Source organism: Pholcus phalangioides, unplaced genomic scaffold, assembly GCF_987345545.1.
Source record: "Pholcus phalangioides strain wild (caught in Gottingen) unplaced genomic scaffold, Ppha-v1.0 ptg000024l_1, whole genome shotgun sequence".
Lineage (NCBI taxonomy): Eukaryota > Metazoa > Arthropoda > Arachnida > Araneae > Pholcidae > Pholcus > Pholcus phalangioides.
Genome location: NW_028301616.1, coordinates 13635830 through 13696777, shown reverse-complemented (window position 1 = coordinate 13696777; position 60948 = coordinate 13635830). Strand labels below are relative to the sequence as shown.

At 39.3% G+C, this 60948-nt stretch overlaps 1 protein-coding gene across 4 annotated transcripts; it reads left to right on the top strand.

Annotated features, from left to right (window-relative positions):
- Positions 1 to 2100: 2100 nt before the first annotated feature.
- On the top strand, positions 2101 to 49713 carry LOC149068773 (neuronal acetylcholine receptor subunit alpha-2-like). Of its 4 annotated transcripts, none has more exons than XM_089250518.1 (9): positions 2101 to 2381; positions 26686 to 26834; positions 28924 to 29075; positions 30732 to 30776; positions 35414 to 35523; positions 37113 to 37296; positions 39835 to 40186; positions 43077 to 43252; positions 45608 to 49713. In XM_089250518.1, the coding sequence occupies exons 2-9, from the start codon at positions 26771 to 26773 to the stop codon at positions 46007 to 46009; spliced, it is 1485 nt and encodes a 494-aa protein (XP_089106644.1). In that variant the 5' UTR covers positions 2101 to 2381; positions 26686 to 26770; the 3' UTR covers positions 46010 to 49713. The 4 variants fall into 4 exon arrangements, with proteins under 4 accessions (XP_089106644.1, XP_089106645.1, XP_089106646.1 ...); XM_089250519.1 differs by having other exon boundaries at positions 2133 to 2381; positions 28927 to 29075; XM_089250520.1 differs by lacking the exons at positions 2101 to 2381; positions 26686 to 26834 and adding an exon at positions 27661 to 27789 and having other exon boundaries at positions 28927 to 29075.
- The last annotated feature ends 11235 nt before the right edge of the window (positions 49714 to 60948 follow it).

Sequence of the window (60948 nt, the reverse complement as noted above, 5' to 3'; positions counted from 1 at the left end):
GTGCTACCAATCTCGGTCTTCTATATTTTGAAGTGAAAATTGAATTTTTTTTTTCATTTTCATATTACATACTTACGTTTTTTGTGTTAAAGATCCAAGATAAGTTGAAAATCTTCCTGTTGTCTGCAAGGAGACTTCTTCAAATGGGAGACTGGCTCACATTCGTGCCTCAAAATTGGAAAACCGCAGTTTGTACTGCAAGACCTGCGAAATAAAAGATTTTTTTTTCACTTTATATGGGTCAAATTTTTTTGGTGAGGGGGGGGGGGGGTTGGTATATTTTCAGTTTTTTAAGGCAATAAATGAATTTTTTATAAAACATTTTCTCTTCCTTTGAGTAATCCATGTTAAAAGCAAAAAATTATTGCGGTAATATCAATTTGGATGTACTGTATATTGTTTTAATTTTTAATTTTATAAATGAAACCTTTGCAGACTCTTCAATATCTTGAAGCTCTTCTGGAAATTGATATCTTTGAATTATATCATTTTAAATACCTTGAGATATCAAAAATTTGAATTATGGAAGTTGAATTGTACATCTATTTTGCATTGTGAATACCCAGAGAAATTTTTACAGAGGATTACTACAATGAATATTACCGCGGAAGGAATGGAAGCATTTTTAGAATAGTCTTTTTAATGTGTGGTCCAATGTAATGTTACTAGCATTTTGTTCACATGAAATTATCTTTATCTGATTACTAGAGCTAGGATTTTTATGACCTAAAAACTTATGGAAAATGCTCACGCAGTAAGAAATATAAAATGATTATATTTTCATAATGACTGAAAATGATGGAAAAATTCTCTATTTCATAAGAATTGGGAAATATAGTATGCAAAATCATAAAAAAAAACATGCAAAGTCATGGAAATCCTAGCCGTAGTGCAAATTTGAATGCATAGTTTTTCAAGTTATATATTTATAGGGAAAAAATTCCTGGCCTCACATATTACTCTTCTGCAAGAATAACTTAAATAACTATCATTGTCCAATTACTATTATATTTTAAAAATCGTCAGTTCATTTTGGGACACACTGTATGTTTCATGTCCATGTGTTTTCAGAATAAAATGTGACAGTCAAGTTCACGGGGTCTTCGGCACTGCCGTTCATATGTTATTTTCAATAAATGTTTTTTTTTATGTTTTAACCAGTACAGGGGGGGCAATCCCGAGATATCTCGTCAAACTTGATCTGCTTTATTTCGGCCACCCCGAAATATCTCGGGTTCCTAACAAGCTTTTAGTTCCAATGTGGCAGTTATAATGTGGATTAGAAAAATTTTAAAAACCGCTTAAAGAGTTTAATTTGAGTCTCTCTTACGGATTCCCCCACCCCAGCCGCATTTTTATGAATCATTCCCCCTTCCTTGATGTGTTTTTTTACTACTGAATTTTTTCTAATTATCTGTCCCCCCCCCCCCTAATTTTTTTCATCTCTTCACCGTTCTCTGAAAATTTCGCCCATTTTTGAATTGTAGCCCTATTTCTTGCGTTTTTCGTGAATTTCTGATGCATTCATTGCGTTTTTCGTGAATTTCTGCGCTTTTTAAAATTTTTTCCCACTTCTGAATTTCTGCCCTTTTTTCAATTTCTGTCCATTTCTGAATTTTAGCTCTAGTGCTTGCGTTCTTCTGAATTTTTTGCCCCGATTCCTTCAATTTTTCCGATTTTATGCCCATTTCTAAATTTTGGCCGTATTCCTTGAGTTTTGAATTTTTTTGCTCTTTTTTCTAGATTTTTGCCTCTATTTCTTGCCGTTTTCTTTTTGTTTTTCAATTTCTACTTTCATGATTATTCCTAAATTTTTCCCAACTGCCCTTTTCTTGATTCCTGCCCCCCCCCTTTTCTTCTGGAGTCCCCGTCTACATTACCCTCTACCCTTTTGATGATTGGTCAATTCAGTCCAAGGCATATTGGACGCTCGCATAAGGTGCTAAAAGAAGAGATTGTCCCGTTCTGCGAGGAAACATCAGTTGACAATCGATCGTCGTAGTTGTAGTATAGTAGTAATGCATAGTGGTGATGGTGGTGCCATCAGCCGGGAGAGCGACGAAACATCTAGCATCCCGTGCGCGCGCACGCACGCACGGGGATTCCTCGAGAAGAATAATAAAGAGATGGGATGCCGAGGAGCAGCAGATGTGCCATCGCTGGCAGAGGAGTCGATGCCCAAGTTTGTGTAACGAGTCCTGTGAGGCAAAACACGCACAAAAAACAACAAAAATAAATAGGTGAGATATTTTTGGACGTAGTGTTCGTACTCTTCTCGATCGCGGCGGCGATGGTCCTTCGGAATTCGATTGACAACTATGGGTGACGATGTCGGAGGATTGCGTGTTGTACTCGACGAATCAATCCACGGTATATTGCTGGTGAGTGTTTTAAATGGTACATTATTTATTTGTTTGTTATCTAGCTTACAATTTACTCGAGGGGACGTAATAGTGTTACCAATACCAGCACTTATCTAAAACGGGTTCTTAACCTTTTCCAGCCGCGACCCGAAAATTAACAAGATTAGTTCCGCGACCCATGGGGACTGTTTGTCTTCCGAAATCAGTGAAACAAGTGGTGCATTTTCAACAGCATTGTAAGTGAATTTGTAAGACTCATCTAGGAAGAAGTCCCTGAGAACCAAATTTGGGTCGTGACCCGTAGCTCAAGAAACCCTAGCTGTAAGTGGATTTGTACGACCCGTCTCGGAAGCCCTTGCGAATCAAGTCTGGGCCGTAACCCATAGCTCAATAGTCCCTGGCTGTAAATGAAACTGAATGACCCATTTCGTAAGCCCCGGCGACCCAAGTTTGGGTCGCACCGCTGATCTAAAATGTAAGAAATACCATTGTGTAATTTTGCATGTTTAAAAACAGATTTTGACATTATTTGCCGTAAAGTCCTTGATCTAACGTAGGGCTGACTGGACCCCAGTCCGGAACGATTCTTTTTTCTCTAAATTAAGCGCCTGTAAAAAGCCTGATGTGGGGCTTCCACCGGAAATCCCAGCCTAGGAACCATGAACCAGGGCCGCCTTAAGAGCATCATGAGCCTCCGGGCCAAGTGATGTTATTGAGGCCCTACCTGAAAAATTTTCGAAAATTTCACCCACTTCTCATGTTTGTGAGGCCCCTCTCCTCTTGAGGCCCCCGGGCCGTGCCCAGTGATAGTGCTCCTCTCCAGAAAGGAAAAACATGCAAGTGTGACTCCAGGCACTTAATTGGTTCTACAGCGCCGACAGCCAACCTTTATCTACCCAGGGCTGCAACTAGAGACTCTCTCTCAGCCGAGCAAGCATTAATTACTTCTACGTTTGATCGTTTTTGTCGCACCACGGTCATTTTCTGCACACGAGGGCTAATTAGACCGGGACCTACAATTTATTGCCGATTCCGAACGGCAGGCTTGTTTTTTTATACTCGTCGAGGGGTTGGTGCGCTAACCCCTCGATGGGGGACTCCCTGCCGCAGCAATTTTTTCCTACTGTCAGGTCACCGTTTTTGTTGTACCCCTGTGTCTGGAAATTTTTCTGACAAGGACGAACCGGGTATCGAACTCGCGACACCTCTAAACATCCTTTGGTCAGTGCCATCTTAACGCATGGGTCCACCCGGGCACGACCCGGGGGCCTCAAGAGAAGAGGGGCCTCACAAAAATGAGAACCGGTTGAAATTTTCGAAAATTGACCAGCCAGAGCCTCAGAAAAATCACTTGGCCCGGGGGGCCCATGATGCTCTTAGGACGGCCCTGACTTTGGTACTTTAGGCGAGCATCTTATCGACCTGGGGTACCGCGCCCTAATTACACCTAAATCGTGTAATTTTGAACAATTAAAACAAAGAAAAAACATTAGTGTTTTAGTGTCGCGTCTGGTCTAGCGCCCGGGGCACTAGATCCACCTGCATCCTTCTCTAGCCTTGGGGGGGGGGGGTGAGGAAGGGTTTCTGTGAAACCCCTAGGTAAGAGTGTTTAATGTATGAAGTATGAATTTTAGAGGTCTTGGATCGAATTTTTAGCTATTTGCTTTTTAAAACGTTTAAGTCAAAATGTACTCAATGTATTTTTGTTCCGTTTTGCGGACCCTAAAATTTCACGACCCGGTGTGGCCGCACTTTTTGCAGCACCTGCCGAAGTCCTGCCCTGGCGTTAGTACTCGCGCCTAGCAAGTGTTCCTAGTGGGCAAGCATCCCCTGTGTGCTTGAGAGAGTGATAAAACAAGCATCCCCTATGTGCATTTTTTAGGGAGTAGGTAAGTTTTCTACCCTTTTCAAGGCATACACAAGACCTCGACGTATTTCTAGGGAGCTGCGTAACTAGTGACTCGTACGCGTTTCTAGAGGGTACTTGAAGCACATGAGAAGTTTGTATCCGCTCAGCTATAACACTAATGAATGAAGGTGCTAATGAACGCACATGCAGGTAGGGACCCCATGGCCAGAGATTTTGTTAAGTCTGGCACGCCCCAGGTTCGGTCCCCTATAGCCATTATTTTAATTTATATAAACGATCTCCTCCCAAATTCCACCAAGTGCCATATCAAATTTCTTGTTCACGATTGCGTCATCTACCCAACTGTGCACAGTGAATCCGACCAAGCATCTCATAACGTCAACATTATATCGGAATGGTGTTCGTTCAGGCAATTCCCATAAACTCCTCAAAAACAGTTTTTATGAAACTTAGACTCAAGGGCGCGGTAGTCCGGTCGATAAGATGCTCGCCTAAAGGATGTTTAGTGGTGTCGCGAGTTCGATACCCGGTTCGTCCTTGTGAGAAAACTTTCCTGACACAGGGGTACAACATGAATGAACGCCAGAACTTTGCCACTGGACTTATCCCGTTGCCGAGATCTCTTCCAGCCCAGCTTCGTGGCAGAGTCTGACAGGGGTACAACAGAAAACGGCAACTTGACCGCAGCAAAAAATTGTTACCGCAGGAAGTCCCCCATCGAGGGGTTATAAAAAAACAAACTGTGGTCCGGAATCGGCAATAAATTGTAGGTTCTGGTTTAATTAGCCCTCGTGTGCGGAAAATGACCGTGGTGCGACAAAAATGATCAATGACAGACTCAAAAGACTTACCCCCCCCCCCTTGATTCTTCTTACTCTATCAACAACTGACTGTATAATCACCGATGTTTCTCATATAAATATCTGGGTGTAATTATTTCTGCAGACTGTCATGTCGATTACGTCTTTCATTAAGTGCCTCCAAAGACTTTTTTCCTTCGTCGAAACCTTAAAAACTCCATTTGATCATTTTTGTCGCAACACGGTCATTTTCTGCACACGAGGGCTAATTTAGACCGGGACCTACAATTTATTGCCGATTCCGAACACGGCAGCCGTATTTATTATACCCACCGTGGTTGGTGCGATAACCCCTCAGTGTGGGTAGCAATCTTTTTTCAGTGGTCATGTCGTTTCTGTTGAACCCCTGTGTTAGGAAAGTTTCTGGCAAGGACGAACCGGGTATCGAACTCGCGACACCACTAAACATCCTTTGGTACTTAGGCGAGTATCTTATCAACCTGGACTACCGCGCCCCTCACTGAAAATGCCCCATATAATTGTTTGCATGCATTTTGATTTTCAGTGAGAAGAAATTTTTTTATTAGTGATAAAAAATTTTCTTAAAAACTCCAGGGCGCGCGTAGCCCAGGTCGATAAGACACTCGCCTAAAGTACCAAAGGATATGTAGAGGTGTCGCGGGGGTACATCAGAAACTGCGACATAACCACAGAAAAAAATTGCTACGTCAGTGAGTCCCACACCGAAGGGTTATCACGCAAACCTCTCGGTGAGTATAAAATATTCTGCCGTTTGGACTGGGCAATAAATTGTAGATCCCGGTCTAATTAGCCCTCGCTTGCCGAAAAAGACCGTAGCGCGACAAAATGATGAAGTGATCTTAAACTCCACCCGTCACCTCAGACACATCGCTGCTTTCAGACCTATATCCTTCCAGTACTCTCATATGCCTGTGAAATCTCGAATCCCCAAACGCTCTCCAATATAAACGAATGAAAATCCATTCAAAATAAATCCTCCCGGCTTCAGTTTAAACTGCTGGTCTTCCTGCGTTTCTGAACTCGAGCGCCAACTCAATCACGGCCGTTTTCATCTCTCGATTAACCTTTGTTTTCAAAATCCTCCACATCCTTTTTCATATCGACACCTCCAATATCCTAGTCCAACCTTCACATTTTTCCAATAGAATTGACAATTCCCAAAAATTGAAACCAATCTTTGCATCCGCAGACTTTCAAATTTAGTTTCTTTCCTCGTCCATCAAACATTACCGATTGTACAAAACTGTTTCCGATTTTATTTGTAACATCAACCGTTTTCTCTGTTATAGTTTTCCCTTGCATAGGCCTCGGCCAAGCGGTATTGAATAAACAAATAAATTTGACCGCTTGTCGTTTAAATTTACAGAATACAAAATCCTAAGTTGACTCTAAGCAGAGAAGAGATGTGGATTTATTGAGGCTTATACAAATGTTGCCGCCCTTCTCCCATTACACTAATTTTCTTAGCCACTCATTCCACAAATTTACCTCCCTCTGGACTTGCCGCACTGGCCTATAGCCCGCTAAGCCCCCCCCCCCCGTAAATACGCCACTTCTAATGCCGTGTACTGGAGTGAAGAGAGATCGAGGGTCTTACCTTTTCCATTCAGACTGTAAAGAAAATAGGATGCAACAACGTTCATTGCTGATTCCTATAGCTAAATCACCTCTGGCGAAAAAGCAACGCTCTCGAAAGAAAGAGAAACCTTTCGCCCTGATCCAGACAAAGTAATAAAACTGACCAGAAACTGTATGAAAAATTCATTATAAGCAAGAGAAGAGCTGATAGTGTTTTTTTTTAGTGGTTCTGGTTTAGTTGGAAGAAATTATTGTGGTGGTGGTTCTTTTGTTAGCTGCATCATCTGTTGTGGAAATTTATAAAAGTGACGTTATCAAAGGTGTGCGCGAGTGTCTTCCTTTCTCAGTTTTCGAATCTAACGAATGGTTAATCCACGGGAGCCGTAGACTAACAATGAATTGGGCAAGAAAGCCACTGCTGTAAACAGAGCAATGCCTTTTCCCACACCGCACTGAACAATCAATAAAAGTGGGGCTCGTCTTGACCCGGGGGCCACTTCAAGATGTTGGGGGAAGAGCTGATATAAAATGCTCACAAGGATTCAGGTAACACTAGTTGAACTTGTGATAAGGAAAGAAATCGAATATGGCGGTGTCACCGACGACCCCGCGAATCAATCGTTCATTCAAGTCAAGCGTGCGCTAATTAAAGAAATGCGTGAACAATGCGCCTTGTCGGAGGAGAGCGCCCCCCCCCCCTCGTTCGTGGAAGGGATGTGGCAGCTTTAAACGTTGGTGATTGATGAGCCGAAAGTCATTAATTAATCAGGGCAGAAGAACACCGAGCCAAGATGTCTGAAAGCCTCAATTTTCGCAGATTACGGGATTAAGGACATGTTTCATCATGTTCCTCTCGAAGTATTCGGGTGTTTATTTTGTACTAGATGGCATTGGCTATACATTGGCTGCATTTTCATCTTCAGAGCTTTTTTTTTCACGAAGAGTATCTATGTGTACAGTTTATTTTATAAATATCCCAAAAAATTGCCGGAGAGGTAGGGATCTGGTGATCTTGGACAGGGCCGCAACTAGGGGGGAAGCAGGCGGGTCTCGTGCCCCGGACCCGACGGGGCGCAAATTTTATTCTGAAACCTCTCCCTCAACATTACAAGGGGGAGTCAAAATGCGCTCTTGCCCCGGGTGACCAAGCATCTAGTTGCGGCCCTGATCTTGGATCCGGGGTGGTCGCCTCTCCTAAGAGCCAAACAATATTGGAGAACTTTTTGTCCAGCGAAATCCGGGACGATCCAATTCATCTACATTATAAGTCGCTTAAGTTCTCATACATCGCCGTGGATCTGCCTACTGTTGTAGAAAGAATGTGGCGGTCGAAGACAAACACTTCCTTCTACAATTTTAAGATATAATTGAACATTTATTAATTAACCTACCGAAACATACAAAGAACCTACAAGAACGAGCGGACCGCGTGACTGTCTGGTTTGATCCGCCAAACGCCAGTCCAGTTCCTAAATCGCGCAAGCGCCATCCAGTGGTGGATGCTGTCGCCACAGCAACCCTCCCCTAAGTGCCACATCGTTGAGTAATTCAGTCTATCCGGAGCTCAGACTGTTCTGCCGGAACGGGTACGTTGAGTCGGAGTAGTAGTCGGTGCAAACGTCACGTGTCGGTTGGCTGGAATAATTGTCGTCATCTGCTGTTGCTGATGGAGCTTCGATGTCTGGCCCGTCCAGGTACTGGTCGTTGAGGAGATAGGCGGTTTGATCGGTTGATCGAGAAGACGGATTTCCTGTTCTTGACACAAACACGGACACACGAATTGTAGAAGGAAGCGTTTGTCTTTAACCGCCACGTTCCTTCTACACTACATCCGCAGTTGAAGATGTCTGCCTTCGCTAAGGAACGTATCCGGGAGGGGGGGGGGGCTGATGGAAACGAGTGTCCCGTCAAGAGCCGAAAAATATTGGCGAAGTTATCCGTCCCGTATTTTACGGGATCATCAAACCTCCTGGATCCGCGCCTTTGCAAATCCAACTCCCGGCGATATCTTCATGGTTGTCTGCAGGGCAACCACGCCACAAGCAGGCACGAGATTCCTGGAATTTGATTTATTGCCACAGTATCAAAAAAATACAGAAGACCAATTCATCCCCTTGGTATGAGACACCTATTCCTATTGGATGCAGAAACTATTCGATAAGAAAGTATCGAGTCTGAAAATATCCGAGTCCGCTCGTTTCGCAGCTGAATATGTCTGCGTCCAATCCATTCGAAGCTGAGGATGTCTACCCCGGCTTCACTGGCAGCTTAAGATGCCTGCCTCGGCTTCATTAGCAACTGAAGATGTCTGCCTTCGCTACATTCAAAGCTGAAAATATCTGCGACCGCTTGTTTCGCAGCTGGATTTATCTGCTTCGGCTCATTCGAATCTGAAGTTACCTGTGCCTCCGCTTCATTCGCAGATATTTGTCTCGACTTCATTGGCGGCTGAAACTGCCGGCCTCTGCTCTGTTCGCAGCTGAAGATGCCTGCCCTTGCTTAGGCACGGATCCAGAGGTGGGGGAGACAAGAAATATGCGCTCAGTGTAAACAATACAAACAGGTTTTTTTTTTTCCAAAGAAAAAAGTATTTCTCTTCCTATAGAAATCCGTACACGTCATGGCAGGTGTTTTTGTATCATAGTGAGAGAAATAAAAGCGATGGGTGGAGTGAGTTTTCTTGTTTGGGAGGGGGGGGGGGCTGATATCAGCTCGCAATCGGGAAAAAAAATTTCTTGAAAATAGATGGCAATTTGTTAAGGTTTCGTAATTTCAAACGTGGCAGTTATAATGCAGATCAGCAAAATTTTAAAAACCGCTTAAAGGGTTAATATCGTATTCGATTCGAATTTCCCGTCGTCAGGTGCTCACGAGCGCAGTTCCTTTTACTTAAAAAGGCACTCTATATTCGCTTACTATTGTTGAGATCAAATCTCTCTCTCGCGTCGTTTATCGAACACTTCACGGGTTATTATTAATATTTGTAAGGCTCGCGGCAAGGAGGCGCGTGAGTGTGTGGGGGGGGGGGGGGAGAGGGATGTTGTAAATCCGTGGGAAAATTCTTGAATAAATTACGGAAATCGAGGAATTTCGAGCAAAATTAGGCATTCATAAAATGCGCGTTCTCATCAAAGAGGAGCGTCAAGAGGAGTCAAGCGAAGTTGACTCGGTTCTAGTTGGTGGATTTGTGTAAAAGGCTACCGAAATGGGATTGGGCATCAAATTTGAAGAAATCCCGTTTGCTCGCGAGCACCCACGAATGAGATCAATAGCTGTGTCTGATTTCGTAGTCACGAATTATTTCCTCAAAAATACAGTCAGTTATGATGATGATGTTCTCAAACGCCCTTATAATCAAACCTGGTACAACGCTAACTAAGGGAGCGTAAGACCTCATAAAAACTCACCCTCGTACCACACATTAACATCGTACCACACTTAAACCACATATGTACCTCGTCCATATTCCTCTGCGGAACTTCTAACGAACTGGTACATGTTGGAATGTCCGTGTTGTGAACCTAATGTTAAACTTGTTTCTGTGTAAAGCTTGTTCCAGTGCTGCCATTTACCACATTTTTTTTCGAACTGTGAGTGAAGTGTAATGTTTGATGATTTTACCGTTGTAGGCCTGTTGCTCTCTGCTGCGAGACCAGACCACTTTTGGTACCAGGTATATTCCAAAATGGGTACCGCATATACAGTCTGCCAGCAACTTACTTTATTGCGATATCTCCTTGAGGGGAAGTTTATGACGCGGACAGGACAGGGTTGCATCGGTTGGCACTTGAAATGCGTGTCTGGAAAATTCACCGACAACAACTCAGCAAAAGGAAAATTCATTTGCTGTGGGAAAATTCACCGACAACGGTTCGACATGAGTGAATGCACAAGTGAATGAATGGTCGAGTGAGTGAGCGAACGAATGAGCTCGCTCACTCATTAGGTAGCCCATTCTATCGCTCACTTGCTCATTAGGTCACTCACTCACAATGTCACTCAATCACTCTCTCAGCAGGTCGCTCACTCACTTAATGACTCGGTCTTTCATTTACTTCCTAGGTCACTCACTTACTTCCTAGAGCACTCATTTACTCACTTGGTCGCTCACTTTGCGATTCACTCACTTAGTTCACACATTTTATCACTCACTCACTTGGTCGCTCATTCTATCATCAACTCACAAGGTTACTCACTCTGCTACAAACTCAATCACCTGGTCGCTCGCTCACTCACTAACTAGGTCACTCACTCTGCTACAAACTCAATCACCTGGTCGCTCGTTCACTCACTAACTAGGTCACTCACTCTGTTACTCCCTAAGTCGCTCATTTTATCGCTAACTCACTAGGTCGTTATCTCTAGGTCACTCGCTCACTAACTACTGTATCACTTACAAATTCCTCGGTCATTCTTCGCTAACTCACAGACTCCCGTCGGTGAATTTTCTCAGCGGTGAATTGTTGGTCGGTGAATTTTTCTAGCGATGAATTGCATGGCGGCAAACTTTCCGTAAACATTGGAAATGCTGAGTGGGATCATAAATTTGGGCATAGTCTGCGTAAAAAATAGCATCGTCAAACACGGATAGCAATCAAAACAACAAAAATCAAATCTCGCAAACCCAAAACAGCCTCCGTCGGGACCGAAACGGGACATATGGATAAAACAGATGCACGCGATAATGCCAATTTTGAATTTCGAAAGGCCGGATTTTTTGACGCTTGCTGATAAGGGGTCATTCAAGTATTACGTCAGCATCGAGGGGGGGGGGGGTTTCGGATTTGCTGACTTTTGATGACAAGGGGGGAGGGGGGGGGGTTGGAACGTTTTTGCTTACGTTATCAACTACCCTTTTTGAACATATGAATTATTCTAAGCTGCTGACGAAATTTTGCTGACAAGGGGGGAGGGGGGTCAGTGTTTAGCTGACTTTTGCTGACGGGGGGGGGGGTCAAAAATGGCTTAAAATATGCTTACGTAATACTTGAATGCCCCTAACAGGCGAAGATAGACTTGGAAGTCTAGGGGGGCACGGTCATTATTGCTGGGGGGGGCAAGATGATGATGATAGGAATGCATATATACATTAGATCAGTCGACTCCATCTTTGACGCTGCCCCCCCCCCCGTATCTCCGTCCATGTCGCTGATTCGCGAATTTGGTGTTTTCCGCCCCAAAAATGAAATATTTTTTTATGATTTGACGAAATGGCGACAATTTAGGCCCCTTTCACACGGAACGGATGCAAACGCGGGTCCGGAAGTTTTAACAATTGGAATATACTGAGCCTTTCGGACGAGCCGAAATTCGCCCGCATCTTTGAAATGTTCATGCGGGTCCGGACGTCGTCGTCCGCATGTGTCAAAACCTAAGTGCGGGTTCCGCATCCGCACTTACAAGTTTTGACAATTAGGTTATTCGGAGCTATTCACACGATGCGGAGCGAATTCGTCCGCATCTTTGGCTACTTTTTAAAGATGATTTTGCACGGAATTTTTTTTAATTATTTGCTATAAATACCCTTAAAAATACCATATGAAGGTCCCTGTTCATCAATATGAAGCACCCACATACGTCTATCCCTCCGTTTCCTTCTGAGATAAAGGAGATATAGCAACTTTAACTGCCTTTTTTTGTCCATACTTTACAATTTTATACAATAAAACCTGCCAACAACGGCCACCGACGGGACCAAAATTATAAGCCGTTCTGTAATTAATTCATTACGAATACAATTCAATATTTTTAATTTTTAATCTTTTAAGTTTTTTAAACTTAAAAAAAAGAAATACTTTTATTACAACGTTATACTTACTTACAACGTTATCCACGTACGGCGTTCACTCAGGGCTGGATTAAGACGTTTGAAGGCCCGAAGCACTTGAATATTTTTGGTGACTACTTGTGAGGATCGGAATGAAAGCATCTTTATACCCATATTCTATGGGGCTCTAGATTAAACCACCAATGAATGGCTCTAGGCTGCCTATGGGCACTCTCTGAATCAGGGGTGAAGGAGAAAAATAATTACAAAAATTGCGACAAAAATAGTTTTTATACACGAATTTCAAAATAAAGAAGCGGGCGTTTCGCTCGCATCTTTAGTGCTCGTGTGAAAGGGTATGCGGACTCGCATCCGCTCCGTGTGAAAGGGCCCTTACACAACGCCTATGAACCAGAATAATTTATTCCCCTAAAAATGTAGAGATTTTTCACAATCCCGAACGAAATTCGGGAGATGAAAGAATTTTTCAGGAGTCCGGGAGATGGACTAGAAATTCTCAAGCCTCCAGACTTGGCATCCATGTGTTATAAATGCTTTTTTTTTTCCATCTTCTGCATGCTTATTTTAATTTTTATTGCAAAATATCTGTAGTACACGTACCATGTACGGACAAAAATTATTAATTGATTTAACGGAGAGAAGAAAGGTTATAAATTTTTCCATACTTATCAGACTTTCGAACTCTGTTTTGGAATTATGCGTAAATCGTCGGTAAAAGTGATATAAACGTTGTGAAATTCAATCAAACTTTCTTTATCGAGAAGACTTCTGAATTGATTCTGGGAGTGCTCCGAAGCGTGATACAAGATATAGTCCTCCAAGTTCCGAGTCGAGACGGCTACGGTTCGTCACGTCACGTCGGATGATTCTATTCTATTCTAGAAGGACAAGCCAATCGTGAAAGCTCAGTCGCCGGCGAGCTATTCTCGAATCGCAATCGTTTCGCCTCAAAGAATTGGATAAAATCATCCGACGTGACGTGACACGGCGTATCCAAGTTTCATTTCGTGGCGGAGTCTATACTGCTCGAGCACCCTCGGCTCCGACGCCGCTATAGTTTAAACCAGCGGTTCTCAACCTTTTTTAACTCGCGGAGCCCTTTTCAGTATATAATTTCTATGGCGGAGCCATGTTTGACTCAAGGAGCCCTTTTTTCTACATAATTTTTATGGCAGAACCTTGTAGGCCTCTCTTATTTACTTATCTATCAAATTTATTGATATATTTTATTTTCCTCGAGTCGCCGCGGAGCCCCTGGTAGTTGCACACGGAACCCTCGGGGCTCCGCGGAGCATCGGTTGAGAACCGCTGGTTTAAACACGCGCTCTTGTCTTTTTTGTTGGATTATTTTCCAGATAGTGTTATTAGTGGCATTCGTGGAAGTTCGTGACGAAATCGACGAGGAATTTATTGCACCAACTCTCGAGGAATATTCGAGCGTCGCATTTGTCGGGTGTGTGTGTGCGAAATCTTCTCACTCCCCAAACTCGTCAGGAATGTCACGTATGTATCTCTTCCGCGATCGTTGGACGCGATTATATAAAAATATATGAGAGAGGGAGAAAGATGTCTAAAGGTGATTATGTTCTGGCTCGAGGAAGTAATTAAGAGCATTGACTGGCAGCATCGAACCGTTTTGGGTTCTGCTAAAGTCATTCCTAGTTGATGTGTGTGTCTACCTGCTTCGCGATTCCTTAGAAGATAACACATCCAACACACACATAAGATTATTTCGCCGCCTTTTTATTTTTAGTTGCGGTTGTTTATTTTTAGGTTTTGTGCGCCCCGTTTACATCCTCTCCCTCCTTTGAGCCCGATTCTGTATTTGCCTTCAGCTTGACCGGAAAAAATACTTTCAACATTTCTTCTTAATCTCGAATTCTCGGTGAAGTTCATCAGTAAACACGGGAAGTTCAGGCAAAATGCCATCTAAATGCCTTCCCCCCCACTATTTTCAAACTTTTTTTTGTAAAAATGAATTTTTTTTAAAAATTTTCCCTTATCGTAAATGCCTATTTCGGCATTGTTTTGTGTTTATTCGTGAATTATAGAGGCCATATTGTATACAACATAGATATATTTAGTATTCAGTACTTCCAAAAACGTATTGCTCTTTTTAAATTCTTCAACCCTTAGTACCAATTATTATCGGAAACAACCCTTCATGGCATTTCCAGACCCATTCAAATGCGAATAGGCACACGTGCCTGAGAGATTACGTGCTCTGTGTGACCAAAAGGAACAAACGCGTTTCTGAGCGACCAAGGAAAAAACGGTATCTGTGTGACCAAGGGGCCATCCAAGTATTACGGCAGCATAGTTGGGGGGATTTCCTGTTTGCTGACTTTTGATGACAAGGGGGAGGAGGGGGGGGGGTTGGATGATGCTTACGTCATCAACCACCCTTTATGAAGATATGAAATATTCTTAATGGCATCGTACTCGGTGCGCAAAAAACGAGGAAAATCTTTCGCAAGTTCGTAGGCACCTGAACTGACATTCTCCCTAATGATAAATCCCTTACAGAGTCACTTCAGCTATCTCTAAATGCTTCACGGATCCTTCAAGTTCTCAGGAAATGTGTTCTTAAGTGCTCTGGAACTGTGCAACGCATCACTCAAGTGATCCGTAATTATGCCACGGGCCACTTAAGTAATCTGGAAATGTTCCACCCAGTGCAGTTCTACATATCTTGAATGATATGTAGAACTGCACTGGGGCCCGCTTAAGTGCTCTAAAACTGTGTCGTGGGTTACTTAAGTGATCTTTGAATGCGCCACGGCCCTACTTCAGTGATCTAAAAAGTCACAGGCCACTTAAATGCTCTGGAATTGTGCTACGGGTCATTTAAGCGATCTGTAAATGTGTCGCTTAGTTCATTTTTACTAAATTGGGTTTGAGGGAGCAAGCCACATCAGCTAACCTTCAGGGACACATTTAGTCTGCGGCAGGGGCGTAGCCAAAAATTTCGCCCCGCTACGCCCTAGGTCTGCGGGTCAAGGGTTTACCATATATGGCTTAAAGGGTGGGTCGCAATGAATTTATTAAAAAGAAATTTTGAATTCTTTACCCTTCAAATAGCATTGAAATGAACAGAAATCGATTATGATAACATATAAAGGTACAGGGGTTGGCCAAAATTATATGAACACCTGTGAAATGACACAAAATCTTTATTAATAGGCTGTTGGCCCTCCTTTTGCATTAATTACAGCTTGTATCTGTCGTGGGATGGACAAATACAAGTCATGCACCACAGTCATGGGGATACGTAGCCACTCCTCCTGCAAAAAGGTCACTAATTCAGAACGTGTCTTTGGAAGTGGAAACCTACTGCGCAGTTTGGTCTCCAAAATACCCCACAAAGGTTCAGTTATATTAAGATCAGGGAACTGAGCGGGCCCACACGAGGTGTTGCAGTTCATCATCGTGTTCATCAAGCCAGTCTCCGACAATTCCAGCAGTGTGAACGGGCGAATTATCATCTTGCAACACAGGTCGAGAATCAGGGAACTAATATTGCAACATTGAATGAAGATGGTCTTCCAGAATACTGGGCATAAACCGCTGCATTAACCCGCCCATCCAGGACAACAAGTGGGCCGAGACATCGTGCCCCACAGCATCACTGATCCCCCTCCATGCTTAACAGTAGAAAGGAGACAGTCAACATCATAAGCTTGTGCTGGAGTTCTCCAAACGTAAACACGTCCGTTAGTCTGGAATAATGTGAACGACGATTCGTCTGACCAGATGACATTCTCCCATTGTTGTTGTGTCCAATTCTTATGTTCGTGACACCATGTTCGTCGTTTCAAGGCATTGCATGGTTTCACCAATGATTTTGGAATAGTCGCTCTACCTTGTATGTTTGCTGCATGCAGTTCACGGCGGATAGTTTTTGTCGATACACCTTCCTGTAGATGTGTGTTCATCTCAGATGTTATCTGGGATGCTGTTGTCTTGTGCTTTCTGGCCCCACACACACACACACACACACAATCCGCGTCAAAACCCTTCTGGGTCTATCAGCCATCTTCGACATTCGGCCACTGTTACGCTTGGCATATGATGATATATATACCCCTGTTTGCTGTAGACTGTCATTACCATCGAGACAGTACTGCTCCCGACACCAACAAGGGTGGCCGTTTTCATTAGCGGGCCATCACCAGGTGGCCCCGGCAAGAAGGGCTCCAACAATCATGCCTCTTTCGAAATCTGCGAGGCCAGCCATAACGAAATTTTAACGCCCCAATATACATCGCATCCGAACGCTATCACTGTTACGACCAGACTGATGTGTGCACATTATCGCCCACTAAGCGGAACTATTTCACACTAGAGGGTGGGCGCATACGACAGGTTTCCTCAAGTGTTGTTTTTTTGCACAGGTGTTCACATTATTTTGTCCAACACCTGTATTTTCTTTCGAAATTTTAATTAAATTTTTTTTTTTTAATTTTTTTTTCCGTGTGGGGGGAGCCGCACGAGCCCCCATGCCCCCCCCCCACGTGCGTTTCTGATCCCACGTATGCGTTAGGAGGTAGGGGGAAGTGCTGACGAAATTTTTCTGACAAGGGGGAGGGGGTCAAAAATGGCTAAAAATTTGCTCGTAATACTTGAACGGATAACCCCAAGATAAATATTGTCGTGCTCTGATTAGTATTTCCACTTCAGAAATTCGAATTTAAAAGACTAACTGTGGTCCATTGAGGATGAAAACGGGAACATCCAGCCAATTATAGCCGATAAGGGTCTAGCGCAGGGATTTCCAAATAGTGCAGCGGTGCACCTCAGGGTGCCGCGAGATTTTTAACCATTCGGTTAATCTCGCGCCGCAGGACATCTCTTGAGAATGGCATTGCATTAAAAATACCAAACAGGTCAGTAATTTCCAACGGGGTGTCGAGAGGCAATTTGGAGTTCCTAGAGATCGTGCTGCCTTGCAGCGGACTCCGATTACATTCTGGTATTCAAAACTAAATTAAGAGTTGAACTATAAACATACAGGGGCGGGGGGGAGGGGGGTAAATACTGTATAACAAATCTCGAGTCGCATGCACAAATTTCACGACAAGATTTCTCTGTTATCTACGAATTATCCCAAAAACAAATTTATCTGGGTAAATAATGGAGAAGAATTTGCTCGCTCAAACTACGGTTGCACAGAGCCACGACCATCTAGATAAGATGTGTAACTTAGGAGGTCACATGACAAAAGCACGACACCGTCCGAGAAGATAGGAGATTTTTTGTTAAGCGTAGAAGAAGATCCATAGCCATAGCCATAGCCATAGCCTTTCATCATGTTAAAAATAGTGCCGACATCTCTCTCTCTTCCGAATTGGGATTACTATATCTTTTCCCAGAATCGATCGAGTCCTCGTACCTCAGAACCAGTGCCACTCGGGCATTAGCCGGGGTTACTGTGGGAGCACCGGGGGAGCACTCGCGGATATTTGTAGAACGGGTAGAACCAAAGCCTCCTAGATACTACTAGGTACTTCTAGGAGGGTTTGGTAGAACTCCCCAAAATTGATTCAGCAAAATTTCTTACACGCAACTCAAGACGAACACTCACAGGTGTTCGAAACACTTCCGATGCCCCTGCTGTTGGAGTTACGCTGTCTTTACTTCGGGTTATCAGTGGGTGTCATTTGTGGGTGCCGACCACTGTGGTGGTCGAGTGGTTATAGTGACGGACTCGCGATGCGAGGATCCGAGTTCGAACCCCACAGTGGTGGTCGGCTGAAGTTGGTTTTCTGTGGTTCCCAACTTCAAGGCGCAAATGCGAGCCGATCTCCCCGTTAAAAAGTCTCGCCACAGAGAGCAACAGTCCTACAACGATAAATCATTCAATCATAACACTTCACTCATAGTTAGAAAACCTGGTGACAGATGGCAGCACTACACATAACAAGCATTACAGAGAAACAAAAAAACTTCACGTCAGGTTTCACTACACGTACACGCACATTCCGTGGGGGAATGTACCGATGCGTTGGGGGGTTCCGCGGGGGAGGGGGTGCATGTGTGGTGTAGCAGTAGTAGGTAGGGCCCCCAAAAAATGGGTCGGGGATCCATGTTGTTCTTAAATCAGCCACCTCGTTGGGCAGTTTGCCTGTTGTGGCGTTGTATTTGTGTATTTGTATCATTACGTATTAAGAGGAATACTTATGAATGATTTTTCAACATGTGGGCCACACCAGTTTTGCCGCCCTTCTCGCATTTTAGTCTAATTTTCTTGTGACTACTCTTTCCTCGAATTCGCCACTCTGTGCTATAACTAGCTTGGCCTTACCCCCAGTCCTGTAAGAACACCTATGTCACTAAGTCTATTTTTTTTGCTCACGCAATCTCTAAGACACTCTTTTGGTCACCCACATTCTTGCACACTGTTTTAGTGACTCACACACTTGCGCACTGTTTTGGTCGCACATAACTTGCACATGCTCTAGATCACTCTTTTGGTCACTCAATCACATGATTCCTTGCTTTTAAAGGTCACTCTTTCAATCATTTACACGTTCACACATGCTCTAGGTCATTCTTTTGGCCATTCATATGCTTGAACGCGCTCTAGGTGACTCACTGATCCTCGCTCTGCAGGTCACTGTTTTGTTCATTCACATGTTTGCTCATGCTCCAAGTCACTCTTTTGTCCACTCACGTGCTTGCAATTTCTCTAGTTCACTCACTGACCAAACTTAATGCCCTTGCTGTCTCTCGGCAGCAGGGCCGTCTCAAGAGCATCAAGAGCCCCTGGACAAAGATAATTTAGAGGTCCTACTTGGCTAAACATGCTTGTCCGTGCCGATTTACACTCGTACTTTCGTAAATTCTCATTTGTAAGAGGCCGTACAGGTCCCTGCCGGGCCAACACTTTTTATAGCAGAAAGCCTCCGCGTGAAGCTTGTGACGTCACTGATGTCTTCCATTTCACCTATATTCATTGAATATACTCCAAAAAAAAAAAGATTTCGCATACGTAGAACCATGGCCCCTACATCCTGGAGCAGGGCCCGTAGGCTGGAATTTTTGGTACCCCCCCCCCCGGTTAGACTTTTCACGGGCCCTACTATAGTTAATTTTATCGTAAAAAAAGCAAAAAATGATGAGAATTGTCCCGGGCCCCTAGGCTCTGCCAGCCCCGGTCTTGTGGGGGCCATGCGTAGGACTGCTATATCCAATGCTTACAGGTGAAATGGACGACTTCAGTGACGTCAAAGCTTCGATCGAAGGCTTTCTGCTATAGAGGGTCGGCCCATGTGTTAAGACGGCACTGCTCGGCAGAGTCGGATTTATTTAGGGTTATAAGCAAATTTTGCCACCCTTCCCCTATTCTACTAATTTAATTTTCTCGGTTACTCGTTCCTCAAATTTGCCGGCCCTCTGAACTTGCCGCCCTGGGCTATAGTCCGCTAAGGCCCCCCCCCCCCCGCCTTACGTAAATACGCCACTGGTTACGATACACTTCAATGACACAACAGCAAGTGAAAATTGTCGAAGCTGTCTCGTACCCATTTCCACAGATACTATGCAGTTCAGCTGGAAAGCCAACAATCCTACCTCTCAATGAAAATCTGATAAAGCCCTTGTTCATACCTGTGACAGTAACAATATTTGGCTCAGGTAAAAAACACAAAAAAAGACGTTGGCTCTAGATTGAGGGAATCTTGGCGAAGGAAAAAAAAGAGAATCTCCTAGGTAAAAAGAGTGTCTTAACAGGTCTCGATCCAGAGGAAAAAGTGTGTCATGGTGTCAAATTGTTTTTTTTTTCTTGTCTTTGCTAAGGAGAAACGAGATTTGAAGGGAAATGAATTCCAAGACTCGTGGTGTTGGCTTGATGAGGAGCGAACAGCTGCAGCCAACCAAGGTGTGTGTGTACGTGGTGCTTCCAGTTACCAAAATAGAAAGTTGCGAGATGGCAACCAGAAAACTCGACGGACGGAAAATGATGTGTTATAATTATAATGATATCATCTCTGCGATGACGATGATAAAATCCGTGGATTCTTGATGATTCGCTGCGGTGAGGATGGTCCGTGGCGGTGATTGACGCGTCGCAATGCAAAAAATAGCATCCTTCTCCCGGCGACGAAATAATTAAGAAATAGCGATGTACAAACACACTAAGCTGGCTGATTTTGGCACCGAAATCAGCTAGCTTTTTGCTTAGTTGGCGCGATTTCGCTTCGATTGCGGTAATGACTGGTGATTTTTATCTTTGGATAGTTGGCGATAATTTGGTGATGTGTGTGTGATTTGACTTTATTTCCTGTTTTTTTTTTGTCCGCCGGTCTCAATGAGAGAATAGATCTAAGTGTTTACTGAGATGTTTCGTGTTTGTCCTGTGTGTTTTTGGTAGGCTACGAAGAGTATTTCTGGGCAAGGCAAACGCGGTGCGTGCCCAGGCAACGCCACATATAGAAGAAGGCCACCCTAAGACGCCTTCATATACGTATTAAGGAGTATACGGATTATACGTATTCATATGTATTAAGGAGTTCTAGCTAGCAGATGGCCTTCTTCAGTGACGTCACGAGCTTTGCACTGAGGCCTTCTTCTATACGCAGTGTTGGCTCAGGGCTCATTCTGATGTTGAAATTGGCACATTCTTTCAGTGTTTTAATTTTTTACAACAATATTAACAGTTATTTTTAATTTTTGATCGTCTTGGTGGGGGGGGGGGAGACATAGGCCCTCCATGCATCCCTACCTCAAAGAATCTCAAAGAATGTCATATATATATATATAATGTCATATATATAAATGGTCCTAAAAAGTCATTGTTGCCTAGGACCTGAACTTATGAAGAACTGACTGGCCCTATTTCTAAGATGCTTGTTCCAAAATCAACTTGATTTTGTTTCGATTACTGGGCAATTTTGCCTATTTCGTGGGGGAACAATTGTTGGTGGTGGTTGGAGATAAATTTTTCATGATTTGGCTCGATATGACTTTTGTCCTTTTATCCCGATGAAAGAATACACCCAACTGCTTCATGACGCGATGGAATTTTTTGGGATTATCGCGGTGCAGATCCGTCTTAACGCGTAGGAACATCAAAGCCGGACACCTCAAGTGCATAGAGAAAAGTAAATGTATAAATAGGTTGGCAGCTACTTCCTGTTTGGTAGGGGTCTAGAACATCTCTTTGCCAAAGGGTCCGTGATCAGTCCCTTTGGGAGTTTGCACTAATAGTTTTCATTCAAAATTGTCATCATATTTCTAATTGATTTGTAAAGAAGTAACTAATATTCGTAAATTTTGTCATGAATCAACATGCTTTTGCATATATTTTCAACAGGTACAGATTTGATGCTTTTAAAACAGTGCAAATTTCTGCTTTATTCGATCACAACAGTAGTTCTTTTATAGCTGCAATCTATTAGGTGATCCAAAAGTATCAGCAAAAAGCAAACATTTTCAATGATTTAAAAAAGAAAGCATCGATTATGCAGTTTTTACAGAAAAAGCTTCTTTTTTTTTTTAAATACAAAATTTTCCGCTGAATACAGTATGTACTATCAGGTAGCACTTTCTAGCTATATATTACAGGAATGATCCAGAGTAATATGTTGGGAAGGGCAAATTAGTGGGAGCAAACAGTGTATGGCGTCACCGAGTGGTGTCACTATCCCAGATGCAACTAGGGTCGCCGATTTGGGAATTCTCATTGACGAGCGGCTTAGATTTTCTGAACATTATTCAGCGGTGGTCAAAAAAGCAAATAGAATGCTTGGTTTCATTTTCAAAAAGGTCTCTTCGTGTTCTAAAGTCATTCTTCTGCTTTAGTTCGTCCGAGGCTTAGTTCCTCCGGGACTGGAGTATGCTGTAAGGTTTTGGAGACCATACTTACAGAGAGACACATACTTGGTTGAAGGGGTGCAGAGAAGAGCTACACGTATCCTTATTGGCACACAGGGCTTGTGTTATGCAAACACCAAACATGGCCCCCGCTCTGTCCCTTGTGGGATATAAGCAGGGGCTTGTGTTATGAAGAGAGACTTCATTTTTTGAATATGTTTACATCGGATGAACGCAGGTGTCAGGGATATATGATTGAAGTGTTCGAAATTTTCAACGGGATGGATAGGATGGACCATGGTACACCGGCAATCGACTGTTTTTACAAGGGGACACCGGTATAGATTGGTAAGGTATAATGTGAGGTTATGGTGTTGCAGGGGTTTTTTCTCTAATAGGGGGTTGTTAATAAATGCAATAGCGTACCCCTGGAGGTAGTAAATTCTAACACAATTAACACGTTTAAAAAGAAATACGATAAACATATTGGGGTAAATCTGGAAGTTATCCATACTTAGAATAAGACAACTATAAGTATTCTTTATGGGCATTGTATAATATTTCATCATATATATATATTGGTTTTAATTGCATTTTTAATTGGGTTGCTATATTTTTGAAATATATGGCATCCATATTTATTATGGGCATGTTTTTCTCAGCCACCTCATTGGGCATATTTGGCTGTTGTGGTGTTGTATTTGTATCAGTTAATAAGACGACCGTGTCGCAGTGCTGTCAACATTTGCGGTCAGGACCATCATAACTCATGGACGGGGGGGGGGGGGGGAATGGAATCCAGGTAATCCTAGGTGTAGCGGGGAAGGAGGGGGGTTCTCCAAAAACCACGAAATTAATGAAAAATACAAGATTCCAATTTGGGATGGTCCATACTTCCCGTTTAGTTCCTTACAGCATTTTTTCGCTCGGGAAGCCCCAGGTTGCTCAGATGACCCTGGTCCCAACCAGTGTGTTACAAACGGGATAGATCAGCATTTCCGAAAGTGGGCAATATCCCCCCCAGGAAGGGAGGGTCGGGAAGGATGGACGTTATGGGTGTAACATATGATCCAATATACTTTCTTGAGTTGGGGGGTGATAGAAAAGAAATAAAAAATTCTGAAAAAGGGAGCGACGGACAGAACAAAAAGTTTGAGAACCTTTGAGTTAGATGGCAAGAATTTTAGCGCTACATGTAGAAGCCTTTCCGTTGAATATCGACACGACTCAAAGAAGTGCAAACAGAGATTTTGAAACGCTGCCCAGAATGTTTTATGGAGAGCAATCAGCAGAGCCCCCCCCCCCCCCCGAGATCAATATGCTTATTGTGCCCCCCCCCCTTTCGCTTTGATGATATATTTCCGATTAAATTCATGAAGTAAATAAAAATATATCCGGGCGCCTCGTTAGGCCAGAGCCCCGTCAGCCTCTTTCCCCTTTGGAGCCCCTGGTAACAATAGCATAAAATGCGGGACTTCGATCTCGTTGTTTCATCAGACATAAACAACTGACTCATTCTGGAGGTTTGACGTAGAATTTCGTTGGCACCTTCTCGACTCGGTTTTCACCTGTTTGACAATCGTCCAAGTCGTAAAAACTCGTACTACACACATTCTGACATCATTCACGGCCCGATGACGTCAACACACGGACTCGTCTTTCTTTTTCTTAAAATTGTATCTTGGCTGGAATGTGCCAAGGCTTCGTTCCTGCGCTACGAGGGGTTGAAAGAACAAGTAAATATATATTATACACTAAGGAAAAAAAACCAACTTTTTTTAGGTGCGTGAAACGAAGCTAAGCGTAACCTAATGAACGTATTTTTTTTTTCCTTTTTTTGTTTGACAGGAGAAGGGTTGCTTTCAGTGGCTTTTCGGATCGGAAAACGTGTCCTGAAAAGCTAGGCCTGATTTCTGCTGGGGTAAAGGGATAAGGTCCCCAGAGTTCTCTAATAATTTTCTTAATGATATTTTTTCTGCCAACTGAACAATAGCTTAACTCAGGTATCACCAACTTTTTACTCGTGACAGGGCCAGACTTAAGCAGGTGTGAAGGGTGCGGTAGCACCGGTCCGCAAAATGACATAGGATACTTTTATTATAACTTTTGACTTATCATTTAACTTCTTAACAAAGTACGTAAAGCTTAAAACGCTGTCCGAGACAGGGAACATTCAGATATTGAACCCTCAGGACTAGGGTTTGACACCCCCCGTGGGAAGGGGGTAGCAGGTGAATCTGTTGTACCGGGTGGTGGACCAACGGGCACGCTGAATTCTTCTTTTAATCAATCATTAAAAATTACACTGGGGAGGTAAAATGTGCGCTTGCTCCGGCTGAAAGAGTATATGAAGTTGCATGTGGGAATTCCTGGACCCGCTGATGCTAAAAAGTTCTCCCAGTATGGTCTATCTAACTTCTCAAGTTTCCCCCGGAGGGACAGAGCAGGGAACCATGTTCTACTCTGGTGGCGGTGGCTAAAAGAGTACCTAGTTGCGACCCTGGAGAGATTATCCGTTCTCTCGCTCCGAACAGCCCTTCAACCATAATGGTCAGGACCGTCTTAAGAGCATCATGGGCCCGCGGACCAAGTGATTTTTCTGAAGCCCTATCTGGCGAATTCTCGAAAATTTGAACTGGTTCTCATTTTTGTGAGGTCTCACTTTTTTTGAGGCCCTCGGGCCGTGCCCGGGTGGGCCCATGCGTTAAGGCGGCACTGCCCATGATTCCCTACACACGGAAATTGAGGTGGGGGCATTTTTCACTGGGCAGCGGACACTATTGTCCAAATTTATTATCTAATGGCTTTCTTACTACCATGAAAAAGCAGTTTGATAATCATCCTAGGATGCCAGTGAAAACCTGGCGTGCAACAGGGTGCCCACCGACACTGGGGGGGGGGGGGGGAGAATGAAAAAATCATCCTGATTTCATGCATTCGTGTGAAACTTGCCGTAAGAGTGCCCTTCTCTTGATGATTCGTGCAGACAGTGCTCGCGGCTAGAACAAGGTTTAAGACCTCTGGCTTAACTCAACTGAACATTTTTCAGCCTAGTCATGGAGCACCTCCGAATATGCTGCTCTGCTCAGCACCCTTTTTAAAATGTCTCGGTCTTTTTCACAAGGGTGGGGACTGACAGTGTGCCCCATCCTGTTGCGATTCTAATCGGTTTTGTGTTTTAACGCTACAGATCCAGGAGAAGTGGTTCTTCAAAAGTATGTCCTGGGGCTCCGCAAAGATGACCACGGGTCTCGGTCTTCCGAAAAGCTGTTCTTAAGGGTCCTAGGCTATAATGACACTGTGGTGGTCATCAAGAGTCATTAAGAGCATCAAAGACCCCTGGGCAAATTGATTTTTGCATAATGATTTTCTGAGGCTCTTCTACCTGGCTGGAAATGCCTATGGCTACCAGTTTACATACTTACTCTCGAAAATTGCAACCGGATATCCAGGCCTCGTGACGAGACGATAACATATGTTATCGTCACGAGGCCATCTCTGCACTTGTGGCCCTGGGCCTTTCCCGGGTGGACAAATTCTTTAAGACGGCACTGGTGGTCATTTTGTATTTACATTGGTGGAACCTTTTCATAACGGGCACCACCAGCATATTGGACCAACATTTTTGTCCAGTAACAAGGAGTATCCGTCAAATTGGGAAATAGATTGAGGCCCTGTTGTATATTAGTATATGCCAGATTTTTTACGAGCCCATTATATAGTGAATCTATATTATGTGAAAAAAAAAAAATTCTCTAATTGACCCGGGACCTGTATGCCCCACCAGAATGGGGGGTAGGGGGGTGGTGTCTACCAGAAAAATGAAAAGCAGTTGAATTTTTCGAGGATTTGCCAGGTAGGACCTCAAAAACATCACTTGGCCCAGGGGAGGGGGGGGGGGTTTGATACTAAATTATTACGTCTCTGTGCTGTGTACCAATTACTACTCTTTAATTTCTCTTCTAGGAGGGGGGCAGCTGCCCCTCGCTGGGTACGGCCATTCCCTACACCCTCAATATTTTCAATAACTTCAACCCGAAATATTTTTAACAACTTCATTCCAACGTCGGTAACTCGTTCAAAGCGTAAAATTTCAAATTTCCCGCGCATTCCAGCGATCAGATCCAATTTACTGGACAACTACCACCATCTATAAACTGTCCACAGAAACTCATTATTAAATTGATTGTAGTAGCGCCATCTATTGAATACAGACAGGTGATTCTTCCTCAGTGATTCTCTGTTCAATGCATGCAAGTTATTGCTGCCATCTATTTTCCTATTGAACAACTTTTTTACAAATGTATGTCCCGTATTTTAATTTTTGAGATATGGCAAACAGAAACTGAACTAGGAAATTATCTTGATAATTTTCGGTGTTTTTTAGACAGACAAAAACTAATTAAATTCTATTTTTTGTTTTATTTCCAGAAGTCGTCTGCTAAGAAATGAGACAGAGATTGGAGTCTGGGGATCCGTTGATTTTGAGCACCACCTACCGGGCCGAATCGAAGACATGTCTGTAACATTATCGATTTATGTTTGGTGGTGCATCGTCACAACCTCTTTGTTGATGAAAGGTAAACAAAAAACGGCGGCAAATTAACGAGGCGCGTGTTTTCATCCTTCATGGTCATCCTTTTCAGTGATTAGCAGTCATCCTTGTGACGGTGATGGATGAACTGCTATTTCATCCACTTTAATCTCGATCATTTTTTTTTTTTTTGTAAATAACCGGATGATGATGGCTGTCGCGGCGGCTAGCGAGAGCCTGGCTTGCGTGATGAGCGAGTTCTTCGAGGTGGCCTTCCACACCATCCTTTACGTGAGGAACGTTTATCCCAAGTCGATATTCGAGAGGAGGCGCAAGTACAACGTCCCGGTCTGGAAGGCGATGCACCCGGGTGTCGCCTCGTACATTGGACAGTGCGTCGACACCATCTTCAAGCTCCTGGTCAAAGGAGAGCTGAGGAAAGTGCTCCTGTGCGTCTTGGACGAGTCGGAGAGGCCCGTCGAGAAGTTCGTCTTCGACGTCGAGATGTCCAACTTTGACGTCGGTGGTGGTGGTGTCGTCGTCGAGAACGACCACCTGTACATCGAGCAGAGCCTAAGGGGTCTCTTGTTGAGGATAAGCAATTCCCAGTCCCTATTGGCGAGGAAGAAAGAAGCCTGGAGGTTCTCTGTGATGTTGCACACCAGGGAGGAGACTGCAGTAGCCATGAGCTTGTCCGATAACGATGAACAGAGCTTTCCGTGGATCGAAGTAGATGAAGATGCCATCATCCGTCATCAGGACTCTGATGTGCCTGGAGCGTCGAGAATTATACCTTTGAATTCCCTTAATTCTAGCGTTTGTAAGATGCAGTTGTATTTGGTTGAAGACCCTGCGGACAGCGATGAACAGTGAATAATGATAGAGCTTATTTTCGTCAATATATATTTTTATAGATTTATGCTATAGTCGATTGAGCATCATGGATTTTGTATGCTGTTATGAATCATGGAGGTGTCTTTAATGCCTGAATTATCTAATAGGTATGGATTTTCCCCCATCTTTTGTGCAGTTTTATCCAAACATCCACAATCACAGATTAGCTCTGCGCCACTTAAACAAACAAACAAATTGGTGACAGACACTCACACAAATGAACACTCTCCAGCCTCTGCGATTTGCTATATAGTAAAACCTTGATATCATGAAATCCTGTGGACCAGGAAAAAATATAGAGGGACTATCGCTATATCGAGAAGTAACATACACACAGTGATCTGTCACTTATACATTTCCCTCACTTGTAAGACGTTTCTCTGCATTCCCGCTCAAAATGCTATTCACTTATGTGTCACTCTTACTTATGCATCTTTTTTTCATGCTCAACATACACGGTATTTCTAAGGCCGGTATTACACTATAAAAGTTTGATAAAATCTCTTTTATAAAACTTGAAAAATCTAACCAATATAAGGTTATTGATTACATTCTGGAAAATGTAACCGTTTACCTTATTGGCTGCATTTTTTTATTTATAATAGGACTTTTATCAAACTTTTATAGTGTAATACCGGCCTAAGAAATCATCACAGAGCTAATAGTTGAGAAATTTTGTACCAATTCCGGGCATTTTTGTTTCTTTGTATAAAGTAAAGTGTTAAAATTATTTGCAGGTGAGCGACCGTGTGAATTGTCAATAAATTGTAAATATAGCATCATTTTGAACTCGATAAATTTAAATGGTTATCAAACCATTCTTCAAAAATAGAAAGTGTGTTTACAAATTGTTCTAAAGTCGAAATTGATTTTCAACATCTTTGCAAAGTTTAGATATTGAGCTGCTTTTCCGGCCCCTACATTTAACGCCTTAAAAATCAGCAGCTTATGTGCAGCAACATGTAATGTTCTAATTGAATGTGTAAAATATATTTTTGCTTTATAATGACATCATAATTATAAAATATAGTTTCCATCTCAGTTATAATCTCATAACCTTTACGGAATATGCTGAATTGAAGAACCAAGCATTCTTCACAGAAAATCTCATAAATCGGGCTATGACTATATATCTTCTACAAATAAATTTAAATTCCTTTATCCCAAAAGACAATGAACGATCATTGATATATTCGTTTATTATTTTCAATTATTTATGACTGTTTTTTTTTTTGTCAAAGTAGGTTGGAAGCATGTTCTGGCAGATGAGCAAGAGTACAGGCTGATCAGGTACCTGATGTCCAACTATGATCCTGCTGTACGGCCATCCATTAATGCTTCTTTTCCTCTTAAAGTTGCATTCAGCCTCTCATTGCGACAGATAGTTGATGTCGTTAGTATAGATTATTCCATTGGTTTCTCTTTTCTTCTTCAGAGATAGAGAAATTTTAGCTATCATCACTTCAATCAACCTTTAAGTCTAATTAATTTTAAACAGGTTTTCAATTGGGATGTGTTTCCAATTCTTTAGAAACAGAAGAAATCTTTCGTTCTATTTTCCAAAAATTGTTTCATCTAGGCCTTTTCACTTGAAAAAAGAATGCAGAGAAAGAAAGCAGGTATTTTCTAGATATGCTGAAGTGAACTCAGAAAGAAAAGTTGCCTAGTCTCCACCAGGACTCAAATCCAGGCCCCTGTTGCAAACCGGGTGAGCATGCTACCATTTACACCACTGGAGACACCTTCCTTATTTCATGCTTTGTGGCATGAAGTACTGAATTAGAGGCATTGGTAGCCTTTTTTTAACTTCATCAAATGTCTCCCAGGTGGGATGGTAGAGAGTGATAGATGGATTTTTCTCAGCCCAAGATATTAAGGAAACATTTTCCTGTAGGTATATCATGCGAAGATGAACTCAGAAAGGGAGGCAGGGTCATGTCTCCATTGGTGTAGGTGGTAGCATGCTTGTCGATTTGCAAGAGGGCATGGGTTCAAGTCCTGGTGGAGACCAGATGACTTTTCTTTCCGAGTTCACCTCGGCATAATACCCAGAAAATGTTTTCTTGATACCTTAGGCTGAGAAAAAAAGCCATCTATCTCAATCAAGAGAGATCTTCACAATTCTTGATCATCAATCTTTAAGATGGACTTGAATGGGTTCTTTCTTTCTTGAATGAAATTCTCTATACATCAGCAGAATAGACACACATAGTAGAGTCTCTCTTATCTGACATAAATGGGCCAGCAGAACATCGGATAAGTAAAAATATCAGATAACAGGTTTTAAGAAAAAGTCTATTAAATGTCAAACTATGTTATAATTTTACGCATTACGAACCTAATAATCATGTTTTAGAATAAAACAGAAAAATGAACTGAAAAAAGGAAGTTATTGTTACGGAATATTCTGAACTTAAATATAGTACTTAAAAAGTTTAGTCCTGTGATGATGTAAAAAAATGTTTAATCGTAGTCTGCTTTCCTGACGAGTGCCGTTTCTTCGGTACCAAGTCTAGCCATCTTTGTAGCATCATTATGTCGATTCCTGTAGCTTCTTCTTGTTACTTAATGTATTTAATTTGCAATGCTTGTTGCCGGCTTCTTTTTGCGTGATGGGATGGTTGGATAATACAGAATTTCAGATAAGCAAGACAACTGGAATATCAAATGCTGTCATCTGAAATAAACAAAACAAAATATCAACCCCATGGACTTTGTTCTAAACTTTTGCATATGTGTTTGAACTAAATTCAATCATGAAGTTCCATTTTTATTTTGGCATTATTATTACTTTGAAACTTGAAATAAATTTCTCGTGTGCAACCAAGTTATTTATCAACTGGAGTTGGAAGATCATATTTGATTGAGAATTGGGAGTGGAAGATATTGCGACTTGATTTAAAAAAACACAGTAACATCCAATACTTTTTAAAGACTATTAATGATCTGTTTAATATTCGAGTTTCAATAAAATGGTGGAAAAAACTTATTATTTAAATTATCAATTTTCTCTGTATTTTATTGATGTAATTTTTTTTTATTTTTGAAGGATGAAGAGAATCAAGTTCTTACTACCAATTGCTGGCTTATTCAGGTAAATAAATATGTTTACACCCTCTGTTCAATGTGATTGACAATCCAACATATTAATCACAAATAATTGAATTTATTCAACAAACATAATAGATAAGAACAAATCATGAAAAAACATTTTTTGACCCAAACTGATGAAAATCTTGCCATGAGTTGGGCTTGATGGTTGATCTTGATGATGATGTTATTGTATTGATGATAATTAGAGCCCGAGAAGTTCAGGCGAAATGCCATAAATGCCTTATTTTTTTTTGCCTGGTTTCAAACTTTTTTGGTAAAAATGTCTGTTTTGAAATTTTCTTACCATAAATGGTGAGAAATTTTAACACATTTTTAAGTTTATTAGTGAATTTCAGAGGCCATTAATCTGTAAAACTTGGATATTTTGAGCATTGAGAGCAAATGAATTGCACTTTTTAAAATTTTCCAACTGTCTCAATTAGAAAAACCCCCAACCCCTTCCAGCCCCATTTAAATGTGAGTAACGGATCTGAGAGATCAGTGTTGCCATGCGTTAACTATGCTTTGATCTGATGGTATTAGACATGAATAATTTTGTTTAAATGGAAGCAGAGAGCAAAACTCAGGCATTGGACTACATTGTATATGTATAGCTGACCGATGACTGTCCCGAGAGGTCAATCAGTTAAAGTCAGGGCTCATACAAGTGGGGTAGGAGCAGATGGCTCTGGGGGGCCCATGTTATTATGATTTTGTTTTTTACACCATAAATGCACTGCAAACAACCATGGCTGTTTATTTTACATATATCAGGGGTGCAAGAGCTGCGCCAATTGCGCCAAACTGTGCCGAAACGGTTCTCTTGCTACATGGTGCGCCAAGGCGCCGAATCCCTGCGCATTTGCGCCAATTCTTGTTTCTGGTTCGTGGAGGTACCGCTAATGCACTGTAGTGCGTCAAATACCGGGAATTTAGGAAAAAGAAGAATGAAAATTTTGTTCACGGGACGCGTTCTTTCCGAGACACGGAAAAAAATACGGAGGGAGAGACTTTAATTTTTTTTCCACTTCCCACCATCTACCACAATCGCGTTATATCGTGACCTTGGAAAGTAGTTCTACTACCTTGAAGTATAAAGTGCTATACTGTTATTGGTTAACCGCCGGACTATCAAAGTCCCTGAATGAATATGCCGAATTTTCCGATTTCGGAGACCGTTTTTTTCTCCTGTGGGTTATATATTGAAAATTACGGTAATTTCGCGGCTGCCAACCTGCGTTCAAAGACTGCATACATCGAAATGAGGATTGGTTTACTCGTTTAAATTACCGACATTTTTCGAAGATCATTGGAAAAAAATAGGATCTGTTAAAACTCCAGCTAAAATATTCATAGTTTTGTCATCTAGTCACTATGCGGTTGTGTGATTATCGTCGGCAGTTGCCGATCGTGGCAATTTCATATTGCGAAAATCCGGATTTGGTGAACACAGGGGAGGCTCGAGGAAAACAATTTCTACCCATGCGGAATCTGTTTTTGGCGCTACTGACGGCGTTGTTTTTTTTTTTTTTTTTGTAAACAAAGCTTTTTTCACCCTTTCCATTCGGCACCCCTCCTAGGGCGGCGCCCAATATGGCGGCACGGTCCGCCACTGCATTGGTGGGAGAGGGGCATGCTTTTAACAATAGTCAAAGGAAGGAGTTTGTACTAGGAGCATGTGCTCATTTTACATAACTTCTGTGAGATACCTTTTTTTTATATTAAAGTTCCTACCTTCGCAAAACATGTTGGAGAGAATGAAACGTTTGCACTTCCCCTCGTGCATTGCTGGGATGGTACATTACTCCCTCACGTATTGCTGGAATGTTGTTTAACATTGTATCACCAACAAAACTATTAATTATGTGTGATGAATGGGTTGCACTACAATGCAAATAATTACAAGAAGTGAAATCAGTTCAGAGAATAGATAGATGTTGGGCAGACATATTCAAACTTTATAACCTTGAAAGCAGCCCAAAGTTCAAAATTTTGCCAGTTTTGGTGAAGGCTTTTTTATCTTTAGCACATGGTAATACAGACAGTGAAAGAGAGTTCATTGTTAACAAATAAATAAAAGTCTGTTCGAACATTGAAAAATATGTCCATCCAATGCTTTAATGAAATAAGACATAAAATCTTATGTTCAAAGGGCATGAAATATTTGAAAAAAATTGTCATTGAGATGCTGAACTTCTGAAAGCAACTCGTGATTCGTAATATATTAACATGCTATTAGGTTGAAAAATTGTTTAAGTAAATAAGGTATTTATATTTTTCTCGTTTTTTGCATTTTGCTTTTAAATTTAATAATTCCTTTAAATTTTGTGAGAAGCTAATTTTTTTTCACGGGAACCCTTATTATATTCTGCACACACTTTTTTTGCACACACTATTTTTATATATCAGGATGAATAAGATTTTGGTGTTCAAGCAGCAGAAATTCTTGTTGCCTAGGTTTTTAGTATGCATGTTGCTTAATTTGAAAAGAGTCTCATAATTTTTATTCGTCATTTCAGTAATGCATGTTTTAGTAGTGACAGATAAGATAATTCAGAAAAAATTTAAATAGATTTTAATTTGTGAAGGAAATTTATTTAGAATTATTTGTTTCAACCATTTTTGGCAAAACTTTTGGCATTTCACAGAAAAATTACTCCTAATATTGCAGATATAGTTCGTTTTTAGTTCTGCTCCATTTTCAAAATTTCTGCTCCAAAAATGAACTTTGCTGCTCCGAAATAGATGAGGGGCGCTTGCACCCCTGATATATATTTAGTATTTGATTAAATTGATCAGAGGTGCCCTCAGGGCCACACAGGATAAAGTGCTTGAAGGAGTCTCTCACATACGTGGTAATATAAAAAAAAATTACATTTTTTACAAAAATAGAACAAGGTTACTGTTTCAATTTTTGGAAAGGATAATGATTATTCCAAATTATACACAAATAAACAAGAATTATTCGCAATTCGAAGGTGACCCCCCCCCCTCCCCAGATAATTTTCTCTCCTGGCTCCATGTCTGGTAGTGGTGGCCCTGTAATTAACCTAATTATGGGGTCTAATAATATTTTCTTCTGCGCTTGAAATCAGTTTAACTTGGATAATAATGCAGTTAATATAAATCATAATTAATGCAGTAGAGACTGCAAGCAATTTTTTAGCTAGTTTTGGGCCCTTAATACCTTTGCTTAGTTTTTTTTTTTTCTTCCATAAATTATAAATGCCTCTTTTTAGTGCCTGAAAAGAGAAGAAATTGTTTTCCTGCCATTTTCAGTGCCTAAACTTCCGGGCCCTAATGATAATGTATAAAAAGTCTTAGCAACTTACAAAGGTATATTCCACAACAAAAACTGCAGTCAAGCTGCACACACAAAATCAAATGGTGCCACTTTCATGTGTTATCTGTGTTAAACTTCAATATTCCTGTTGAGGAGAGAGACGGGAACAAAGAATATTCTCTCAAAGGACTACTATTATAAATTACTAGAGAATATTCTTATCAAAAAATAATAAGAATTATTCTCAAGTTATTTATAGAGATTATTTATTATAATATGTTATTACAAATATTCTTGAGAATACTCTGTGGAAGGACTATTATTAATAACTTGAGAATAATTCTTATTATTTTTTGATAAAAATATTCCCCAGTAATTTATAAAAGTAGTCCTTCTATAGAATATTCTCAACAATATTATATATAACTATATTATAAATAATGGTAGAATATTCTCATCAAGAATTTAGAATAATTATTCTCTAGTTATTTATAGTAGTAATGTCTTTCCAGAGAATATTCATTGAGGAGACTTGAGAATTTTACATCTCTACTTAAAATGCATTTTAAAAATGAATATTTGTTAAAAAATGCTTGTTAAATACTGTGAATCAATTCTGAATTAGTCAAACAAATTTAATTTAAATTTGAATGTTATGATGATGATGATGATTATTTCAATTTCTAAAATAATGTTTTTAAGTGCTGCGGCAGATAGGCCAAGAAATATGTTGCATAGTCAAACCTCCTTAATATGTTCTAGGCTCTATTTAGTGCACAAGTTTGAGGATAAAATATAGGCCTATCACTTTTTAATGCTCACTTTTATAATTGGTATGCACTGTGCCATCGATAATTTCACCAGCTCCAAGAGTGTTACAGTTTTCACTGTACATAATTCTGGAAGCATGGCATCAGTTTCTTTGATGTACTGACATTTGCTATTGCTTACTTTACCACACACAAACTCTGGTTATATTGTCATACAACAATTTACTATAGATGGGGTATGGTGGGAAATGAAGGCACCATCTGTCTGTGGTCACCTCAGGATCTATAGGTAAAGAACTTGTTATCTGTGTTCTTACTACTGAGATGATAACCTTTATGATGAGGACGAGCATCTTACACTGCACCATTCGGGCACTCACTGACATCAGCTCAGCTGGAACCTTTTAAGCCATGACTCCTTGTTTGTAGAAACTTTTTTATTTGGCATTTTTTTTCGAAAAAAAATGGAACAAAAAAAATTTGATATTAGTGTATGAAAATAAAAAAAAAATACTTGAACTTGCTATTACATTGATACACTGCACATTATTAATAGTAAATATGTTTTTGCTTTAATTGGTACAGAAATGGAATGATGTACATTTGAGGTGGAATGCTTCTGACTTTGGCGGTATATCTGTTGTGCGGATTCCAGCTGATCAGGTCTGGAAACCTGATATTGTTCTGCATAACAAGTAGGTTTGAATCAACTTTATTGAACGAGTGTTATCTTCATTTATCTGTTTTGATTTTCATTACTTTACTCTGCTGCATATTTTTCTTATTGACATTGCTTATCATGAATTACAGTAAATTCAATTGTTATAACAGGTTTAGACAAATTTTTATTGAAGTTTAATATTTTTATGAATGTTGAAACATTGGAAAATGTTTAAACAACATTTTGAATAATAGGGAAATGCACTAAGTGATGGGCTTTTTTTCTTTGTGAACAAAAACAGATTTTGTTACATTATTTTTGTGACTACTGTTTGAAATTTCCCCTGTGATTTTACATATTGAATATTCCAAAATTTTTCATAGAACCATTTTACCTCTGCATCTTTTGGAAGGACCTTAGAATTTTGGATATATTGTTGTGCACCTCTTTTATGCCTTGCATTGGCATACGCAAAGGGGAGAGGGTTTGGGGTTCTAACCCCCCTTGAGCCAAGATTATAGTGTTATTTTGCAGGAAAAAAAGTAAAAACCCCCCTCAGAAGGAAAAAAAATCTGAACCCCCCCCCCCCTCTAGAAAATTCTGCGTACGCCTGTGATGCCTTGCTTGAGGCATACTTCTATAGCATTGATCTCAAACTAAAAAAAAAAATTTTTAATTCACAGTTCAAAAATATAACTGGCTGCTCGCCAGATTCAGAGTTCTCAACGGCTATATCTGGTCAATGGGCAGTCCTACCCCAAAGTTCAGGGTTTGCACAAATAAATGACACAGTTCCTAAAATTTATGTTTTGAAAACTTTTTTCCACATAATCTGCGATGTATGAAAATAGAGAAGAATATTCAAAGTTTTTTTTGCTTAATAGATAGCAGTACTTCCATAGAACTTAGTGACTGAAATCAACTTAACCATTCTTTTTTTTTTGTCAGTTACAAATTTCTAAATGCACGCTGCACAGAAGGAGTAGAAACAACTCTTGCATATTTCTAATACACAAAAATTTTTTTCTCTCATTGTCACCATTTTTTATTTCATACACTGTTTACTAGGGAAGCACTGCTATTTATTGATCGATGTTGAAAAAAAAACTTATTTGCATAACTTTCATTATAACTTTCATATGCCACAGAAAATTTCCAACATTATAATATATAATTGCACACAATAAAAATAAATAAGTTAAATATAATTGCACAGAATTAATATTCAACATTATGTGTAATAGTTTTCAAAATATAACTTTTTAAAATCATATCATTCATTTGTGCAAATTTTATACTATGACACACTGGCTTTGATTTACAGCCAGTACTACTTTCAATATAGTTTTATCATGTAAATACATCTCTTAATTGATCTTGTTGAATCCTGTTTGAGAATCACTGGTTTAGATATGAAAAACATGTTTTTTTTGCTTTTTATTTTATGCTGCCGGCTTTTTATACTCGTATCTTTTAATCTTGAATAACATCTTAAAATGATGCATGAAAAGGAGAAAGGTTATGACTTTGAATTAATTGATCAAGGAATTCATTTCTTTTCCATTTCATTTTTTTAAAACCTGTACTATTTTGTATGACATTAACAATTTTTTTTCTTGGTAGTGCTGATGTCCAGTCCACATTGCCTGCTGTCCATGCAAATGCAATTCTTCATTCTTCTGGGGATATCATATGGCTTTCCAGAGGAGTTTATCGCAGCACATGTCAGATGAACTTGGAGTTCTTTCCATTTGATGTCCACACATGCTTTTTGAAGTTTGCTTCATGGACACATGATGTCTATCAGGTATTCAAGACATTTAACAAAATTTTTATTGAAGCCTTTAAAATAAAATTTCATTATTATTTGGCCGTAAAAGAGGGGTTGACTGCATTTGGGAGGGGCATTTATAAAGGTTTCTCTCTATATATAAAGTTGATCCCTTTGTGCAAGGCTAGAGTCCTGAAAACAACTACCCAGCGCTTGTTAGAGCCATTGTTTTTGGCCAGAGGAGTAAACTAAGGAAAAATGTTGATACTCAATTGAAATTATACCAATAACTGCAACTGTGAGAAATATTATTGTTGGGTTAAAAATAACTGGGAATAAGCAATGGGGCTACATAAAGTTAATAATAACAAATGAAATGGTATGTTTATTTTGATGAGTGGTGCTTAACCTTTTTTCCATCCCACACCCCTAGTGCAATACAATTTACGTTTCCGCACCCCCTTTTTTGTATTTTTTTGTAATTACATTATTACCAATTAATTAATTTTATAAATTCTTCTATATCTTTTTTAATTCCTTCTTTTACCTATGATTATTAGTGTTTTTTTTTTTCAAATTAATTCAAAAACTAAACTGAAATGAACGTATTGCTGTCAATGCTCATTATAATGACCTTTATTGTTCCGTCAAAAACTGACTTATATCGGGTAGTGATTATATTGAAAGAAAAGCATATATGATAGTTGCTATGTGAAAACATTTAGGACTTATCCTACTGGTCGTTGTAAGGAATGATTGTTGTAATGAGAGTTGACTGAATTACTTTTTTACATTTTTCAAAACTTGAGAGAAAAAGATTCAATGACTGTTCTTCACTTTTGATTCCAGCCAGAACAACAGTATTACATGTTTTTTAGCACTTGATAATTTTTTTAACCTTTTACCTGAGTCATGCTTATGGGAGTATCAAATGCAGAGTTGCCAACTGCTATGGATTGTCCGTAGTTTCTACATTTCTCGTCATGCATTAAGAATTTTGTCTTTTTTGTGTTGTGTATGTTTTTTCATTACTAATTTTTGTATGTTTTTCTTATTTGGCATTGATAATTTTGTCTTGTTTATGTTGCATATGTGACTTTTTTTATATTTCTTTTCATGTCATATTTTTTATTTTATTCATTAATTATCATGTAAATCTCAATCATCCATACAGGCATCATAGCCTCTGGATGATAAATATGTTTTACAAAATTAATATTAAATCTCTTGAAAATGAATAAATTTGATTTGATACAATTGTGTAAGAAACAATCTGGTCAATAGAATATGTTCTTCATTTAGCTGATGCTGAATGAATTTTTTGGTTGCACATCAAGTGATTCTAAAAACCTGCACCATATGTGATACTGAGTTGTCAACAGAGGCATTTGCTTTAGCCGGGAGATCCCTCATAAATAAAAGCACTCTACAAGAAAAAAGTTAATCTATGAAGTTAATTCAGGCTCAACGACCTTTCATGTTACACAGATTTTTGGTGTTTATATTTCTTGCTTGCAAATTGTTTTTTATTAGTTTATTTGTTAACACTGAACTAAATTTGAGAGATCAAGAATAAATTTTTTCCACATAATGATTAACGAGATTTCTTTGAAGCAGTCAGTTGATTTTTAATTTAAAAAGTCTGATTTGAATTTAAAAAAAATCAAGATTTTTTCATACTCTTTTTTGTAGATGGCATTAGTAGTATTGCTCACATGCGAATTAATCTGGGGGGCACTTGTATTTGGAAAACTTGACATCAATCTTGAATAATAGTAGCCCCCAAAAAAAGCAGAATGTTTTGCATTGTTATGCAACTAGCCCTCAGCTGACTGGAAATATTTTGCAGTAGAAATTGTCTTTTTTTTCTATGGTTCCCAACTTCAAGGCTCAAATGCAAGCCGATGGTCCGTTTAAAAGTATCGCCACAGAGAGCAACAGTCATACAGTTATTCAATCATTAATTACACTTTACTCATAGTTACAAAAATTGATGGCAGATGGCAGCATAACACATAGCAGGCATTACTCAAAAACAAACTCCATATTAGATTCACAACAGGCACACACACATTCCAGCATGTACCAATTCGTAAGAAATTCCATAGAGGAGTGTGTATGTGGTGAATATACAGTTGAGCAGTAGTAGTAGAAATTCCTGTATAATAGTATTTCTTCACTACACTTTTCTTAAAATTCTTCCAGATTGTTTTGCAGTTGCACTTATTGTTCTGCGACGTACATCACAGATTTTGGCACATTCTGCTTTGGGGATATTAGCCTACTCTGTATATTTTGCAGTATGAGTAGTATGTAATAAAAAATAAAGTTTCGCTGATGAGGACTTGTCTATAAGCGACTTTGCATATTAGTGTTGTCTGCCAATCATCATAGGATCACAACTGAGCCAACAGCACTTTTTCTTCCACTTTGAGCAAAGCTATCTTAGAAGTATATGAGAGGTTTTACCATATAAAGTGTAAATTTGATTTTGTTGATTTAAATTTTAGAGGAATAGATGAGAGCAAATTGGTAATACACGTCCATTTCATTTTTTTTTTCTTTCCTACATAGATTGAACTCGCTATGGAGAAAAATAATGCAGAAATTTCTGGTTTTCATCCAAATGGAGAATTTGAACTAGATGCTTTCTCATCAAAATTGGAGTATGAAAGATTCCCGTGCTGCGACGAGATGTACCATTTGCTCATATACACTATCAGCCTTCGCAGACGTCCATTGTATTTTGTTCTAAACCTCATTCTCCCATGCTTTGTGATAAACCTGGTGTCAGTATTTTCATTCTACGTTCCATGTTCTTCGGGAGAAAAGATCACTCTTAGTGTGGGGTCATTGGTCTCTCTCATTTTCATCTTGACAGCATCAAGAGGAAGCTTGCCTCACTCTCCAACTATTCCTCTTATCAGTGAGTCCAATTGTTGTTTGAATAATTTACATTTTTGGTGTCAGTAAATGAGCATGCAAGAACTACTATGTCATGTGACGTGAAATAGGCATGCTACATGTGTTTGTAACATGTTTGAAAGTTCTTGTCTCCTTGTCTAAATCAGGAGTGCACATCCTCTGGTCTGTGGGCCAAATGCGGCCTGCCAATGGATACCATCCATCCCATGAAAGGTGTTCTGGTAGAAAAGTACCTTACACACAAAATGCAATAAATACTTAGGCTGGCCATTATTCATGAAAATATGGGAAATCTGGATGCATACGGGATATCCCCAGTAACAGCTAAAAAGATTTCAAATGCTAGTAAAATTGCTAATTGCAGCCAAAATATTGTCAAATGCAAGTAAAGTTGCCATTGATATTGAGCAGATCCTGTATCCCAGCTCTGAAAAGAATGAGAACCTTCCCCTTCAAGATCCAACAACAGAATGATGACAACAGCCATGCGTATAACTCAGAATCTCTCAGCCAGTTAGGTTCTTATGGCCTAAAAGCTGTTTTCAATTCGTTGCCAGCCATAGAATCAACTGACTGGTCACAAAACAATAGTGTATGTCAAGCCACTTGTTTGCATAAATACAACCCGAAACTCTGGAAAACTTGACTTTTGGCCCAGTTTTATCAATTCTCCGTAAGATGCCAACCACTAGTGTTGGGGAAACATTGAGAACTAACTCAAACAGACAATCTTTGAACCCGAACAGACAATTTTCATCGAATGATGGTCATGAAAACCTTATTAACTATTGCCAATTACAGCCAAAAGCAAGTAGAGTTGCCATCTTCAGCCAAAATTGCTGAAAAGTCGCCCATGGCAGGAAATGGAGGACTACTGCAAGTCACAATGTGTAAAAATCTAATTGAACAAAAAAAAAAAAAAAAAAAAATATGTGTTTGACAAATATATGAGATAAATTTATTTATATGAGTAGGGGAGAGTGGGGTAAAAGACTTGGGATACCTAGTGCTTTTGGGTTTATAAAATCAACAATTATACTTGGAAAATTTTTGAAAAAAAATATTTAATTGTACATTACTAATGTTTATAATTGTTATAATGTACAAATGAACTTATTTTATATTTTTGTTAATTTAAAAAATATATTTTTCTGTTGAAGAAACAAAACTTCATGATGGGATTGCTTAGGGGGTATGATGAACCTAATCTTGGCATAATGCACAGAGATGAACTGATTCTGCATCTTCATCTTCTTCACCTGCACATGTGTGTGTGTACAATGAGCCCTTGTTTACTCTTCCAACATCAAATCCAGCCATCAGCAGACTTGGTATAAATTACCAAAGTAAAGATACTCATAATCAGAAGCCTCTGATGAAAAATCAGAGTGTGACCGTTTTCAGTTTGTCTTGTTCACTTTTGCTTCATAGTACCAATTTTTTTTAGGAAATTTTCATTTTTGCCCCACTTCTTTTTTTTTTTTTAATATTTATTTTTGCCAGAAGTTCATTTTTGTGTGGTGACTCCATATCAAAACTGAAATCTTGCCATACTTTCCAATTCTTTTTTTACATAATGGAAACCACTGTAATTAGGAATTGGTTGGATTTCTTCATGTTTAGGACATTTGGAATATAATTAATGTTTTTCCCCCTTACTTGACATTGATAGCAGCAGACTGGGTGATTTCGATAGCAGCAGCAGGGTTAGGGGTGTCATTGACAGCATGTTGGAGCATTGAAAGTAGAATGGCAGCTTACGGCCAGTTTGTAATCTCAGAAAGTGTAAAATTAAGTTCACTAGAAACTTCTTGATTGACAAATCAAATGCTTGTCTTCCAAAATCCATTGATTGCAGTTGACATGGTAGCTGTTTCTACAAATGCATTTCCATACATTTTTGTGATCTGGTACAGAGGAAATTATATGTGCTGGATTTTATCTTATTCAACTTGTTCCTGATCATAATTAAACACTCAGTGTTTTCATTGACTGTGGAACTTGAAAGAAATCAGCCATTTGTTTGTGTACCATTTCCCCCCCCCCCCTAATAACTAACAGATTAAACAATTCCGGATCTCCCCCTCCTTTATCAGTCTTATTCTTATGTATCTGAACCATCTCCGTTAATCTGCAAAGAAAAGGGAATAATAAAGCAAGAAGGAGGTAAGATGCGTTACTAAGGTAACGTGGGGAGGTAAGATCCCCATCGATGCATTAATTGGTGATTAATGCAGATTATAGGCTTTTACCAAGAGTATATGTATAAAGTTTGTCAATTAATTGCTAAGAACTGCACTTTTTACTAGTATTTATGAAGTTACCTTTATTAAGCTTCAAACTGAAATGAACGCAAATAAACTATCCAAAAAAAAATTATACCGCTTTTAGAAAAACTTTAGCACAAGCCAAATGACTCAATCAAAATGGTTGCTGCTTGCACGGAGGCTTCTTCTCCACCTCTAGTACTAACATTGTCAGTTCGCTTGGAGCATCGAATGTGCCAGAAGCTCAACCATCCCATTTTGTCCTATTCTTCTCCAATAATTAATTATGATAGACTGATCATTGTCATAAAATAATTTATAAGTCACAAAAATGATCTTAATTCTTGATTTCAGTGAAGAATAATATTTCAAGTAACCCTTGTTGGAAAAAAGGGGACATTAAAAAAAAAATTGAAACCACCAAAATCACAGGAATGCTCTGTAAAATATGGGTCATATACAACAATGTTCGTCCCATATATATATATATAAGTTTCTGGCCCATAAATGTGGAAAACAAAAATGCATATTTGGCACACGTACTGAAAAGGAGGTGCACCCCTAGTGTAAATTGTTGCACTGATTTAGATTAAATTTTTTAACTTCGCATTCTCGTCATTATAGGCATATATTATGGTATCACACTGAGCTTGGTTGCATGTGCAACTGTTTTCTCTGTCTTCACTCTCAGTGTCCACAGCAGAGGAAGGCGCGGCACTCAAGTACCTGTATGTATAAAAAAATTGATGTTGGGATGCCTGGCAAAAGTTTTGTTTTTGTCGTTTGCTCCTCATAGCAAGGTGAGAAAAATTTAGATGGTTTCATAATGAAATGTTAACAAATTATTTCAAAATACATGCATGATGCTTTAGTATGCGTGATATTTATCCATGTAGTTTTTATGTTGTCAGTGAAGAATATTGTTTTATTGTCAATAAGGGAAATTCTCGCAAGCATTGTATCTCTTCAGTTTCCTCAACAAAAATATGGGAAATCAGGATTTCAAGAAACTGGAAATCGTTGATTTTTGCCAAATGTTATGCCAAAAAAAAATAAAATTAACAAAGTTGTCAATTATAGCTAGAATTGACAATGGCAGAAAGTAAAGCATTACAGAAAATAATGGTACATTAAAATTAATTCCCCAAAATAAAAAATAAATAAATCGGCATGACAAAGTATTTGAGATAAATTTTCATATTCGTATATAGTCCTAAGTGTAGAAGAATTTAAAAAAATATATATATATTCTGGGGGAGGGATTTTGTTGGAAAAACAGGATATCTTGAAAAACGTCAGGACAGACATAATTAGAGGTACAGACCCTTTCTGAATTTAGCCCGGGAAACTAGATTTTTCTGTGTTTACGGGGTTTCCAGAATTTGAATTCATATTGCTAGTTTCAATTATTGCTATTAACATGAAAAGAATAAAAACCTTGAAAAAATGAAGAAAGAAAACACATTGAGTTTGCTGTTTTCCCATTGCCATTGTTTCTATTGTTTATAAAGTGACCCCTTACCCCCATTCAAGTGGAGGGTGGAGGAATAAAGTGGAACCTTCCTTAATGCACACTCATAGTTAATGGACACTTTTTCCGATCCCTAGTCCCATGGAATATGGCTTTAATGTATTTTACTCTGGAAAACTCTAATTTATCTAATTTATTAATTTTTGGTGATAAACCAATAATTTATCATATTCAACTAAGATTGCTTAATCCCAAGCTCATGTTGGTAAATATGATAAATCGTCAATGAATTACTTGATTAGCCAAACATGACTGGTCCAGAATGTTGAATTCAAATGGTAATGTTGGTTTTGTTTGTTGATACATGTAAAAGAAAGTCAACATTACAAGACTGATAATGTTGTTATGAATGTTTTTATCTTCACACTTATTTTAATTTAATTTTTATCGCTAACTATGTGAAGTGTATGTATCATGAACAGAGGAAAAATAATTAATTGGTTTATTGAAGAGAAGGAAGGTTATAAATTTTTTCCATTTGCTATATCAGACTTCCAACTTTATTTGGGAACTATGCATAATCACCAGTAAAAGTGTTAAATGAAGGGAAATGTAACAAAATTATTTTTACAGAAACGATTGGTGATTATGCATAACCACCGGTGCATCACTTTTGCAATAACATCCATTTGGAACCAATTGCGACTGAAGCCAAATGTCGTATAAATGTGCAAGTTGTGTAAGCAAGGTTCCACTCTATATCACATCTTCCCATTAGTAAATACTCTCCGTTAGCAGACAAAATTTTTGTTCCCACGGATGTCTGTTTTCTAGAGGTTCTACTGTATTAAAGAACACTTGTGACATCGTATCACCTGAACTTTGAGTGCGGTCATAGTTGTATGAACAGTAGTCAAAGCCACCCAAATCTATTAACTTAAACAAAGCATGACGGCTCATTCATGTTGAAGTTTTTTATACATGTTTGATCATAAAACTGCTGGTAGATAATTCAGTAAGTATTAATATGCCAGCCATATTTCATGACAAAAATTATAGAAAATCAGGATATATATTCTGGAAAACACAGGGCATTGCCAGTTGTAGGCAGAATTCTTAATTTATAGCTAAAAATTGCCAATGGATGGGGGGATTAAAGGCTTCCATAAGTCTCGGCTAATTAGAATAATTCCATGAAAAAAAACTTTAAATGCAAGAAAATGTTCAGTAAATAACAAATTCAAGGAAGTATCATTGAAAAAAATGGACAGTGTTTCTTTTAATAGTCAGAAAGCAAATTATTTTTATTATTTAATTTATGTATTACTTTTATGTTCGTTCTTATCATCAAAAATTTGGCATACAAAAGTATGCTTGCTGGATTATTGCAGGATTTTTACTTTCTGAAGGTTGGCAGGTCTGAAGATAATACAGGAATGTCCTGGGAAAACGGGTTATATGGTCATTCTATGCAGTCCCTCAAAACATCCCCATTTTTCCCTTTTATTTGTATGACAGTTTCTTTTGGCAGTAAAATATTTTGTTACATGACAAACTACAGGTTTTTCGTCTGGAAATTGGCACCTTGGTGATGGTATGTATATAATAATCATAATTATACTATTATGAATTCCAAAATGATTAAATTACACGTCAAATTGAAGTTCTCCGATATGTGTTGCAGGATGAACACAGACTCAAGAAATCCAGCTCATTGGATATAGTGAAGGAATCAAAAGTTGGACTCGATAAGATTGAACATTATACTGTTTCCCCTCGCTTACGTCATCGTTGTGAGACACCAGTAGCGATTGGCACAGCCACAGGAGATTCCCTCCGTCAGCAGCCGAGGACTCTTTATGGTGAAGAGCAATTGTTCGAGCGCCGGTTTCTGAGAATCTTGCATGAGGTTCATGAGACTATCGAGCGAAATGAGAGAAGGGTGTCGGAACAAGAATCTAAAGATGCCATGAAAGTTGAATGGGAGCAGGTTGCCACGGTCTGTGACAGATTCCTTTTGGTAACGTTTCTCTTAGCAGCTTTTGTAAGCGCATTTCTCATACTGTATACTGCTGCAACCGAATGATATAAAATTGGTTGAGGCACTCTATGCACGCACACTTACTCTAGTGGAACTATGCAGGGAAAATTATGTATGTGTACATGTTTTGCACACACACGTTCCTATACACAACTTTTCACCATTCACATAACCTGGTATTTGTATACATGTTCTGCACACACACATGTACATGTTCCTATACGGACAATGCTCACCACCAGTTATGAAACCTGCTTGCTCATGTAGCCTCTGAGCTTGTCGATAACGATGCAATGTCAAATACATGTAAGAAATGCTATTTTGTTAGACCAGGGATCTTCAACCTTTTTCAAGTCACAAGCACTGTATCTGCCCAGCATCAGGAGAAGAGTACTCATACTGCAACTCTGACGTATTCTGAAACTCAGAATAAGTATCACTCGCGCTTGGATGCCTTGGGCAGCTCCGAGGTGCTCATGACACGAGAAACAGGTTGAACATGCCTGTGTTAGGCAAAGTTGATGGTGCGAAACATTTTTCACATTCGTATAGATTTTTATGAATGTTGTGATCCAGAATGGTATGGATCGCAAAGCTTGTGCAATATTTGTTCTTATTTTGCAAGTTTTTGAAGAAAAGATGGGGGATAAGAAGAAAAATTGTACTCAAGAAGATGAATATTCCAGTCTTTATTTTTGTGTCTCAAAAAATTTATTGTTACATTTGTGATTAGCTATAATTTAAGTACATAATCTCTTAACCTCCTTCTTCTACATGCAGTAGAGTCTTAAAAATCTGGCATCAGCTTTAACCAACTGGTGGTTATAGGTCTGATAAAAATTTACTTTCTCTGTTTCTTCAAAATGACCGTGGTAAATTTTCCCTTTCCCATACAAACAGTGGAATATGAGGCGGCTCTGCATGGTTTTTAAATTTTTATACAGGACTTTCTTAAAGTATAGAGTTTTTTTCAATACAAGAAAAACTCTCAGAAAAAAGACAAATGGAGCTGTACAGAGCATCTCAAAATTACACATACAAACTTTGAGGTGTGGTAGGCAATTTATGTAAATGAACCATATTCTCATGGGGAAACATCATTGGAAGGTGCTAGAATAGGTGCAAGATACAGGAATGACACAAGACAATTGGGTAGCAAGGAATTTTCATCCCATTTAACCCTAGAATACTAACTGAAAAAAAAGCTGATAAAACTGCATGCTACCTTGCCTATACCTCTACATCTGTGAGGCCGGTATTACACTATAAAAGTTTGATAAAATCTCTTCTATAAAACTTGAAAAATCTTAACCAATAAGGTTATTGGTTACATTCTAGAAAATGCAATCGTTGACCTTATTGGCTGCATTTTTCAAGTTTTATAATAGGACTTTTATCAAACTTTTATAGTGTAATACTGGCCTGAGACATAGAGTTGGTATTCTAGGGTTAATGACATACACTCAAGCTCCATTTACACATGTGATTTCAAGGGGAAAAATATTTCAGTTCTGGAAATTGCAGCTGCTTTATAACTCTTTTACCCTTGTAAGAAAAAAGGAGGCTGGTACAAAAAAAAAATTCACAGGGTCCTTAAAAAATTTTACTTTGTGTTCAGTGGATTTACAGGAGGGGGGGGGGGTGGTTTGTTCATACATCCTTTCCTCTGCCAATGGGGAAAGAAACTTCAATACATTTGCTAATTGAACTTGTAATACTGAATTTTAGCAAAAATCCCTCTTTCTTGTTTTATATGGCTGCTTTTCTATTTTCTGTATAAACAGAGTTAATGTACATGTTGGACGCCGTAAATAACGCCACAGTAGCTGCTCAAAATAAGTTATGGGAGTAAAGCTTCTCATGTTTGATACAGTCTATGAAGGCTGGAGTTTTTGAGAATTGGCAATTCTGGTCACGAGGAACATGGCAGTGGAAACAGCCATTTCATAGACCATTTATTTAAGGGTCTCCCACTGAAAGACATCAATGCTAAATCAGGGGTGGCCAACTTCTTTCTGTTTGTGGGTCAACATAATGGTCAGCTGCAATGCCGTGGGCTGCACCAGTGGTGCCACTTCAGCACATAAGTAGCACCATTATTCAAATTAATTATTAAATTACTTTCGTCACTAGAAATAAGTAGTTTGTTAATCAGGAAATCTGCTGTTGGAACTGATATCTCAAATAATGATCACAAATTTAATTTGTTACGTGGAACTTTTTCCTTGTTGGAGGCTGCACAAAATCACTTCTCTGGCCAGCTGTTGGTCTCCCCGATCTAGATTGATCTTAATCTGAGGGAAGGGGAAATGTTACACAAGTTGTTCTTGAGAGTGAATGAAACAGTACCAATAATGACTTACTGATGGTATTTCTGGATATGCTTTCTATATTGAATATGGTTCATTTGCATAAAGTGTGATTTTTGGGACATCATACAAGCAGGACCACCAGTTGGTTGAAGCTGTTATTATTAGAATTTGCTGCCATTTAGTAAGGTGTTTATATGTATCAATACAAAAATGTCAATAAGAAGTACATATTCAGGATACAATAGAAAGTATAGTTAACCATATGCACTCGAGCACTGCAGATGACGTGATATTGAAAATCGATAAAATCTGATTATTCAGAGGTTGCCACTATGGTGATTCTGAAAATATACCTAAATTACTTCGATGATAAAGTGTTGGCAGTCTGACATTTTTTTTTAAATGCAATTTATTCTTGTAAAATCTTCAGTTTCCTATTCATTTTTATACTTTCCTAGGGGGTTAAAATACACTTTAATCAGAAGCAGCAGACTGAAAAGCAAATCTTGCTAGCACAAAGAGGGGACGATTGAGTTTGCAATACACTTGATATGCTATAGTTAGGAATTTCATTGGCAGCCCAGGTCAATGAGGAATCTGTACAATGATTGAAAGCAAAGTTTGAGGTTTCATGAGTTTCAATACATGCACATTCTTTGACAGAATATTTTCTGATTAGAAATGATAACTCTCTCTTAAGGAAGATAGATGATGCCAAGATGCAACAAGCCCCAATATTGAGCAAATAATGTGTACAACCTCTCAGTAAGAAATGCTGGGAAAAAATTCCAGGTGCAATAAATTCTAGTTTCTGGTCTAATTAACCCTCGTGAAAATGACAAAGGTGCTACAAAAATCGCCAAATAATGACTTAAATTTAATAAAAACCTCCACAATTTTTTTGAAAAAGATTTGAAACAAATACTTGCGTGTTGTAATGCAAAATGTAAGAACTGTGTGGGGGGGGGGGATATTCTGAGAAAATGGTATTGTTTTTTTAAACGCCAGATCTTTGAGAATTTATTTTTTCCACCGAATCATTTCAAACTATTTTTACTCAAAAGATTTTGATCAATGTTCTCTCTAAGCTGCAAACATGAGAAAATGCCTCTGCACACACAGAATATCATCTGTGCAGACGACGTTTGCTTTCTTGTTTATAGCAACGTTTTACTTTGTCATTCCGCACAGCTGTCAAAATTCTCTTCACAGCATGACATCAAGCAAAATAATTTAAAAAAAAAAGTTAGAGGGCACATTGATTTTGATTCTGGCTTGAGAAATCATTCCTTTGTATTTCAATGCTTTTTAAGCAATTATTTTTGTTATATATGTATATGAAAAGGGCAAAAAACATTGTTGATAATTACTGATTGATTGACCTACTGGATAGTAGATTGTGGAATTTGGGACAAATAAATTATGCTTGGAAAATGATATGCTAAGTCTCTTGTTGATTTTTGCATTGCAGAATATATGTTTTCTCAAATTCAAATTATTTATTAAAAACAATTATTTATTTATTTAAATTTTTTATTTTTTAAATTTTAATAATTTCTGCAGCAATTATAAAATTCCATTTGAGGCAATAAATTAAATTTTTTGACTGAATTCTGTGATACCCAGTATTTTAATTATTTATTTATTAGAAACAATAAATAGAATATATATAATATAGAATATATATATACAGACTCAAGTAAATAAGTGATAAATACAAAAACATGATTAGAATACAAAACTTTTATGTTTATGAGTGATCAAGGGGTAAAGGTCTTAACCCCCCCCCCCCAAAAAAAGCAGAATGTTTTTCATTGTTCTGCAACACGCTCTTCGCTGACTGGAAATGATCTGTGGTAAAAATTCCCATAACAGTGTTTTCTACTCTTTTCTTAAAATTCTTCCCGATTGTTCTACAGTAGCAATGATTGTTCTACGATGTACGTCGCAGATCTCAGCATATTCTGCTTTGGTGGTGGGTCTTACCTGTACTGGTCACCAGAATAAAATTAGATACACTTAATGTCTAAACAACGTTTTAAAGCAGTGTTTTTCAACCTTTCTGATGCCAAGGCTCAGTAGAAGGTCTGAAACAATTTCATGGACAACTTATGTCTCGTATTATGGGACATTCCTTTAATTTTGGTTCCGATTTTTTTTATACAATAAATATTGAAATTATAATATGTACTATATGAATGCACACCGTTTTCATAATATATTAATTATATTATGATATAATAAATATTCATCTCGCATATTTTTCAGGTTCAAAGTTTTTCCTCAATTTTTTTCAGCAATTTTAATAATAATTGGTGAGTGTGCCTCCTGGCAACGTTTTTGATGGCAATTGACGATGTCCCGTATTGTACCGTATTTAAGATCCCAGTTTAACATATTTTTCTGAATAAAATATGGTCATCTGATCATTTGAACATCTTCCCCCAATTTGTATATCAGTCTTTAATTTTCTCTCCTTTCCTTCCCCCCCCCCCCCAGTAATTTCTGCAGCAATTAGAAAATTCCATTTGAGGCAATAAATTGTTTTTGAAGTAATAAATTGAATTTTTTGACTGAATTCAGTGATACCCCGTATTTATCGCATTCCGTAGGATCGCGATTCCCTCCTTTTTCCACGATGATGTATATTGAACCCAAGTATCAAGGTATAATTTGTATTTGAACCCACTTGGAGAAAAAAAAAACTAAGATCAATTACAAAGGTTGCATAGTTACTCATTCAGTTAGAATAAAGTTTTATTAGAATTTAGTAATTTTATCAAGTCTGCTTGCAGACCACCGTCGTCGCGGACCATAGGTTGAGAAACACTGTTATAAAGCGAGATGTTCGTCAAAAATCAGTGGCAAATATACATTATATGGATATTATGAAGAAAAAAAATTATATTGGAAATATACTCAGACAGCAACTGAAATGGCTAGTGAAAACGTGTTATACAAAATGAGATGATGGTGCATTTATATATATATATATATATATATATATATATATATATATATAAACATGATTGCCAGTAAGACGACGCCAAGAAAGAAATATATGCGTTCTAAATCCATCAAAAATAGTGATAGCTAACGAAGATGATTCGTTTCAGAATATAGTTCGTTAGCCGAAACGCAATTTCTCGTAGGTTTCTTTGTAAAATCGTTTAATTTGTTCCACAAACGGCCCAAAAATGAGAGAGAAGTGTTTTGAAACAATGAGTGCTATCGAGAGTGTAAAAACTGTGCCGAAGGCTAAAATGAACAGCTTCAAAATTGGATAAATTAGAATTTACAGAAAGATGAGGTACAGAAGCTCATTATATTTTACATTATGTACACAACCAACACCAGCTTTAGTTTCAAAGAGGGTTTTGACACAACCTAGTCAAGTTCGTAGGCATTACCACCCATTTGTGATTTAGTCAGCTCATTTCTGTGTCTGATACATGCATTCAGGTGGAAAAGATAAGCTCTAAGAATGGCCAGAGGGTTCAGTTTGATGCTACGTGGGGATACCACGAATAAGAGGTTTGTACCGAAAGAACGTGTGCTCTGAAAACAGGCTTTTCTACTTTTTAATGCAATTTTTATTATTTGAGTCTTTTATTTTACATGAAATGATTTTAAAAAACTTTCAAGAAGTGGTGATACATCTTGAAAAGGTTTCCTCCTAACCAGAACATGGCCCGCGGCTGTCTCAACGAAAATATAAGCTGGTGGGGGAAAAGGATTCCTAGTTGGACATGATTTCATAGGGCTGACAGTTATTCTGATTATGATTCAGATGCTAAAATTCAGCTCACGACACGGCTGTGCGTTCGTTAGCTAAATCCGTATTCGTTAGCCGAGGTGGAAAAATCACGAAAAAAAAATCTTCGTTAGCCAAAAAATTCTTAAGCCGAAGTATCGCTGTATCTGAAATTGGCCGCCATGTGGTGGTCATGGTGACGGGCTCACATCGCGAGGACCCGGGTTCGAACCTCACTGGTGCCACAGTGGTAGTCGGCTGAAGTTCGTTTTTTGTGGTTTCCAACTTCGAGGCGTGAATGCGAGCCGATCTCGCCACAGACAGCAACAGGCCTAGAATGTTACAAATATTCAACCATCACACTTCACTCCCTTCTGAAATATAGATGGTAGCACTGAAACATCAGATACAGCGCTAGATATGCGCTCAGACTGTACACTTGCACTTCCGGCACAACTCGCCAAGTAGTAAATTGCCCATGGTTCATATTCAATTCCGGTTCTGTTTGGTATATGCGCAAAATTTGGGGACGATCTGTCTAAAGTTGTAGATTTGTATAAAGAACAAACATACATACTTTCACATTTATATATACACTGAAGAGCCAAAAAAACTGGTAAAACCTGCCTAATATCGAGTAGGGCCCCCCGCGATCGCGCAGAAGTGCCACAACACGACGTGGCATGGACTCGACTAATGTCTGAAGTAGTGCTGGAGGTAACTGACACCATGAATCCTGTAGGGCTGTCCATAAATCAGTAGGAGTAAGAAAAGGGGGGGGGGGGTGTAGATCTCTTCCGAACAGCACGTTGCAAGGCATTCCACATATGTTCAATAATGTTCATGTCTGGGGATTTAGGTGGCCAGCGAAAGTGTCTAAAGTCAGAAGAGTGTTCCTGGAGCCACTTTGTAGCAATTCTAGACGTGTGGGGTGTCGCATTGTCCTGCTGAAATTGTCCAAGTCCGTCGGAATGGACATGAATGGGCGCAGGTGATCAGACAGGATGCTTACGTACCTGTCACCTGCCAGAGTCGTATCAAAGGTCCCATATCACGCCAATTGCACACGCCCCATACCATCACAGAGCCTCCACCAGCTTGAACAGTCCCCTGTTGACATGTAGGGTCCATGGATTTATGAGGTTGTCTCCATACCCGTACACGTCCATCAGCTCGAAGCAATTGGAACCGAGACTCGTCAGACCAGGCAACGTGTTTCCAGTCCTAGACAGTCCAATGTCGGTGTTGTCGGGCCCAGGCGAGGCGTAAAGCTTTGTGTCGTGCAGTCATCAAGGGTACACTTCGGCTCCGAAAGCCCATATCGATGATGTTTCGTTGAATGGTTCGCACGCTGACACTTGTTGATGGCTCAGCATTGAAATCTGCAGCAATTTGCGGAAGGGTTGCACGTCTGTCACGTTTAATGATTCTCGTCAGTCCCGTTCTTGCATGATCTTTTTCCGGCCGCAGCGATGTCGTAGATTCAATTTTTTACAGGATTCCCGATATTCACGGTACACTCGTGAAATGGTCGTACGTGAAAATGCAAATTTCATCGCTACCTCGGAGATGCTATGTCCCCATCTCTCGTGCGCCGACTATAACACCACGTTCAAACTCACTTAAATCTCGATAACCTGCCATTGTAGCAGCAGTAACCGATCTAACAACTAGGCCAGACACTTGTGTTATATAGGCGTTGCCGACCGCAGCGCCGTACTCTGATTGGTTCCATATCACTTTATTATTTATTTATACCGGGTTTTCTTCAATGAGGCTTTTTCGTTCACGTGATGTCTCCCTCTTTCTTTGAGGGATATACAAATCGTGCCCAAGTTAACCAATATGGCGACTTCCTGCGGGACTCATGAAAGAATCAAATCTAGATTTAAAGAAACGTAGAAATAAATAGTTTTTTTTTCTTTTTTAAGGGGCGCTAGGTATTTCGATTTCTCCCCCCACCCCTTGAACTTCCAAGTTATCCATCTGCCTGTTTCTGCTTCTAAAAATGCTTAGTTGAAGCTGTTAAATTTCTTCGGGGTAGAGTTGTTGATAGTTATAAAGCGGAAAGCCTTAACAACGTGCCTGTAGGAGGAATTTTGGTTCCAGAGGATTTTATCCGTATAATCGGGATATTCGCGCGTTTATTTCTTACCGGATTGAGCGGAGCCGATTGTAATTCTATTTCATAGGAACTTTGATACGCAAGAAAAAACAGGGACAAACGTGTCCCGAAAGCCTTTTCCGGGACAAATGAAGTCGAGTGAATTTAATAGCGAAAATCCACGACATCTGGCTACCATAAACCAGCCAGGAGAGAGAGAAGTGGGTCCAAGTAACCCCCTACTACATGTTTAATTATCAATTTTCAAATTTTACCGTAAAAATTAATTGATATCATTACTTTTTTTTTTCATTAAAGAAAACGGTTCAGCCACTGTTCACGTGCATTTATTTTCAGATCTGAAACCCACAAATACCCCGAAATCGCGAGGTCTCCTGGGAACAAAAAATATGCGGATTTTAAGCTGAAAAATTAGAAGAATGTTCAAATGCTGTAAGGTCAGGAGAAATGTCGCAGAGAGACGCATCAACCCTACTTTCAAATAAGTAGGGCTACTTATAAAAAGGGGATTTACTTGTATTTATTAAACAGAACTGGACATCAAATCGTTTTTGCTAGTGAAAAAGAGATGCGATAGTGAAAAAGGATGATGGATAATTAAACATCACAGAATTTATGATGTATTTTCAAATTTAATATCTAATTGCGTAAGTATTCTTGCAACAAAAATGTCTCCAAGTGATTTATTTCCACATCCTGGTCACGGGGTTGCCAACCCTTTTCCCAGCCGTGCCACAATCAAGATTATTTTCTATGCGCTTGCCACTCTACGATTTTCACGTGTCCCGTTTTTACGGGACATGAGCATTCTTCCCGTTACTGCAAATATTGTTCGCTGTTCTCTTGTTTTCGTAAAAATGTTCAGTTTAGCACTCTTTTCAGTTCTAAATTGTTTTTGTTTTTGAGTCATAAATTCGATTATCGCAATGCAGATTGTGTGTGTACGTATATCGGTAGAAGATAATCTTTACAAAGGTATTTAACAGCTTTCTGATGCGAAGATATATTAAGGAAAGAGAAAATTCAGCTGTGCCTTTGCGGGGAATCGAACCAACGCGCTACAGCACTAGACAACAAAGGCAACCGAATATCTCAATCTTTTCTTGGAGCTCCTGTTCATTGAAGATCATCTTACACCATGTTAGGCATAGACACTGGAACCTGAAGACTCGGGGGTCTTGGCCCCCCCCCCTCCCCACTAAACTTTGTAAGAGGTCTTAACCCCCTACCCCAATAATTCATGGATATACAATGCAATTGTATTACAAAATGTCCCCCCCCCCCCATGCGGACGATATGGAATCTCGTGCACATGGGATGTCCAGCAACTATGCCCAAATATAAAAAACCAAAGAGAAACGCATTGAATAGAAAGTCATCACATAGTTGTTATTTTCAGAGTCCCTACCATCCTAAATATAGGTTTGGCAGCCCACAATACCATCATTCATAAGAAAAGAATTGTTTAAAAATTGGAATTTCTTTGATTGAAAAATGGAATAGCATTTCATTACGAAGGCCTGAATAACCGAGCGGTGGTCGAGATGTAGTTCGGAAAGAAAATTCACATTCCTCTGTGGGGAATCGAACATTGGTGTTATCCAGGCCTTCGTACTTCGTATGAACAGCGGAGAGTGGCATCGTTTCTCTCTATATGTCGCCATCTGAGGGCTAACGTCGTAAGAGCTATTAGCTGAGCTAGGAGGCTTTCCATGCACCCACCCTTTAAGCCATATATGGTAAACCCTTGACTCACAGACCAAATGTCCTGAAAGTTATCTGATGTGACTTCCCCCCCCCCCAAACCTAATTTTGTAAAAATGAACTTGGCGGCACATTTAAAAATCGCTTAAATGACCCGTGGCACAAGTCCAGAGCATTTAAGTGGCCCGTGGCACATTTTAGGTCACTGGAGTAGGCCGCAAAGATCACTTTCACATACAAAGATCACTTAAGTAACCCGTGACACAGTTACAGAACACTTAAACGATCCGTGGAACATTTAGAGATCCCTTGAGTGACATGTGGCACAGTTTCATAGCACTTAAGAGGCCCCCAGTGCGGTTCTATATCACTCAAGTTACCCGCGGAACATTCCCAGATTCGTAATTACATAATTACGGATCACTTGAGTCATGCATGGCATTGTTCCAGAGCACTTAAGCGGCCCAGACACAGCGAGATGGGGAAATCAAATATCGACACCGACGAGTTCTATATTTGACAATAGCAACACCTATTTGGTACGCAGGCGCGACCAACTCCATGCAACAGAAATAAGACTCAGCCCGACGTAATTTATTATATATCACAGGAGCGTACCACACAACACCAAATAGTGCACTATATGTCATTACAGGTCGTCCACCTTGGAGCCTATGGATGAATTATGAAGCACAAATGGGGGTCTATTGTTACATCTACACCGACCAGCAAAGATTGGTGCATTAAACTTTGCTCCAGAAGAGTATCAGAGACGGGAAAAACAAATAACTATCCACCCTTCGGAAGACCTGCATCAACACCAAGTATCTATCGGGAATAACCAGAACAAAGAAATAAGAATCCAAAGAACTCATATATACACAGATGGTTCGAAAACAATCTCCGGAACAGCATCAGCATATGTAGTAGCGAAAGATCATTAGATCATTCAGTGCTGGAGTAGTAAGCTAGAAAACGACAATAATATCTTTCAAGCTGAATTACTAGCGTTATACATGGCAACCATAAAAGCTCAAGAATTCCAACAAGCTACTATAATCTATAGCGATAGCCTTTCAAGTATATATGCACTACAGAACCCGATGACCATCCATGCTATGGCTAGGGAAATTCGGCAGGTCCTCTACAAGAACCCACAAATTCTCGTATCTTGGATCAAAGCGCACGTGAGTGAGTGGGGGGAACGAAGAAGCAGACGCGCAATAGCCAAAGCAGCGATAATCAATGACGTACAATTAATTAAAATATTATTACCACCATCCACAGCAAAACAAAAGGCAAGAAAAGAAATACTCAATCTATGGCAAACCCGATGGAATGATGCCAAAAACTGGAAGAAGCGTCCACAAAATAGTACCAAAAGTTTCATACAACGCAAAAAACTTAGAGCAGAGAACTTGTATTTTTTACAACCAGTCACGGACCTTTTCCAAATTACCTTCGCTTCAAAAAACGAGGAACAGATCATTGCCTTTGTGGTGAAATCGGCACTCCCATCCATTACTTGACAACATGTACTTATACATTAACTGCACATCTAAAGCGCTGTGCTTTAGATGCCACACTCTGGATCAGAGAGATTTTTAAAAACAGGAGTTGAATAAATAAAGTCAAGAAAATAATTAGATGGATAGAAGACAATGAAGACAAAGTGATCCCACAGACGCCATATCAGCCAATAGCTCAAGCACAAACTGCGCCACCTCGCCGTTCACAAAGAAAAAAGAAACTGATCAACTATAAAGAAGACTGACTGATAGCACAAGAACAGTATAATGCCGTGGAAATCGAACGATTTAAATTGAGGATGAAATCGATTATGAATTTTATTTGATTTATTATTGATTTCAATATGCGATTTTTAGGATTTTATATTTGAATTAAGATCTCATATGTAATATAGGATTATATGCTTGATTTCCGATTGCGTACGTAGATTGTGATTTCGCAACTGATTTTATACTTAAATTATGATTTTATACTTAGATTATGATTTTATAGTTGTTATGATTGTAATGTATGCTTTTTCATGAATGAATTGCCAGAGGTATCCAGTCCGTGAGGACAACAAGCCGATATTGCCATATGGCGATGTGGCCTGGGTATCTTTCGGTTTGACTGCCCAGACACATTTCCAGAGAACTTGAAGGATCCGTGAAACATTTAGAGATCACTAAAGTGGCTCTATAGGGGACTTATCAATAGGGAGAATGTTAGTTCAGGTGCGCAATAACACTATCGAAAGGGGTTTTTTTTTCCGTTTTTTGGCGCACCGAATACGATGCCATTAAGAATATTTCACATCTTCATAAAGGGTGGTTGATGACGTAAGCATCATCCAAACCCCTTCCCCCCCCCCTTGTCATAAAAAATCAGCAAATCGGAACCCCCCCCCCCTCCTCTTACATCGATGCTGCCGTAATACTTGAATGACCCCCCTAAGATGTTTGAATACAAAAATCGGAGGAAAGTTATGAAAGAGCAGCAAAAACTAACGGACAACGCTCCTTCACTTTAATTTTTACGAATTTTTACGGTTTAACAAGACACCTGGCACATGATGTTTGAAAAAAAAAAAAACGGTTGGATGTCTCTTGTGACCTAAAGTTTATTTAAATTTATTTCATGTGCCTCAGATTTTCAAAGTAAAAGCGAGGTCATTACCGTTTTTTTTCGGGAACTTGATGAAGAAAAATTAAATACTTGACATTAAAGTGAGAGCATTGTTTGACAAGGAGACATATTACTGTGTATTAATGTTTGCAAACATGTTTCTTTGAGGTTTTTCCAAATGTTTCCGGAATGTTTGCCAACCGTCTGCCTAAGAATAAAAACCTTTTTGTTTTTTCTGGGAGAAGAAATAAGCTTTTGTTTGCTTCTATTACATAAAGGTTACGAGAAATTATTTTTCCGTGTATGGAAAATAAGGCTTATAAATATAGGGTGTTCCGTAAATTTCTTAAATGCAGTGAAATCTCGATATAACGATACTCTGGTGACCAAGGAAAAAACTATCGATGTAGAGAGGGATTATCGTTACATTGAGAAGGCAGTACTTTAACATTAGAGTATGCACATTATTCCGAACAAGACTTGAAAACAAAATATCGTCCTGGAGGGATTTATCGTTATATCGAGTATCGTTGCAGCGAGGTTTCACTGTAGTTTGAAAATTTGTAAAAATTGAAGGAACTGGAGAATTTGAATGCTGTTTGTGAAAAAAAGTTATTCTCAGGAAGGGAGGATTTTTTTGGTACAAAAAAAAATTGAACTTTTTTATCGATAGAGGGCGCTGCACAAAATTGAATCACTGGAAATATGTAAATCGTAGTCCTATAAAATGCAGGGGGTACAATTAACCCCTTTACGATCACGGGGATTACATCAAATGTTTAAAATTCACCCCTTTACGATCAATGATTATTACTAATAGGATTATTAATAAATTTAATAATAATTTTTAATTGCTAGCGCAATGCTTCGCTATTTGGAGCAATATTTATACAGCATATGTTTAATTACAGAGCGGGCAAAAAGTCCGGAAAAAGTCCGGAAAAATAACCAAAATAAAAAACGGTTTGCAGGGTTAGCATCGATAGGTCAAGGGAATTTTTTTAAGACGGGGAAAAACGAAAAAAAAACCCCAGCCAATAGGTGGCGCTGACCGGTGGAAATATGCAAATGGTACGGTTATAAGAACTTGTACTCCTAATCCACAATCAGTTGGAAACCGTGGATTTGTGGCTCGCCTGCAATGTGTTATCACTGTGGTGGTGGTCGTGCGAAACACATAGCCTACTTCTGTAATAAACGATTTGGAGGCATTCTGTTCGTTATTTGCGTATCTTTTCTTTGACTTGTGTACGTCAGCGCCACGGGTGTTTTTTTTGCCAGTCTTAAAAAAATCCCGTGACCTAGTGATGCTAACCCTGCAAACCGTTTTTTATCTTGGTTATTTTTCCGGTTTTTATTCATTTTTAAAGTTTTTACGGACTTTTTGCCCACCCTGTATATATTCTGAAATTTCACCATAAAAGTAATTGATATCATCACTTTTTTTGTCAATTTTCTTTCATTAACTGCTGTAGAAATGGTTCATGTGGATTTATTTTCAGATCTGAAACCAAAAATTCCCCGAAATTTACAAGAGTAGAAAGTACACGGATTTTACAGCTAAAAAAATCATAAGAATATTGAAATGCTGTAAAATCGGGGAAAAAAAATGTCGCAGAGAGACGCATCAACCCACTTTAAAATAAGTAGGTCTACTATAAAAATGAAATTGAAGAATGGCTCTCTTACTAAACAGACCTATAGAAATCCAATCGTTTTACTAGAGAAGAAGAAGTGCGATGTAAGAACGCAGGTCGTTTTTTCAGTTCACAATGTTAAAAGCAGCTTTTTCATATGTTATTATTTTTGGTAGGATTAGTTTGAAAGATATAAAGGGGGTGCTAAAATATTTCATTCAACATCATAGAATTTATAATACATTTTCAAATTTAATATTGAATAACATAAGCATTTTTCATGGGGAAATGTAGCTTGGGTCCGAGAAACCCAAACCCGGGGGGGGGGGGGTGGGTGATTTTACTTGAACTCAAATTTCAATAATTCATTGTATACACATAAAATTAAAACCTTGGTTAGAAAAAACCCAGAAACTTGAAAAAATATCACAAATTAAGTTATCAGCATAACTAATGTTTTTAAGAGTATGGGGCCATTCAAGTATTACGTGAGCAGATTTTTAGCCATTTTTGACACCCCCCTGGCAGCAAAAGTCAGCTAAACACTGACCCCCCTCCCCCCCCCTTGTCAGCAGCTTAGAATAATTCATATGTTTAAAAAGGGTAGTTGATAACGTAAGCAACCTTCAAACTCCCCCCCTTGTCATCAAATCCAAAACCCCTCCCCTCGATGCTGACGTAATACTTGAGTGACCCCTACCTTTGGTAAGAAATGAACAGAAATGTTGACTTTTTGGGTCAAAGTTCATGTTACTATATTTTTGTGTTTGCCGCAAATTATTTTGTAGTACACGTAAAAACATAGTAACCGGTATTAT

Coding starts and splice junctions, on each gene's coding strand:
- LOC149068773 (XM_089250518.1), top strand. CDS start 26,771: ATGTCTGTAACATTATCGATTTATGTTTGGTGGTGCATCGTCACAACC. Junction 40,187..43,076: donor TCCAACTATTCCTCTTATCA/GTGAGTCCAATT, acceptor TCGTCATTATAG/GCATATATTATGGTATCACA. Junction 43,253..45,607: donor CGTTTGCTCCTCATAGCAAG/GTGAGAAAAATT, acceptor TATGTGTTGCAG/GATGAACACAGACTCAAGAA.